The sequence below is a fragment of the Miniopterus schreibersii genome (genome assembly GCF_964146895.1).
Source record: "Miniopterus schreibersii genome assembly, chromosome: 4".
NCBI lineage: Eukaryota > Metazoa > Chordata > Mammalia > Chiroptera > Miniopteridae > Miniopterus > Miniopterus schreibersii.
In genome coordinates, this window is record NC_138105.1 from 23,527,444 (window position 1) to 23,597,950 (window position 70,507).

General features: G+C 48.5%; 2 protein-coding genes across 14 annotated transcripts in view; both read left to right on the forward strand.

Moving 5' to 3' along the window:
- Positions 1–27,192: 27,192 nt before the first annotated feature.
- On the forward strand, positions 27,193–57,088 carry VDAC1 (voltage dependent anion channel 1). 13 transcript variants are annotated; one of them, XM_081137104.1, is made up of 10 exons: positions 27,193–27,632; positions 28,913–29,015; positions 43,151–43,223; positions 43,755–43,804; positions 44,466–44,618; positions 44,710–44,762; positions 50,418–50,645; positions 53,454–53,604; positions 55,357–55,414; positions 56,150–57,088. In XM_081137104.1, exons 2-10 carry the CDS (start codon positions 28,998–29,000, stop codon positions 56,239–56,241), a joined length of 876 nt encoding a protein of 291 aa, XP_080993230.1. In that variant the 5' UTR covers positions 27,193–27,632; positions 28,913–28,997; the 3' UTR covers positions 56,242–57,088. The 13 variants fall into 13 exon arrangements, with proteins under 13 accessions (XP_080993230.1, XP_080993226.1, XP_080993232.1 ...); XM_081137100.1 differs by having other exon boundaries at positions 27,386–27,632; positions 28,913–29,010; XM_081137106.1 differs by lacking the exons at positions 27,193–27,632; positions 28,913–29,015 and adding an exon at positions 32,582–32,669.
- Positions 57,089–59,769: 2,681 nt separating this feature from the next.
- The window catches only part of LOC308556603 (keratinocyte-associated transmembrane protein 2), a 13,688-nt gene continuing 2,950 nt past the window's right edge, over positions 59,770–70,507 (forward strand). Inside the window, exons 1-2 of the mRNA XM_081136004.1 lie at positions 59,770–59,944; positions 69,461–69,990. Of these exons, the coding sequence (XP_080992130.1) occupies positions 59,806–59,944; positions 69,461–69,990 (669 nt within the window). The 5' untranslated portion in view covers positions 59,770–59,805. The remainder of the gene's footprint in view (positions 59,945–69,460; positions 69,991–70,507) is intronic.

The window sequence follows — 70,507 nt, forward strand, 5'->3', positions numbered from 1 at the left end:
AGAAGGAAGGGAGCCCTGGCCGGGTGGCTCAGCAGGTTGGAGCATTGTCCTGTGCACCAAAAGGTTGCAGGTTTGATTCCCGGTCAAGGGCACATGCCCGGGTTGCAGGCTCCATCCCTGGTTTGCACTCTCACATTGATGTTTCTCTTTCTCTCTCAAAATCAATAAACTATTCTTTAAAAAAAAAAAAAAGAATTGATAGGAAGAAACCATAAAGGAAATTATAAAATATTTGGAATGGAGGACATTGAAGCATCATATAAGAAAATTTGTGGGAATCAGAGCAATGGTTAGAGAGAAATTTATATATATAATGTATGTATATATACACATATGTGTATATTTTATATATATATAAAATATGCTTTTGTTGATTTTTTAGGGAGAGGAAGAGTGTGAAACATCAATGAGAGAGAAAAACACTGATTGACTGCCTCCTGCAGGCCCCTACTGAGGATCGAGCTGCAGCCTGGGCATGTGCCCCGGCCGGGAATGGAACCAGCGACCTCTCGGCACATGGGACGAGCCACACCTGCCAGGGTGAAATGTGTATCTTTTAAAAATACATTAGGGAAAGAAGAAAATCTACAAATTCATAAGCTGAATGCCCAACTCAAAAACCAAAAAACCAAAAAAATGAACAACCGAATAACCTGAAGAGAGTAGTGAAAAGGAAACAAGAATGGATGTGAACAGAAGAAAATACTAAGAAGCAAGAAGAGGTAAATCACAGCCAAAGTTAGTACTTTGAAAAGACCAAGAAAAAACCTCTGGCAAGATGGACCAACCAAAAAGAGAGAGAGAGAGAGAGGGAGGGAGAGGAAACAAATTAATTTATTCAATGAATTAATTTAAAAGGATTAAAAAGTAAAGTAATAAAAGATACTGTGGAAATTTTTAAAAATTATGAGTGAATACTACAAGCAGCTTCATGCATTGTAGTACATTTGAAATTTCAAAAGAAATGGATAACTTTCTAGAAACTTGTAAATGTATACAAATGTATAGAAAAGCAGAGAAGTTTTATATCTCTTGTATCAACTATCTATTGCTGAGTAACAAAATCACCTAAAACAGAGTGTCTTTTTTCTTAATATATTAAAAAAAAAAAAAATTGATTTCAGAGAGAGGAAGGGAGAGAGAGAGAAAGACAGAAACATCAATGATGAGAGAGTCATTGATCGGCTGCCTCCTGCACCCCCCCCCACTGGAGATGGAGCCCCCAACCCGGGCATGTGCCCTGACCGGCAATGGAACCGGGACCTCCTGGCTCACAGGTCGGTGCTCAATGACTGAGCCACGCCGGCTGGGCTAAAACATTGTGTCTTCAACGACAACCATTTTATTTGCTCCAGGTTGTGCTGCTCAGCAGGTTAGCAGGGCACTGTCATAAGAACAGGCCTTGTGTGGTCTCACCTGGGGTGACTCGGGCAGCGGCAGCCATCGGCAGCTCTACTGAGTCTGGATGGTCCAGGATGGCCTCCCTCAGGTGCCTGGCGGAGGATGCTCGCTGTCAGCTGAGTCACATGTCTCCATCAGGTTATTCCAGGCTTCTCATGTTAGCAGAAGCGAGCAGCAAAATGGGACAAGCCCCAGTGCACAAGTATTTGCAAGCTTCTGCTTGTGTCATGTTTTCCAATGTCTCATTGGCCGAACAATAACAAATCTTGGCCCAAGCAAGTCGCTGAATCAATGTGGGAGGGATTATACAGGGTAAGGGTACAGGGAGAGGCGTTCATGGGGGGCCCTGTTACTATAACAATCAACCAAAACTGTTAAGTAAATATGAAAATCAACCCTCCCTAAATATAATGTGGTATTCCACATTGGGTGCGGAAAAAGGACTTTGTGGAAAAATTGCTGAAATCCATATAAAGTCTGGTAATGTACCAATATTAGATTAGTTTCCTTCTTTCTTTCTTTCTTTCTTTCTTTCTTTCTTTCTTTCTTTCTTTCTTTCTTTCTTTCTTTCTTTCTTTCTTTCTGGTTCCTTTTTGTTTCAGATTGTCATTTTTTTTTAAATTTATTTTTACATTATTACAGTTGCAATCTTAGTTTTTTATTTTGAAAAATGTACCATGGTTATGTAACTCTTATATTAAGGAAAACTAGGTGAGAGGAATAGGGGAGCCCTCTTTATTCTTAATGAAATTTTATTTTATTATTATTTTAAAATATATATTTTTATTGATTTCAGAGAGAGGAAGGGAGAGGGAGAGAGAGAGATAGAAACATCAATGATGGGAGAGAATCATCAGTTGGCTGCCTCTTGCATGCTCCCTACTGAGGATCCAGCCTGCAACCCAGGCATGTGCCCTGACCAGGAATGGAACTGTGACCTCCTGGTTCATGGGTCAATGCTCAACCACTGAGCCAAACTGGCTGGGCAGGGGAACCCTCTTTGCTATCTTTGGAAAACTTTTCTGTAAATCAAAATTATTCCAAAATTAAAAGTATATATTTTAAAAAATCAACAACCCTCCAACATAATGAAAAACAACTGGCTTAGATAGTATTATAGTTGATTTCTGCCAAATTATTCAAGGAACAGATATCCTTCTTTTATTTAAACTTACAGAAAACTGAAAAAGAACGAATGTCTTCTAATTAACTTTATGAAGTTAATATAATCTTGTTATGCAAGCTGGTCAAGGACAATATGAGAAAAGAAAATTATAGACCAATCTCACTTATGAAGAGGCAAAAGTCCTAAATGAAAAATTTGCAAACTGAAAATAAATATTTATTATTGACCCGGCAGGAGTACAAGGACAGTGTAAAATTAGAACACTCAAAGTAATTTACCAAATTAACAGCAAAGAAGAAAACCCACGTAATCATTTCAATAGATGTAAACAGAAAAAGGTTTTGATAAAAATTTAACATCACTCTGTATAAAAGCTCTTGTCCAGCTCATAATGGAAGGAAACTTCCTGAACCAATAAAAAATGTGTCTATCAAACACCAGCAGCAAACAGCATCCTTGATGGTGAAATATGTGAGGCATTTTCTTTAAAATCAGACATGACAGAAGTCGACCTGCTCCTGGTGACACCGTCTAACATTGTACTACATGTTTTAGCTAGCAGAGTAAGGCAAGAAAAAGAACAAGAATAAAAATAGCAATGGAAGGAAAAAAATTGTAATTTGAGGTGTAGATGACATGATTGTCTCCATAAAAAATTCAAGGAAATCTACAGGTAAACTTTGAACTAAGAAGGGTTCAGTTAGATGGGGTGGGGTGGGGATGCAGGAGTGTCTGGCTTCCTTATTAAAGCACAAAAGAATCACCTAGTTTTCTGAAAACTCTGGAAGTCCTTGCTGCCTTGGCTAACCATGCTAAAATGGCTCCAGGATCTATAGATACTCAAAAGGCCTGACGTGTCAGCACCCATTAGTGGTGAGCTTTTCACACAGGCTGCTCCAGGCCCTGGGTGGGGAGACAACTTAGAGGGCAGGGGTGCGCCTCCCAGGCTTCGGCACCCACTGTACGCAGTAGGCGCCCTGGCATCGGGAGTGAGTGAGTGTCTAGAGGGCCGGAGCTGGCAGTTTTGGTCGGAAGATACAGGCTTTGAAACTCCGCTGGGCTCTGACGCCAGCCTGTTGCCGTTTGGTCTGGAGCCGGGGGAACCCTGGGTGGGAGCAGGTCCAGGCCTCCCTCTTGGGTCTGAAGTCCTGAAGCTGAGCCTTGGCTCTGCGGCCTGGGAGCCTCCACTGGCTGGCGGGGAGGGAAGCTGTAAGAGTGCCCAGGCTGCTGCTCCTGCTGCTCCTGCTGGCCTTTCTTCCCCCATCGCCCCAAGCCTAGAGCTCTGTGCCTCCCTGCCAGCATTGCCGCCTCACAGGCTGGCACAGCCTGCTGGACCGAAGGCCTGTAATTTGTGACTCATGGTCCCTCGCCAACCATGGGCAATGCTGAGTCACTTGGGCTTGCCCATTCTGCCGAGTGCCAGGGGCCCAGCCCCTCACAGGCACCGGGGCAGTGCTGAAGCCCACCTCCCACTGCTGGGCAGAGCTGGCCTCGGCTCCTGGAAAGGGCAGGGGTGAGCCCCAGGGCCCACCTGCTGGGGCCAGCTAGGGAGCGGCTTTTTGAGAGACCCTTAGAGCCCAAGCCAGTAGTGCTCAGGTCCCTTTGCACCTAGGACTCTGCTCCCCACCGGCCCTGAGTGGCACATACCTCACATAACCAAGGCTGGTGCCACGGGTGGCCTGCCCAAGGTCTCTCAGGAGGTCTTCAGAGTCAGGGCCCCAGGTCACCTAGGGACAGCCAGGCTGCCAACCTGGGCCCTCCAGACACTCACTCAGCCTCCTTTTATTATTTTCTTGCATATCAGGACAGAAGTGAAAACAGTGAGGAGCGCCTTTTAATTTTTTTCTGCTCATCAGATAGGCAAAAATTTGGAAGGACTAGTAATCAATCGCCAGCACTGAAGAGAGTGCGGGGAGCAGGCACGGTCCTATGAAACCGGCCGGAGCACGGGCCCAGCCTGACTCTGAATGTTAACAAATACTGATTTGTTAACATTTAAAAGACAGGTATACTTTTTATACTTTTGTTTGACCCTATAGTACATTTCTGAGAACATTTGATGTAGAAAAATGTACACAATGATACAAAAACATTTTGCAATTTCACTTATTTCTGTAAGTGTCTATAACAGAGAAAGTTATGCTCAAGAATGTTTACTGCAGCTTTGTCTGCAACTGGAGGAAAAACAGCAACAGCCTTCATGTCCAGCGGTAGGGCGACGATAAATAAACATGACTCTGCACATGAGTGCTCCCAGCTGTTCGGGAGAATGAGGTAAGTCTGTATGAGCTGGGTCTGCAGGAAAGGAGGTTCGTGATATATCGTAGAGTAAAAACGAGTCACAGGACCGTGTGTTTAATGTGATCCTGTTAAATAAGCAAAGCCGGTGTGTGTGTGTGTGTGTGTGTGTGTGTGTGTGTGTGTGTGTGTACACACATAGAAAAGGGTCTGGAAGGATGTTAGTGGGGATTTTCTCTGGGAGGGGTTGACAATTGAGATCATGGGAGACTTACTTTGTAATCTGTTTATTCCTATATTGTGTGATGCTCTTACAAGTGTGCAATTACTTTATTTTTATTTTTAAAAAATATGTCTTTATTGATTTCAGAGAGAGGAAGGGAGAGGGAGAGAGAGAAACATCAATGACGAGAGTCATCGATCGGCTGCCTCCTGCACGCCGCCTGTGGGGGATCGAGCCCGCAACCCGGGCGTGTGCCCTGACCGGGAATCAAACCTCAGTCTCCTGGATCATAGATTGATGCTCAACCGCTGAGCCATGCCGGCCGGGCAGTGTGCAATTACTTTAAATTAAAAAAATAAAAAAACAATTAAAAATAAAATAAGCCATTGTCCTTACCCATCATTAGGACCCCAATACATGCACGTGATATGGGAGAGTGGGCAAGATTTCTCCCACCTCCCCCAGGGCTGAAAACTTCCCAGGCCCATCTCCCCTCAGGTCAGATCTCCCAGCAGGAGCCACAGCTGGGTCTAACTCCCGTTCCTAAACAACTTCCCATGTCTACTCTCCTTTCCTCCCAGTGGCTTCCTTGGGGACCTCTCTGCCTCCCTTTGTGCTCCCAGAACCCCCGGCCTGTCTCCTCTGCGGCCTCTTCACACTGGGAACACCCCTCCCCCCTGCAGCTACACCTGCACCTTGGGCAGCACCAAGGCAGGATCCTGCCCCTCTTTGCTCTTCATTTATGTGCGCAGAGGGGCCACATTAAATGTTTGGCGAGTGATATGAGAGTGAGTAATATAGGAACCATCAGAGGGACCCTGAGTGGAAAGGGACCGCTGAGATCACCCGGCCCACTTTCCTACCCAACGCCCCATGCCCCCTGCTGGACGCCTGTAGAGATGGGCAGCCACTGCCACCTGAGGCGGCTCGGTCCCCTGCCTGAGGGGAGTAAGTGGCTTCTGTGGGTTAATCAGAGGAGGGGCAGTGGTGGAGGCATCTCCCGGGGCGATTTCAAGCCTGTGGCCAGTTCTCAGCGGGCAGCTTCGCAGCCGGACAGGGTGAAAATGGCATGGCTCCATGTCTCTGGCCAGGAGAGCCCTAACCTGCTGGGTATGGTGCCAGCCTGCGGGACCTCATCCAGTTTCAGCAGGTCAGCCCCACCCTAACCACCATGTTGGCAGAGTAAATTAAGCATTAAAAACAAACTAATTAGTACTTCAGGGTAGCTTCATTCAGAAAATTACCGCACCAGGGAGGAGGTGTCTCATTTAGGGCTGACTTAATTAAAAGACTCAGTAAATTCCTGTAACAGATGAAGACAGCACTTTCCAGAAACACCGTAAATGAAATGTTTTACTGTATATATCAAATGGTGATTAAATCTTTAATATCATAATTCCTTAAGAATGCCATTGTCAGTGACAAACAGCAACCCTTGCAACAAAGGACCTAATTGTTCCCTCCTCCTGGCTCCGTAGCCCACAGGAAGTCATAACTTCTCTGTTGTACTTTGTTTTTAATGCCTATGAGTAACGCCAGCTCTGGGAGGAATCCGCAGTAAAGACAGAGAATGGGGAGAAGCCCTGTTTCTGACTAGCTACTTGTGGTTTAGAGAGATACCCATCTTTCCCAAGTGAGGGGGCAGCCTTTTTGGTTGATTATCTGCCACAGTGGGTGGGCTGTGGCCTGGGGTAGAAACAGAGACGCCGAGTGACTTGCCCAAATTGCCCAGCCAAGTGGAGGTTGGAGAGAAGGCCCCGCCATACAATGTGGGTTGGCCTGGCCGCTGCTCCTGCCCTGAGAATGCGGCCTGAGGCAGGCCGGATGGAGTGCCTACAACCTGTTCTGTGTCTCTACAACCTCCACGCCCGCCCTGCCAGGCTTCCTCCTGGCCCAGCTCCCTGGGACTGACTCCACGATGCAGGCCACCCTGAGCACTTCTTCCTACAGGATGGGCGCCAGGCCTTCTCCCTGGAGCACATGGCTCATGGGAGGAACCTAGAGAATGGTGGCTGGATGGGCAATGGGTCCATTGATCCACAGGAAATTGATAAAATGCAGAATCTCTCAGGCTTGGGGTGGGGTTATTGAAGGGGCTTGTGTCTAGAGTAAGGGCTTTCTTAAAAATAATTGAAAATTTTTTTTTGCTGACTTGCTGGGTGGCTGGGCAAGTGGCATGCTCATTCCATGTTTAGTCCCCTCACCTACAGAAGACGTGGGCATGTTATGAGGGCCTGGGTTTGGAGTCAGAGCGATCTGAGTTCGAATTCTGCTTGGTTATGTATTGTGGGATTTGGGGCCTCTGTTTCTTAACCTTGTAGAGTGTGGAGAGCAACCTCCTTGGGGCTTAGAGGTCAGAGTTAAATGAGTCAGCAAGGAAGCAGTGAGCACAGGAACGGCACACGGCTGTGCTCAATAAACCGATCAGTGGTGATTGTTAATGTGATTTCAGCTGGGTTTACAGGAAAGGGAAAGAGAGGCGGAACGGAGGGTGTCATATCTAAGTGGCAAGCAAGGGAGACCGGCTGACTTACTCAACAAGCTCTTACAAATCACTAAGCCCAAGCCCTGGCCGGGTAGCTCAGTTAGTTAGGGCGTCGTCCCGATACCCCAAGGTTGTGGGTTCGATCCCCGGTCAGGGCACATACAAGAAGCAACCAACGAGCCCATAAATAAGGGGACAATAAATTGATGTTGTTCAAATCAATAAAAAACCAAAACAAAGGTAAGCAAGCCCACGAAAAGGAGCTGGGTGAACAAGACAAAGCAAGGGTCTCTGATCCTGAACTAAAATGCAAGTTACTCTGAAGCAGTATTTCTGTTGGAAGAGGGTTGGTTGTTCTGGCTGCCCTAACCTGCGGACGCTGAGCCCATGGTGGGTGCTCCACACATGTGAGTAGAGTAGGGGCCTTCTTGGCCCTGTAAGAGCTGCTTCTATATTCTCAGACTGTGTATCAGAACTGGATGGGACCATCAGAATTGGCTAGCCAACCCCTGATCGTATAGATGGGGAAACTGAGGCCAGGGAGGGTAATTTGGGTTGGCAGAGTTGGAAGCAGGGCCTGCCCCCTGGCTCCTGGTCCAGCTCCTTCACTATTCGACAGTTCAGGCAGCTACTGGCCTGCCGGGCGCCTTGGAGAAAACTGGAAGGGACTCCATCCTCTTAGCTGGAGGGCCAGGCTGGATGTTAGCCTCCCTGGCTTCCTTGACCACATGCCCTGTGCAGGGCACAGTCCACACACTGTATGGGGCATGCATGCCGCGCAGCCAACTCTTGCTGCAGCCAGCATCACACGCGCCTTTAAGAACCAGCCAGAGGCCTCTTCAACCAGAGACCTTCCCTGATCGGCCAGATGCCCTGGTAGCTGTTTGGCTGGAGAGTGGGTAGGCCTTTATCCACTGGGGTCATGGCCCCCATCCCTACCCTGACTCTACCACCCACCTGCCCAAAGCCAAGTCGCCAAAAACCAATATGCTTGGCAACACCCTCACTCCCAATTTGATATGCTCCTAATATTCCATTGAAAGGATTTTGGCATCCTTTGAGTCTTTGAAGGAGTTTCTTAAGTCATCAGGACAGTTCTGTCTTAACTCCAAGTCAACCAGTGCATTTTAGAAGCTTCCAGGACTAAATGGAAGGACGTGAGAAAGTCATTCATGAGTAGAAGGGTCAGTCATTGCCCTGTAATTAGGAAAACACCAGCCTCCTACTTCACACTCTCATTTCACATTCTCTTTCATCTCCCCACCCCCCAGGAGAGAGGGAGGGGACGTTTCTGGGGGGCTTGGAAGTGTAAATGGGGGCCTCTCTTCAGCGTACCCTTTGGGGTATGCCCTGAAGAACCAAAGGGTTGAATAATTTAAAAGCAAACTGTACAACCACTGGAAAGTAGAATCATTAACCTCACTGGGAAAGGAAGGTGTTTCAAAGCTGGAAACAGTGGACACCATTATGAAAGAGAAGGTGGTGGGTGTAACACATCTAAATTTCCATATGTAAAACACAGCATCATTGAATGAAAACATTCTGCAAAAACTTTAGAAACGCTTGCACCATTTGGACCAGTAGTTCAATTTCAGGGGAGTTTTTGCTGATGAATAGCCCTTGAACGTGGAATTAGGTTATGCATAAAGTTGTTTTTGCGGAATTATTTATGACAGTGGGGAAACCCCCCCAGAAAATAACCTAAATTTGTAGTGATTGAAAAATGGCGAAGTCCATTTAAAAGAATATTATGAAGTCATTTAAATGCTGTTTCTAAAAATGTTCACTGAGAAGCAGTGATGTATAGCATTAGCAATACAGGCTTGCGGTCAGCCAGACCTGGGCTGGACACCCAGCGCCACCTGTATGACCTTGGGACTTGCTCTCTCTCTCAACCTTCATTTTTACATCTGTAAAATGGATAATAACATTACTTGCCTCATAGGGTTATGGTATCACATGAGATAATACATATAAAGCACTCAGCACAAATCCCTCCATTGTCATGTACATATTCTGATTATTACTTTTGTATACCATAGAAAAATTATCTACGCCCATTCATTCATTAATACTGAAGTATTTATTGAAGTCCTATTTGTGCCCAGTACCAGACAGTAAATAAGTTAATGCTCTAGGAGTAAATAAGTTAATGTTCAATGAAGAAGCAGAAGGTATGTGTGCAGCCTGAGCACAGATGGGTTAAAAATAAAAAGTCCTAAAAATAAATTAAAAAATAAATAATAAAACTAAAAGGCTGCTGGGGATAAAAAAAGACTAGAAGGAAATAGTCCAAGATGCTAGCTGTGACTGTCTTTGGGTAGATAGCGAGGCCATTGGGTGGTCTGTCCTTATGCCCCAATTTTCTGTAATGAGTCTGAACTTCTTTTATGAGTAGTAGTGAAGTTTCTATATATTTGTAAAGTCAGAGAAAAATGATGGTGCCTGTTGGTCAGCCTTTTATGATCCCGTATCATGCTGTGATGTGATGCTGTGAAAAGCAGGGCACTGCGGTCAAGTGTGGCCCTGAGAAGCCCCTGCACGGGTTCCCTTTCCCTCCAAGCCAGCCTCACCGCCACAGGGGGCAACACTGGCCAGGCGCTGATTTCCTCTCGTGTACCCACATTGCACAAAAGGTTCAGGGAATCAAACAGAAAACGGGAAGGTGAAAAAGGGAAGGCCCTCAGGGTTGCAGCTGATGGCTGGGTCTGCAGCACCGTGAGCAGCGAAATCCTTCTCGGCCACAGGACAGCGGGGAGGCAGCCTCCGTGGAGGCCCGCGGCCCTGCAGCCTCTGCTGGGCCTCAGTTTCCTCCTGTGGGGAATGAACCGAGACCCTGGGACCTGGAGATGGACGAGACAGCATCTTTTCTCTCCTACAGGAGGGGTCCTCGGGGGCTGGCTCATGCCTATCCCAACCTCCTGTTTGGAGAGGTTTTGGGAGTACCGCTCCCACCCCCCCCAAGCTGTGGGGACACTTACTGAACCTCTGTTGCTTCTCTGTGGGCATCCCACCCCCAGGCGCCCCACGGACCCCCTGCCTATGTGTCCGAAGTGACACAACACTCAGCCCTTTATTAACCAGGCTTCTCCCCTGCACCAGCAGGTGGCTTTTCAGGCAAAAAGCATCCCTTTATTCCCCTTCTAGGACCCACTTAGGCATCAAAGGCTCCATTCCCTGGGGAGTTTCCAGGAAAGCAGCTGGGGGGGGCGGCGGGAGGTCTCCAAGGGTCAGGGGCACACTCTCTGTTACCAGCCTTGCCGGGTCCATGTGTTCAGCCCTTCCTGCTCCAGGCCCTCACTTCCCTCATTTCTAAATGAGCGGGGGGTGCCGGGGGTGCTGAGATCCTGGCCACAGCTCTAACTGTGCAGCCACAGCGCAGGTTCTTTTCAACCTCACATCAGGCACGAGGTGGCCCCTCGTCCTCACTCCCACTTCACAGAGGAGAAGACCGAGGCCCGTGGACATTAGGTCCTATGCCAAGGAGGTCGTAGCTGGGGTAAAAAGCAAACCAGGGGCTACTGACCACACAATGCAGCCTATTTTAGGGGACCAGCTTAAGTTTGGGGGAGGCCTCCTTTCCTCTATCCCGAGGCGTTGCCCAAAGGGACCCAGGACTGGGGGGTCTGAAGGCTGAGTCCTGGCCTTCACTCAACCCCTTTGCACCTTGGGTTGGTCCTCCCATTTCTGGGTGTGTGAGGCAGAATATTGTCCCCCACCTTCCTCAAATGTCTTCACCCTGCTCCGCAGAACCTGCGAGCATGTTCCCTACATGGCCAGAGACTCCACAGGAGTGGTTAGCTCAGGATCTGGAGGTGGGGCGCGTTTCCTGGCTCATCCAGGTGGGGCCGAAGGCATCGCAGGGACCTTTCAAGGGGGAGGCAGGAGTGAGAAGAGCTGTGACAGCGGGTGCAGAGGTGTGGGGGAGAGTCGAAGAAACTACACTGCAGATGTCGAAGAGAGAGATGAGGTCATGAGCCAAGGAATGCCAGAAGCGTCTAGAAGCTGGAAAAGACAGGCAATGATTCCTCCTTAAGCCTCCAGCAGGAATGCAGCCCTGCTGACACCTCTCTTCAGGACTTCTGACCTCCTGGACGGCAAGGTAAGAAATTTGTGTTGTTTTGCCACTAAGCTTGTGGTAATTTGTTACAGCAGCAACAGGAAACGGATATACTGGGCTTCAGTTGTCCCCTCTGTAAACAAGTGGGCAGCTGGCCAGTGGCCCTGCACGCTGAGCTTTCTCACAGGGGTTGCAGGTCTAGGCCGGCAGGGCCTGGGGTTGCTTTGACTGTTTTGCGGACCTTCTTTGGGAATCTTGATTCCTGACTGTTCTTCTGCCTCCATGGAAGGGGCTGTAGCTTTGTCTCCTGTGGCCCTGGGGGGTTTAGCCTGAGATGAGGCTGGGGGAAAAGAGTGCAGCTTTGCAGGGTGGGCCTTGTTGGGAGTTGCTGGACCCCTGTGCTGGGCCTTGTCTTGGGACCAACCCCCTAAAAGGCCACAGCTGCCACTGACTGCCAGGCAGAATTACAGCCTCTGCCCAGGCCTCCCTTCCCCAGAATGGCCAGGACTGAGGATGCCTCGCTGCGATGGGCTCCATGCGGGCTCTGAACTCCGCGCGGCCCGATCCTCTTCCGTGTTCCCAGCACTCAAGGAATCTGTGTTGAATGAATGAGTGATTCAATGACACACACAGACACACAGCCGAGCACATCACACAGTCATTTCTGTACCTAGGCCCATACCTGGGTAGGCACCTGCATGCAAGTGCACACACACAAACACACACACACAGGCATGGCACACAGGCACGCAGAGCTGTGCACATGCACGTGCTGCTGAGCCCCTCCTCTGGAGGGAGAGGACACTTCTGTCCCATCAAGAGAGCTGAGATGCCAGCTAGGTAGCGGGTCTGGGAGGATTTTGTGAGTCCATGGGCAGCAGGGGCTTCCCTGTGGGGCCCCGGCTGAGGAGGACCCAGCAGGAAGGATGGGGCAGATCTCCCGCTGATAGGAGGTGGCGGCCAGGTGCTGGCTGCCGTTGGTGGGCATGCACACCTGCGTGTGCCAGGAGACAGCACAGATGTCTGAGTCTGCCCCCTGCGAGGGGAAATGAGCCTCTGACGTTTGGCCCCGAATCACAACCCACCTTGGATCTTGGGGGAGGCCCAACTTTAGGGCAGTTATCCTGGAAACAAGCTAAAAATGCTGCTGGTAAAACGACAGGGGTGGGCTGCAGGGTACTGAGCAAGGTTTGAGGTCAGCCTGCCACTCACCAGCTGTGTGACCTTGGGCTGGTACATCAGTGTTGGCTGCACCTCTGAAATGGGCCAGTGAAGGCAAAACGCGCAGGGCCGGAGGGAGGACTGGATGAGAGAAGGCGAGTGGAGTGCTCAGCTCATCGCCACAATAAAGAAACAAAAAGTGGTAGCTTAAGGAACTGGAAGCACTCAGTCCAAAGTCTGCTCAGCCCACCCTAGGCCAGAACAACCAGGGGGAGGTGGGGAGTCCTCTCTAGCCACCTCCCAGCTGGCAGTTGCACAGTCTAGAAGCCTCTTCTGTGCTCCCAGCAGGCGCAGGGACTCTCCTGGAGCAGCTGGTGGTGGGCTGATTCCCAGGCGCAGTGCGGCCCCCTGCGGACCTCGCTGTGGGGACTTGAGCGAATTGCTTCGCCTGTCTGAGCCCAGCTGCCTCGTGTCCTCCAGCCTGGGGGGCTGCGAAGCTCCAATGAGGCTGCATCTAACACTGAGAAGTGAGGAATCCTCACCTCGCTGGCAGCATCTCTGGCCACCCCTGGACGTTCGATATTGGGGCTACCATGCTGCAGGCCAGCTGACTCACCATGCACCCTTGACTGAGTCTCTGACCACCGTTCCCCTGCCATCCCTCAAGTCTGGCTCCTAGGTGGTCACGGAGGCTGTTGACCGGGTCCAACAGCACCATCTGGGCCTCTGTGGTTGGCCTTCAGACGCTCCCACTCCCTATTCAAACTCAGGAAAAGCACATTCCCTGGGTGTTGAGATGGGAACCTCCAGATGCCTGGAGCATCCTAGTTTCTGCCCTACTACGTGCTCCTTCCAGGAGGTGGAGGCCTGGGGGGGCCCGGTTTCATCAGGAAGCATAAGTCCAACAGGCAGGTGAGACAGAGCCTGGGCAACCCCCATTATAGCAGCCAGTGCTAAGTGGCTCCCCATTTGTCCCACATGCTGGCCAGGAGCTCCCAGGGGGCAGGACCCAGGTGTGTTTCACTTTGTCCTGGGCACCCAGCTGGAGCCTAGGGGCTAAAGGGACGCTGAGACAGAGGGTAGGTAGGGAGCCTGCGGTCCAGTCACTGGGCTTGGTTTTCATTGCTGTGACCCATCTCCCCAGCCCATGCTGAGGGAGAAGGGCTTTGCCAAGTCCACGCTGCCCAGGGTGAGTGTGGGATGCCCAGGGCCCGAGCCCACTGCAGGGCTGCCTGATCCCAGGCCACCAGCACCGGGTCAGTGGGCGGCCTGTTTCCGAGCGCACCACACCCTCCCTTGACTCATTCTGAGACAGCATTGCCACGAGGGTTTCTGGCCTCTGAATTCACCTTTGGTTTGGTTTCTGCTCGGGCCGCTCAGAGCAGTTTTGTTTTTAAGTGCAAACCCACAGAGCTGCTTTCCCCTTTCTCTGATCCCCCAAAACAAACAAAGGATGTTGGTCTGCTTTTTGGTTTGTTTTGAAGCTGAGAGGAAAGTGAGGGAAACAGGTCACCTCAGAAGCTTCGAGGGTGGCCAGGCTTGTCAGGGAGTGTGAGGGTGCCTGGGGAGGGATGGGTGGTGGCCAGGGTGGCGCCTCACTCCCTTGGAGGACAGGCCACCAGCCCACCCTGGGTGGGCCCTGTTCCCAGGGCGTTCACTCATCATCAACGGGGATGCTTGGAGCTGGGGACTCCTCATGGGGCCCGAAAAAGGCCCTGCATAGAAGGAAGGAGGCCTGGGTCAGAGGCAGGGCTCTGAGGCCCCTTGCTGTGTGGCATCAGGCAAGGCCTACCCCTCTCTGAGCTTCAGTTTCCTCCCTGGTAAAAGGAGGCATTGGCTCTGTTCCACCCTGTCTCTGCCTCTCTGCTGGCAGTGAGTTGAGGAGGCGCCACCAAATTCAGTGCCACTCACGGGACTGACCTCCAGGGCCCACCTTGAGTTCCAGATCCATTGGAAGAGCACTTTACATCTTGCTGGGGCTTCAGCCAGCAGGCCTGTTCTCCCCAAGTCCCAGCTTCCCTCCTCCATCTTCCCTCTGGTCAGGTAGAGGCCCCCATAGTGCCTGGGGTCCATGATCCATGGCTGTGGCCCCTCTGGGCTTGTGACCCTTCCCATAGGGTATGCATGTACCTGAAGCAGAAAAGATTAACTCAAGGAGTTTTCAGCCCACAGGCAGAGAGGTCTCTTTTCTGACACTTTCCCAGGAAAGAAGTCACCTGAGCAAGGTGAGCTCCGTTGTACCCAGAGCCTGCAGGTGACCAGCGATGTTTAGGAGGAGGCCCTGGGCCAGTCCTTGAACCACCAAGGGAAGGGGCTGGCAGGCAGTGGTATGACCGGTAACTGGATCCTAAAAATTTTAACTTTCTTTATTCAAGTCCATATGTTTTGACAGTTCTTAATTATTTGTATTTTTAATTTTTCTAGTGAAAGCTGTAGACTGTCTCCTTGGGGGAAAGAACGCACATGCAGAATTTTGCACCAGATTAAAGGGATCCATGGCCCTTCGCGTTAAACTACTGGGAAGTCAAGGTAATTCAGGGGAGATGACTTCCTAGGGGATCCCTCCTTCTCTTTGGGGAGTAGGCACTGTTGGGTAACTGGGTATTTCTTCCAAGGGCATTTTGGGGAAATGTGGAACCAGTTGCTTCTTTTAAGGTGTGAATGCTGGCTGCTTAGAGGTCTGTCTCTTGGTTGCCAAAAGGAGAGCTAACTTTCTCGTGGATCCAGGGAACTGAGGCTCCCCACCCCTGGGCCCCGGGAAGAGCCTCTTTTGGTGTTCCTGGAGCTCCTGCCCCTGAGGGGGTGTGCTGGCACCCCTTTTTGTTTTCTCAGTTGTCCAGATCATAGGTGCATGGGAATTTGTGCTGTGTGAGTTGTAGGGGTGGGGAGGAGGCTGGGCACTGCTGCTGGGACTCCCTGTAGCCTACTGAGGCCCACGGAGGCTCCAGCCAGGAGCCTGGAAATCTGGGGGAAACGTCTCTGGTCAGACATCCCACACTCTCAGGGTGAGCAAAACTCCTAGCGGCCAGAGGCTGGTGACAGCTTCCCAATTCCGAGTACTCTGCCTCCTCGGGGAGACTCAGACCGATTTGGGGATCTGGGGGCCAGCCCGTGGCGCTTCTTTGGTCAGGTTCTGGCGCCCCCGGGTGGCTAACTCTCTAATAGCAACCGGGTCTCCATCTGGCAGCAGAGGGTTCTCAGCTCCGGCTGCACCCGGCAGCATCATTAGAGGAGCTTTACAAAATACTGATGTCTGGGGGGTCATCTCCGACCAAGTAAATCACCCTCTCTGGCAGAGAGGGGCAGTATCAATGTTTTTAGAGCTCTCTCGGTGATACCAGCGTGAAACTAGGGCTGTGAATCACTGCAGCACCAATAAGCTGGTTCCCTGGTCCTTTGCCAAGCAGCAAGGAAGGGTAGATGGGGTGGAGGGGAGATATTCCAGGTGCTTTCTGAAGAACATGCTTCACTTCCCTTGTGTGGACCTGCTCCAGCGCTCTGAAAACTCATGCAGATCAACGAGTCATGACCATGACAATGGGGAGTGTTATAAATAAAAAACTGTGCCTGTGATTGGGCCTTTTATTAGTGTCTGTGGACGTTCATTGGGTTCTACAGTTTTTTATGGGCATTTGCTGATTTTGTGTCTTGTCTCGGTGATAATATTCAGAAGTGAACATAGAAGCCCCCTTGCATTACCTGGAGGGCTGTTAACTGACTCTCTCTCCCAGGGTTTTTTGCAGCTAGCTTTGCAACTATTGATGCCAAGCAGAACAACTTTAATTGTTATGGGCTAATTAGCAAAGGGTGAAAGGGCTTAATTGGTGAGGGATGTGTTTGAGCTAGGCAAAAGCTCAGAGAACATTCCAGAACATTTTACAAATGAAGGTTTTATAGCAGTTTGAATTAAGAAAGGGCTTGGGAGAACTGAGTCATCTTCTTCTCATGTTTGCAAAACAACACTGTAGTTATTTTGAACTCATAGCATCTGCCCCCATGCAGTCCCACACATATTCACATTGTGAGTGATATTTGGTGAGGAGGAGGGGAAGGAGGGGCCATTGGACAAGAAATAAAGTCTCCATTCCTGACCATGGCAGGCAAAACCCTGTAGTGTCCGCTCCTGCCTTCCTGCCAACCTCCTCTCTCACCACTCCATCCTCACTGGGTTTATTCCAGCCACACTCAGCTTTTTGCTGCTTCTCAAACATGTCAAGCTTGTTCCCACCTCAGGGCCTTTGCACTTGCTGTTAGCTCTGCTTGGACCACTCTTCCCCCAGATATTTACATGGTTTGCTCTCTGAGTTCTTTCAGACCTCAGCTGTAATGTCAGAGAGGCTTTTCCTGACCAACCTGACAAAATTATCGGGCCCTTGCCTAATTCTTTTCCTTCTTTTGTATCCTCTGTTGCACTTTTCACTATTTGAAATGTATCAGTCAGTGTTTATTGTTAGTGAACCCCACCCATTGTAACTCCTTGAAGGTAGAGGCCATATCTAGCATTGACTACAGTGCCCTCATCCTCTGGCACAGCCCCTGGCACATAGATGTGACTTAATAAATACTATTAAAAACACACGACTCTTTCATTTTGAAATAATTTTAATTGCAAAAAATATTACCAAGAGTTCAGATATACTTTTACTCTGCTTACTCTAATGTCAATATCATTTATAACCACAGCACAATAATTCAAAAAGGAATTAACATTGATACAATTCAAGTAGCTAATCTACAGACCTTCACAGAATTTCAGTGGACCCATTAAAGGTCCTTTTTTCTGGTTGAAGTTCCAGTCTAGGGATTCTATCCTTTGCATTTAGTTGTCACGTCTCTTTAGTTTCTTCCGATCTGGGACAGTTCCCCAGTCCTTCATGACCTTGACACTTCAGGAGAGTATTGGCCAGTTATTTTGCGAATGTGCCCCACTTTGTGTTTCTTTGACGTTTTTCATGATTAGGCCGAGGTTATGCATTTGGGTGGGAACACCACAGAAGTGACGCTATGCTCTTCTCAGAGCAGATCAGGAGGCACACGTGTCTGTAAGTCTCATTACAGGGGATGTTAACTTTGATCACTTGGTTAAGGTGCTGCCTGCCAGGTTTCTCTACTGTAGAGCTACATTGTTTTTTCTCTTTGTAATTAAAAAAAAAAAAAATCTTGAGAGGAAATACATTGGAACCATGCAGATATTCTGTTTCTCGTCATATTTTGGCTCACTGATGTTAGCATCCCTTGATGATTCTTGCCCCACAATGATTCCTGTGGTGTTTGGCAAATGGTGCTTTTTCTATTTCTACATTTACTCACTGAAATCCTAACGTAAGGAAGAGTTCTCCCTTCTTCCTCATTGATTTATTTAATTGATTATTGATATCAGTATGGATTCACGGACGTCGTGTTTTATTCTGAGTTATAATCTATTAATATCATGATTTATTTTATTGCTCAAGTTGTCCCATGTTTGGCGACTGAGAGCTCCTTCAGGTTGTCTCCTATGGACCCCTATCTTCCTACCCACCCCCCAGATAATATGTCATTTCTGGAACCAGGCTCATCTTGTGCTTTCCCTGCCTCAGCTCCGGGGCCAGCCAGTTCTCCAGGGAACGCTGGCTCCTCCCGTTGGAGCCGGGCGCTGAGAAACCAAGAAATGGGTATTGGGCGGGCTCCTCGTTGCAGCAGCATCGCTGCTTCGGTGCCCTCTAGTGGACGCAGCTTGAAAACACATGCAGAGATACACGCAGGGCCATCCCTTTCCTCCCTGCTCTTCAAAAAATCATGAATTTATACTGATACCTCTGGCCCCAATTCAATACCACAGTGTTTATTTTAACCTTCCCTTCTCCTTACCTGTAACTCCTTTCTTCAAAAGTGAGGAGCCTGGCCCTCATTATCCACAGATATTTACTTATTTGTTCAATTCCAATATATACATTGTATTATTTCTCAAGGTTACTGCAATACATTACCACAAGCTTTAGGTGGCTTAAAACAATGGAATTTTATTTTTTCAAAGTTCTGGAGATCAGCAGTTCAAAATGAAGGTGTCCGCAGGGCTGGCTCCTTCCTGAGGCTCTGGGGGAAAATCCGTTTCACGCCTCTCTCCTGGCTTCTGGTGGCTGCCGCTGACCCTTGGTGTCCCTCAGCTTGGACCTGCATACCTCCAGGCATTGCCTCTTCTTCCCGGTGTGTCTCTGGGCGTCAACTCTCTCCTTTCTCTTACAAGGACGCCAGTCATTGGATTTAGGGCCCATTCTCATCCCAAGACCTTTAACTTAATTACACCCACAAAGACTCTATTTCCAAATAATGTCACATTCGTAAGTATTGGGGGTTAGGACTTGGATGTATGTTTTTGGGGGACACTATTCAATCCATTGCACACATAAAGTAGTTTTCAAATTGCTAACCCATTCTCTTCTGAAGATCACATTTACTCACTAAAATATATGTGTATAGGGGGTGTTTTTTTGTGTGTGTCTTTAGTCTTACCAGGTATATCAAAATAATTTCCAAAGTCACTTGGATTAGCTCTTTTCTCCCACAGCTCTTTGGTGTGACTGGCTCTGTTATTTATGTTTAATAGTTAGATTTACTTGTTACTATTTTTATTCCTTTTAGGGCTCCCTCACATCCTGGTTGATTTTAATTAAATTTTTAAAATATGTAAAATATTAACATGGTGTTAAGCCTCGGAACTAGTCAGATACATTCGGAGGAGTGGCACCCCCATTATTACTCCTACCTAAGCCCTCCCCTTTTCTTACCACCCTGTTCCCAACCTGCCCTTTAGGTAACCCAGATCATCAATTAATAGTTCCTCCTTTCTTAAATTCTTTTTGCACAATGAGCAGATACAGGTGTACTTTCTTTAAAATTTAATTTATGATTTGTTTTGAGAGAGAGAGGAAAGGGGAGAGAGATTTGTTGTTCCCGGCACCGTTGACTCCTGCATGTGCCCGGACCAGGGACTGAACCTGAAACCTTGGCGCACTGGCCCGACGCCCAGCCCACTGAGCTCCCCAGCCAGGGCCCATGTATATTTTCTGAAATCCCCTTCTTTTTTTACATGAAAAGTAGATACAGTGGTGCCTCGGTTTTCGAACGTCTCCGTGGAGGAACATTTCAGTTTACGAAACGCCGTAAACCCAGAAGGAAACGCTTCGGTTTTCGAACCCGCCTCGGAAGTCGAACCTGCCACGTGGCTCCCGCTGAGGGCAGGACCCTGAGGCCCAGCTGGCGGCTGTCGATCCCTTGGTTTCTGAACGTTTCAGAACCCGAATGGTCTCCGGAACGGGTCACAGTCGGAAACCGAGGCACCACTGTATTCTTTCGCATTTTTCTTTTTCGCTTAATATCTCCTGGGAACCAACCTGTATCAGTTTCCTCGTTTTCATCTGCAGCTGCTGCTGCTTGGTCATGCGGTCTTGCCGCAGGCCGTTCAAGGCCTCTCTTGTACGTGGACGTTCAGGTGCTTTCCAGGGTTTTGCGATGACCAACGGTTCTGCAGTGAGTAACTTTGTGTGCCTGTGTTTGGTGCTCTTGGAGGTATATCCTCAGAGTAAATTCCTGGAAGTGGGGTGCTGGGCCAAAAGGTAAGCGCAGGTGCAGTTTTGTCAGGTGATATATTAACTGACCGGTGCTGCGGTAACAAATGCCCGCAAATCGAGTGGCTTAACACTGTACGAGTTTATTGCCTTATGGTTCTGGAGGCCGGAAGACTGGAAGGGTTTCACTGGGCCCGAACCAAGGTCTTGCCAGGGCTGTGCTCCCCCCGGGGCTCCAGGACAGGTTCGGTTTCCTTGCCTTTTCCGGGGCCTGGAGCGACATTCTTTGGCTCATGGCCTCTTCCTTCATGTTCAAAGCCAGCAATGTGGCATCTTCCTTCTCTTGTCACCTCTCCTCCTGCAGAGAATCACCCTCTGTCTCCCTCTTTATCCATCTGTCCGGATAATCCAGGGTGATCTCTTCCATCTCAAGGTCCTTAATTTAATCGCATCTGTGAAGTCCCCTTTGCCACGTGAGGTCACATTCATAGGCTCCAGGGATTAGAACCTGGACATCTTGTGGGAGGTGCCTTGTTTAGACACCCTAGGCAATACACGCTTTTAAAAATGAAATATATTTAATCCCTCTAAGGTTTGTTCTGTCTTTATTTTCCCAGCTGTAGGAGGCAGGGATACAACCCAGAGGCCTTCAAGATTCCTCACTGTGTCAAATCCTGTGCCTGGTTGTCCTCAGTTCTCTCTCCATCAGCTGGAATGGTCAGCACGTGGCTGCTTCTAACGCTGACTCGACCCCCACACAAGGTGGTCACCCGGGGCTGCCTTGGGGCGAAGTGTGAGGTCCTGGGAGCCTGCCTTGTGGGCTGCAAGTGATGGCAATGGGAGGGGTGGCTGGAGCTCTATTCCTGTGGGGTCCCTTGGGCTCCCTGGGAAAGAGGATTTTTTCCAGCAAATCTGGGTGTAACTCATGGTTCTAGCGCAGTGGCGAGCTGGGGGAAAGCCGCTTGTCCGAGCTTTCTTACTGCTAGAGTTCTCAACCAGGCCCGTGTGAGGCGGTGAGTTCCCTGCCGCAAGCAGCTCTGAGCAGATGCTGGGGACCAGAATGCACTGCAGGGGGACCCGCGCATTGTTGAGGGCCTGGCTGTCCAACGCGGTGCGGACTGGCCACGTGGCCTATTTGGTGCTTTGTGCTTCTTTCATATTTTGAAAACCTTTTTTTTAAAATGATGATAGATTTACTGGAAATTGCAAAAATAGTAGAGCTTTCACGGACCCTTCGCCCGGTTTCCCCCAACGATGACCTTTGACGTGACTGGGGGCGGAGGTCGGCGCGATGGGCGCTCGGTGCTACGCCGTCCCCTTGCCTGTGTCGACCTGTGTCACCGCCACCACAAGCCAGACACGGAGCTGTCCCACCACCACCACACCTCTCACCTGCTACCCTTTTAGTGTCCCGCACGCCACTCTCCCCCCGCTATCCCTAACCTTAGAAACCACTAATCTCTTCTCCATCCCCATCATTTTGTCACTTTGAGACTGTTACATAGATGGAATCGTACGTGTGCGCTGTTTCAACCTGAAGTTTCACTCATTGAGTCAAATAAAATAAATTCAGCTCCTCCGTAAGACCGGCCACCTTTCCAGGGCTCCGTAGCCACACTTGGCCGGTGACTGTGATATCGGGAGGCCCGGGCACACGACCGCCCCCTTGTTGCAGAAAGTTTGACGGGAAAGGGCTGCTTTGGGGAATGGGTCAGATCCGTGGCTCACGAGGGCTGATTCGTAGACCAGCCACCCGGGGGTGCGATGAAATACAGGGCCCTGAGTGTATTATCTATCGCTGATTATTAAGTTATTCCCAAGTGTGGTGGCTTAAAACAATCAATCTTTCTCCTCTCACATACTTCCTGTAGGTCAGGAGTTCAAGTGTGACTCAGCTAGCCCTGGCCGGGTGGCTCAGTTGGTTATAGCGTCATCCTGGTACGCCAAGGTTGGGGGTTTGATCCCTAGTCAGGGCACACACAGGAAGCAACCAATGAGTGCATACATAAGTGGAACAACAGGTCGATGTCTCCCCCCCCAACCATCCTCTCGCTCTATAATTAATTTAAAAAAAAGAATGACTCAGCTGTGTTATTAAGGCTCAGCTCCTCTTGTGAGTTTGCAGTAAAGTGTCGCTCAGGGCTGTGGTCATCTGAAGGCTTGGCCGGTGCTGGAGGACTGGCTCGCCAGTGGCTCATTTACACGCTGGAAGGTTGGCGCAGCCTGTGGGGGTGACCGCTCGTCCCCATTTGCCTGGGTGCAGGAGGTTTCCTGGAATGTGGGGTTTCCACTGTGGAAACTGGGACTGGCCTGGACGAAAGGAGCAGTTGTTGGCAGGAGGACTTGGTTCCTCCCAAGATGGGCCTCTTCCAGGCCTGCTGGAGTGCCTTGTGACGGCACCTGGCTTCTCCCTGACGCGTGACCCGAGAGAGCAGGGCCTGCCTGGGAAGTCACGCGGCATCACGTCTGCTGCATGCTTTCAATAAAAGCAGGCCGCTGAATCCTCTGGTCCACAGCCAAAGAGAGGGGAATTGGGGTCCACCTTTTGAAGGGAGGATTGGGAGAGAATGATTGGGCATATTTTAAACCCTCTACACTTGCCTACACCTGAAATCCTGATTGAGCCCCAGAATCCGTACTTCATGTAGGCTCCCTGAGGACCACTGATGTGCAGTGAGGTTTGCCCACCACCGGGTTGCCTGGCCTCAGAGTCCCTCCCCACCGTGAGATGCTGGTCATCCCACCTACTTCAGTAGATACTCCCAGAAGGGAAGAGGGCAGGGCAACTCCAGGCCAGAGAAACTGGTGAGCGGGGCGTGGCTCCTGGAGCTCTGTCAGATTACAGGGATGTCCCCCCTCATGTAGAAATGAACAACAATTGGGGAACCGTTTAGGGAATCCTCACCACACCGAAACATGGAACAGTGTTACAAATGATCATCACCGAACAACACAGCAACACGGGAGAAAAACTTACAATTTAATACATATACTCGAGGGATGGTTAAAATGCTGGGGCAATACAGTGACAAGCTCTGGGGAGGAATTTGTTATACAAAAAAACAAAAACCAAAACAGAGTTGCAATTATGGTAGGTGGGTGGGGAGAGGACCGCGAGTAGTTTAAAGACATGCATATTAGTGTTGTTATATTGCCTTTTCAATAAAAGAGGGTCATTCTTTCTTCAGCTCATCTGTTACTTCTTAGCTCATCTGTTACTTCTTCAGAGGGTTTCCCAACCTTCTTTTTAAAAAAAATACATTTTTATTGATTTTAGACAGAGAGGAAGGGAGAGAGAGATAGAAACATCGATGAAAGAGAAACATCAGTTGGCTGCCTCCTGCACACTCCCTATTGGGGATCAAGCCCATAACCCCGGGCATGTGCCCTGACCAGGAATTGAACCGGTGGCCTCTTGGTGCGTGGGTCTACGTTCAACCACGGAGCCACACAAGCTAGGTTTCCCAACCTTCTCGGTTAAAGTTGGTCCCTTCTGTATTATTTGGGATTATAGCGCCTGGTTTGTCCATACATAGTATTTGTCACATTTATGGATATGTTGTCTCTCACTGTAGCCTGTGAGCTCCATGAAGAAAGGTAGGGACTGTGTCTGCATTTGTCCCGCATGGTCTCTCCAGGGCTAGCACAGTGCCTTGGGCATGCCTGCTGCTCAGGAACAGTTAATTGAGGCATGAATGAGGTGAGGTCTGAGGGGAGGAGGAGGGACCTGCTGCAGGTGAAGGAGACAGTGGGAGGCCCTCATGACTAGTGGTGGGGGTTGGGAGGGGAGGTCAGGGATCAGCCTAGTCCAGGGGCCCCTGCCCTGGGGAGGTCTAAGACTTCACAGGCCAGCAGCTCTTGAGGATCTGATTAAATCAGTGTTTCTCAGCCTCAGCACTGTAGATCTTTTGGGCGAGGTAATTCGCTGTTGTGGGGCCTTCCCGTGTAGGATGTTTAGCAGCATCCCTGGCCTCTCTCCAGTGTTTGCTAGAAGCATATCCTTTCTCTGCTGTGACAAAAACATCTCCAGATGTTGCCAAATGCCCTGTGGGTGTTGGCCTTAGAGCTGGGTTAGAATACTAGCCCAGCACCTTGGTGGGCCTGAAGCCTTTGCATGAACAGGAGCTGGGATGTAAATGATGGAGACTAAGGCCTGACTCACACTCGAGAATTTATTATTCGGAGCCCCTGGGTGACAGGCACGGCGTGCTGCCGTCTATTGGTGACAGGCGGGAGGGCACCCATGGCCCCGCCAGCCCAGGACCACAGTGAAGCAACTTGCTTGGCTGGTGGGTTGCAGTTGGGCTGACGGCAAGGGCCTCCCCTAAAGACTGGGCCAGGGGAGTCCCAAATGGGGCCAGCCAGGGTGAGCAGCAACCAGCAGAGTTAGCGGGGATGGGACATTTTCCTATCATTTTGGTCAAATGTTTAATGATGTACTGGTTAAAAAAAATCAGGCCAGCTTCATTTACCTCCCTCTTCCCTTTTCCTACAGATGCCATGATCCCTCTTCTTCAGACGCCCTCTGATCTCGGGCTTGGCCGTCAAGGGTTGGTGTCAGAACGGGGACCCCGTGAGGTGGAGAGATGCCCAGGTTCTGGCTCCTCAACCACTCCCCTTGGCCAGACTGGCGGTGGTTCCAGAAGCAACCCCCTCCCCCAAGCTAGGCCAAACCCAAATGTTTTTTATTGATTTTAGAGAGAGAGGAAGGGAGAGGAAGAGAGAGAGTCATTGATGGGCTGCCTCCTGCACGCCCCCTACTGGGGATCGAGCCTGCAACCTGGCAGGCGCCCTGACCAGGAATGGAAACAGGGACCTCTTGGTTCATGGGTGGATGCTCAACCGCTGAGCAACACTGGCCCAGTTCACCATCTTTCTTGACATGTTTCCCTTCCCAGTGCTCCCAGCTCAGCAGGGACAGCACTAGCCCCTAGTTACGCAGCCAGAAACATTACCCATCCCTGAGTCCTGCAGGCCGTACTTCCTCCCTCAATCTGCTTCACCCACTCTCCCCACCTTTCTGCTGCTCTCACCGTGGTCTGAGCCACCCTCCTCCAAGCCTGGGCGGTTCTCCTGTTTTATGCGGTGTCACCGGGGCTCACACTTGTGGCTGCATTTAGCTGGGAGCTGGGCCATGGCTGGAATGTTCTAGATGGCTACACTCATCTATCCAGTACCCCGGCTGGCTGGGGGTAGGGGTGAGGATGGGGAGGCAGTCTGGCCTCTAAGGTCTGGGCCCAGAACTGGCACAGCGTCCTTTCCACCACGTTCTGTGGGTCAGAGCAAACCCCAGGCCAGCCCAGTTCTAACGCAAGATGAGGTAGACTCCACCTCCTCAGCCAAGGACACTTTTTCTATTGCTTTTCAGAAAGAGTGGAAGGGAGAAAGAGAGAAACACTGATGTGAGAGAGACGCATCCATTGGCTGCCTCCCGCGTGGCCTGATCGGGACAAGCCTGCAACCGGGGTATGTGCCCGTGACTGGAATCGAACCTGGGACCCTTCAGTCTGCGGGCTGACGCTCTAACTACTGAGCCAAACCAGCCAGGGCTAAGACTCCACCTCTTGATGAGACGAGCGCTTGGGAGGAACTGGCCACCACCTTTGACGACAACCCACCCTGCCCACCTCCGCGGGTCAGGCTCTCCATTAAATAGCCCTCGCTTCATTCGTGTCATTTCTTTCTGCTCAAAGTCACCTCCTTGGAGAGGCCTTCCCTGACTGTCCTGAGGGGACACCCCCCTCCCACTTCTCTCCACCTCCACCCGCCTTCCTTTTCTACAGGACACTCACCAGCACTTCACATCGTGGTCCACGCTTGTTTGTTAACTGTCGGTCTTGCCCACAGGACAAGAGGGAAGGGACTGCGTCTGCCTGGCTCGCTGCCGAGTCCCCAGCCCCTAGGAGAGCGCCCGGCTCCCGGCAGGAGGTCAACACACATTTGTTGAATGAGTGAATGCTTCTATGAAACGCTTTTTCATGACACTTACCAAAGTTCATCATTACATGTTTATTTGTGCGATGATCGGAAGAAAGTCTACCTGCTCCACGAGGGAAGGAGCAGGGTGTGTCCCCGCCTGCCGTGGTATTTAGCCCCACTTCTCAGCGCAGTGTCCCGACAACAGCGGCCTGCGCTGAGCGGTGGTTTAATGAGTGAACTCCGACTAGAGGGACAGGTGGACGGCACAAATGGAAGCGTCTTCCTCTAGAGTCGTTCCTCGTTACAGCACACAGCTGCTGGGCCCTAGAGAAGAGGGGTGTAAATGAAAATGTCCTGAATTGATTTTCTTTGTAATCCCCACCCCCGCCCCGGGGAGCTGGTGTTCAGAGCAGCCACACCCTGAGTTTCCTTCTGTGAGGTTGAGGTCACAGCATTTTTCGGAGCCTGCCGCTTGTGAATAATGCGGGTGATGGCCCCACCCCAGAAATCTTAATGGGGAACCTCGGATGGCAAGACCCTGCCACCCCGCACGCCCCGCAGGCCTGCGGGTGGTGCTGGTGTGCACCGCATTTCGAGAAGGGTCCTCTAAGCTTGGACTTTCTTGGGCTGGTTTTCCTTTAGACCACCTTGTGTCTCTTAAGATCTTTTGGGAAGCCTGATGTTCAGGGTCGTGGAGAGGTCGAATGGTCCGAGCCCCTGTGGCTGGGCAGGATCGCCCTTGAGACCCAGGCTGGGAGAAGCAAAACTGGGTTCTCTCCTTCTCCAGGTTTACCGCGTGTGGAACTGGGAGGTTTGCATTTGGGGCTTAGGCAGAGAAGAGGTGGGGTCCCCGGTATGGGGGAGCCTTTAGCCCAGTTAAGGGGAAGCCAGCATTTCCCCAGGGGCGAGGAGGAGCTGGGTGGGGGGGAGGGATAAAGGGCCTAATCTTCTTACATAAGAGTCATGGAAGAACTTGTTTTGTAATCCCAGGGCAACAGGGCTGCTAAGTTTAGATTTTAACCTGAAACTTCTGGACTTCGAGAGGCATCTGAGGCTGCTGCGGCCTTGGGCTCTGCTGACACTGGCAGGAAGGGCTGTCTGTGGCTCCACAGTCTCCACCTGGGCAGCCGGAGACGGAGGCCTTAGAGGAAGGAGGGGCCAAGCAAGCGTTAGGAGAGCTGTGTCATTTCCAGAGAAAACCCCGCCCGTCTGCTCTTCCTCCCCCAGTCTCTCCTCCATCAAAGATCAGAGAAGGTCATGGGGCAAAGGGCATGAGAGGCTGGGGTGGGGACCACGGCAGGGACCCCTGGGCTCAGCAGGCAGCTCGGCGGCTGATTTGATGTCGGTCTACCTGTCACTGCTCGCATCGGAAAGAAAGCCCTTCCTGCTGGCGGCCGGGACAGTGGAGGAGGCACTGGTGGTGGGGCCAGTGAGCAAGCAACTGCTCCAGGCTCCTGCAAGGGCCTTCGGGGGTAAGATCTAGTAGGCAGTGTGGTCTCGGCCAGGGCAGGTGCCTAGTCTGACAGCGACCTCGGTCAGCCAGAAGTCAGGAGAAGACAGTCTTCCTCCTATGAGTCTGTGTGTGTGTGTGTGGCTTCGGGGCAGTGCAACATGACAGGGCGTGCGGGCCCAACTGCTGACCTTAATTTGATAATTCACGGACAGGACTCGCAAACTAACCCACTGAGGGCCGATGTACTCAGCTATGGTTTATCACAGGGAAAGAGAACAGACTAAAATCGGCCGAGAGAGGAGATGACGGGGCAGAGGACAGGAGGGTTCCAAGCCCAGAGCTCCCAGCCGTGCCCCCCAGTCGCGTCCCAGTGTGAACTTGGCAGTGATTCCTGACAGCACACCCGGAACATCGGCAGCCAGGGACGTTCCCCGGAGCCCTGCCGTCCAGAGACTTGCTGGGCTCTGTAGTCACCTTTCCACGTAACTGACATCAGCGGCCTCCAGTCCCTCGGGAGGTCCGGCGGTTACTGTATGACTCAAAACCCCCACCCTAAATCACACCGTCAGTGTATCCAGTACCGGCAGTCCCCGCCCGAAATCGTACTGTTAGTTTACCCTGCGTGGCCAGCCCTCACCCTGAGGAGAGACGCTCCTATCTGACATGACTTTGCAAGGGCTTAGAGATTATGTTCCAGAAGCCAAGGGTAAAGGCCAGACCTCATCTGGGTGCGGTTAGTTTTTTTACTGCACAGGCAGATTAAACAGCCCCAGCCCACACGGAGGCCGTGCTCCCCGCATGCACAGGCCAGGAAAGACCGTGCGGGGACCTGACCAGGAAGAGGGCCCCCACCAGGAACCGGACCCTGATCTCAGGCATCCAGCCTCCGGGACTGTGAGACATAGACGTCTGTGGTTTCATCCCCGCCGTCTGTGGTGTTCTGCTATAGCAGCCTGAGCTCAGACCCCATTCCAACAAATCACTGACAGTATTGCCTTTCAGAGGTATCAGTTTCCTGTTGCTGTTATAACAAACTATCACAGACGTAGGGGTTTAAGACAAATTTATTATTTCACTGTTCTGGAGGTCAGAAATCCAACCAAAGTCAGTCTCACTGGGCTCAAGTAAGGTGTTAGCAGGGCTGGTTCCTTCTAGAGATTCTGAGGGGAGAACACTTTTCCGGCTTCCAGAGGCTGCCTGTGTTGCGTGGCCCATGGCCTCTTCATCTTCAAAGCCAGCAGGGTAGCTTCCTCCACCCTCTCTCTCTCTCTTCCCTCTGACTCTGTCTTTCTCTTTTAGAGACCCTTGCAATTGCTTCGGGCCCACCTGGACAATCCGGCATAATCTCTCCATCTCAAGATCCTTAACAGCCACACCTGTTACGATGCTTTTGCCATGTAAGGTAACATACTTACGGGTTTGGGGGATTAGGTCGTAGACGTCTATGAGAGGTCATTGTTCTGTCCACCCTAGTTTGTTTCTCTAGGTATAAATCTTCTGGAAGCAGTAATACTATTTATGATGGCCCTCAACTCGCATTGTAGCAGAAATATTTCCCCACAGGAGGTCTTTCCTCAAGGCTATGAACCCACAGAGGGAACATGCTTCAGTTTGCTCAAGCAGGAAGCCAGGCTGCACCCCCCTCTGGCTGCTGCGCCTCTTCCTGAGCCTAGCGTTCCCCATACTTGGGATCACTGCCTTAGCTTAGGTTCCCAGGGACAGGTCAAACAAATTGCCTAACTGCTTTGCAGGATTGGGTAGTTTACATGTCTCCTGATCAACCTCATTTGGTTTTCTTAAATTTTTTTAAAAAATGCTCTCTTTTATAGTAAAGATATACTATCCTTATTAAAGACTATTTGGGACATATAGAAAGAGACAAAGGAAAAAAAAATCACTTATGGTCCCATAAATTGAAACACAACTTTCACCAATACTTTTTCACGAATGCATTTCTTCCCAATGTTTCTACCTGTGTGTATGTATATATAATTTTTAAAGCCACGGATGTGATGTTGGACATTCACGGAACTATTTTAGATCTAAGACACCTCATATTTTGGGGTATGCAGGAGAAACTTCTTTTTCAGCTTCTCCTGTTGTCCCAACTGATTACTGGTCTCCATGCCACTCAGGATCCGGAGGCCTGGCCAGGTGCTTCCCTGGATGGTGACAGTCAGGGCACAGTGTGGAAAGTCCGGCCTGAGGTTCTTGACCACACATTCTCAATCCTGGCTCCTCCTACCTAGACTCTAGCTTAGGAAATGGTTAGAGAGGTTAGGTTTTATGACAATTCAGCTCTATACTCCAATTCATTGATGCTGGTTACAAGCAGAATATTTTTATCTTTAAAAACTGATTGATATAAATTACATCTTCCATTTCTACTTTCATAGACCTTATCTTCAACTTCTGGTTACTTGGCAAAGACAATGCTAATAAATCACGTTGACCCGGGCTGGCGTGGCTCAGCGGTTGAGCATCGACCTAGGGTCCAGGAGATCTCAGTTCAATTCCCGGTCAGGGCACATGCCGGGGTTGCGGGCTCAATCCCCAGTTGGGGAGCGTGCAGGAGGCAGCCAATCAATGACTCATTATTGATGTTTCTATCTCTCCCTCTCCCTTCCTTTCTCTGAAATCAATAAAAAATATATTAAAAAAAAAAAAAAAGAAGTCACCCTGAGCCCTGGCCAGGTAGCTCAGCTGGTTAGAATGTCGTCCTAATATGCCAAGGTTGCGGGTTCGATCCCTGATCAGGGCATATACAAAAATCAACCAATGAATGCATACATAAGTGGAACAATAAATCGATGTTTCTCTTTCTCTCTCTCTCTCCCCCACTTCCACTCTCTCAAGTTAATAAAAAAATTTAAAAAGAAAAAAATCATGTTGAGGTACATCTGGTCTTGAAAAGTATGGAAAGTGTTTCAACTTAGGCTCTTAGAAAGGTGACCGGCTGCTTTCCATCTAGATATCTATCGTAGAAGCCCCATGGCTGTAAGTCAGACATAAGAAAGGACTTCCCTAAAATGAAACACTCTTACACTGCTTGGCCATCCCAGAATTAAAAGACAAATCCCATCTTCCCCGGATGTTTTATATTGTCTTGCTTGAAGGGAGAGCAGAACTGAGTTAGGACCTGGAAGAAAACCTAATCCAGTCTGGACTATGTGAAAAGGAAACTCTTCAGCTCGGACAGCTGGAAAGCACAGAGGGTGGCCTGCGGCATGACTAGATTTAGACGATGTCCCAGGAACCTGGTAGAGTCAGCTCCAACAAAGTTTGTGGACTGAGAAGGTCATTCCCTCAAAGAAAAACGGTTAGACCTGACCTGGGTTTCTTAATTCACATTACACGAGAGGCCCTGGCTGGTGTGGCTCAGTTGGTTAAGCATGGTCCTGTGCACGGAAAGGTTGCAGGTTGGATTCCTAGTCAGGGCACACGCCCAGGCTGAGGGTTCAACCCCTGGTCAGGGTGCTTTTGGGAGGCAACACATAAATGTTTCTCTCTCACATCCATGTATCTCTCTCTCTGCCCCTTTCCTCTCTCTCTCTCTTAAAAAGTCAATTAAAAAAAGTGTTAAAAAACTTTACGAGAGGACCTGATCGGAGGTCTCAGTTCAGGTGCCAACCCCCAGCCCAACCAGCTGTGGCAGAGGGAGTGGAGGTGGGGCTGGGGTGGGGTGGGTAAGCCTGGTATGGCTGTTGCCTCAGCTCAGCTCCTCTTTCAGGGTTGCTGGGGGGAGGTCAACACTAGGGCGTGAGGGCTTCCACGTCCCAGTTGGTTTCTTCACCATTTTCTGAGTGCTTACTTGCTATGTGACCCATTTTAAACTCACAACCCTCTGAAGTTGAAGCTGAGGCCTGTTGCCCAGGGTCACACAGCCACTAAGTGACTCAAAGGGTGCTCAGGTGATTAATCTGGAAGGAGCACCTAGGGGAATCTCAGAAGGGACTAGAGGAGGGTGGGCAGGGGGAACTATCCCCACATTGGGGGTCCTGAAAGGGGGGTTGGCAGGGAGGTGCTGGAGGGGAGGGAGCACCTTGAACATTTGGTTCAAGCGCCACACACACCTGGGCTTCACTGACCCAGGGCATGGCATCTTCTAGCTCCAGCGAGGTTTCTAGAGCTCCATGGTCCGTCAGAGCCACCTGGGCCTGCCCTGCCTCCTCGAGGTCCTGGTCCTCCCAAACTCGTGGGTGACTCAGTAGTTTCCCTGCCCCATCCTCTCCAGGAGTGGGCCTTTGTGTGCCCAGTGGGGATGGCCAGGTTGGGAAGCCCAGAGTCCCCAGTCAGCCACGGAGCAGCTCATGGGCCTGAGGAGAGCTCTGGCCTCCCTCCTCCACTCTTCAGGATTGGGGGGGGGCTCTTCCTCACATTTTCAATCAGACCTGAGCCCTCTACAGGGCCTAGGGCACCCTGTCTGCAAACCCCTCGCCCATAAGCTCCCTTCTTCCTCAACACCCTGTCCTCTCCTGGAACACCAGTTGCCACTTTCCCATTTAAGCTGCCGCCTCTTTCCAGCAGCCCGCCCTGATCGCCTCTTCGCAGGCCCCAGTTGCCCAGTCCTTCCATTTGTGCCACAGCTGGTTGTGAGCTCCCGTCCTGTTTCTGTTTCTGTGGCCCTCTACCAGGCCCTAGACGCCCCAGGCCTTGGAAAACGCAGGCTGAAGGCGAAGGATATGCAGAGTCTTTATCCAGGCACGAAGTCATCACTTCTTGAAGTTGGCTTGGAAAAGTCAGCCTGGGGTGGGCCTGGCGCGGGATGCCCTCGATGCGATCATCACCTGCTTAGGCCAGCGGGTGACTCCATGTTCTTTAGCGGAGCTCCGCGGGGAGTCAGGGCCGGGGTCCCCGAGGGCCCCCCCCGCCCCCGCACGCGGGAGGGAACCTGTGGTTCCTGGGCGCGCCGTGAGACCCTTTAGACAACCTTGCAAAACACAATTTTTTCACTTTTCAATTGCTCCGAAAATGGCTGCTAGCAGCTTCGCTACCGGGGAAAGCTGCTGAAGCGGAGCGTGCGGCCGGAGGAAGGGTCGGCGACGCCGGATACATGGTAAGAGCGCAGGAGCAACAGGCGTGGCCGCTACTTTGTATCCGCGCCGCCTGGGAGCCCGATTCAGTGCCCCGCTCGGGCTTTGCCGGGGTCGGGGTCACCGCATGCACCCGGCTAGGCCCCCGCGGCCCAGCGCCGCATCAGCTGCGGGGGGGGGAGGGGCTGTGCCAGTCGCGAGGCCGAGCAGGAGCCCCGGGACCCCGTGGCCTGCATCAGCGCGGGGCATCCCCGGGCCGCCGCTCAGCAACCCGAACACTTCCCGCCTCCGATGCTTCAGCCCCAGGGGATTTCCAGCAGAGGCTGCCCGGCTCCCGCGCCCCGCGCGCGCCCGTGTCACAGCGCACGCACATCCGTGCGCTTACCCGCCCCGCCGCCCCGTGTCCGGGCGCACGCACACCCCGCGCGCTTATCACCCCGCCACCCCGCGTCCCGGCGCACGCACACCCCGTGCGCTCACCAGCCCCGCCACCCCGTGGCCGGGCGCACGCAGCGCGGCTGGGGAGCGGAACCGGGACCCGGACCCGGGCCTGGGCGGTGTCCGGGGCGGGCCCCGGGGCGGAGCTCGCTGGGCCGGGCGCGCAGGGTCGGGGCGGGTCCGCGCCGCCGCCGTCGGCGCCGCCCCGCCCTCGGCCCCGCCACTCGCCTGGTTCCTCGCGCCGCGGCCCCGCCGTGCCCGCCGCTGAGCCCTGCGCCGCCGCCGCTGAGGTAGGCGCCGCGGAGAGCGGCCGGAGCTCTGCCTGCGTCCCGGGCCGGGCGCCGGGCCCCGGGGGAGCTGAGGGGAGGAGACGGGGAAGCGCGGGCGAGGGCGAGGGCCAGGGAGGGAGCGGGGCGGCCCCGCGGGCCTGCGGGGTGAGCGGCGGGCGCGCGGAGCAGGCCGCGGGGCGGGTGGCGGACGGGCCCGGGTGGGAGAGCGGGAGGCCGGACGTCGGCGGCGCCTGGGCCGGGCCCGAGCCCGCGGGGACGCGCCGGCGGAGGCGCACGGGCCCCGCGTGGAGGCCCAGCCGGCTGCAGGTCTAGGTGACCTTCTCCGCCGGCGCCCTCTGGCCCTCGATCCAGCCGGCGCGGGCCAGGCTGGCACCCGCCCGCCACCCACGCGCGCCGGGCCGAGCCCTCGGGCCGGCGCGGGCCACTTTGTCGCTGGGGGGTGAGCTCCTGGGACCACCGTGGCCCCGGCGCCCCGGCCCCTCGCGCTCTGTCCCGCCCGTGCCCGGGGGAGCGGGCACCTTGCGCTGTCGGCGCGTGCCAGCGCCATCGGGCGGAGCGGGAGGCTGAGCCGACTTAGGCCACAGGGGCCGCGCCAGGGCCGGTCCTGGGGTAGGACCTGGGGCCCGGGCAGGAGGTGAGGCCTGGAAAAGGGAGGCCCCGCGGAGTGATGTGGCCCCTCTGTCCTCAGGAACGATTCCTGTTTCTGTCCCTCATTCATTAACCAAATGTGGCGGTGCTTTTACGAAACTGGTTCAGAGCCCTTTGCATGCGAGGCCCGCGCCCTGGTGACTTGTCCAAGGTCACACAGCCGGGAGGACACCACGACTCAGTTTTTCCATACGTGGAGTGGGGGTAATTGCACCTCTTCTTCCTTGGCTTTTTTGGGAAGAATAAAATGAATTGATGAACGTGAAATCTTCAGAACAGTGCCTGGCAAGGAGAGGGCCTCGTCAGAAGCCATGACACTTAGCCTGGAGGCTTTTTTTGGGAGGTTCTGGCCCATCCCTAGTAGGTGGTTTGCTCCACGTGGTGCTCTGGACAGGGTTCAATAAACATCGTGCCAGTTGCCCTGGCTGGTGTGGCTCAGTCGGTTGAGCGTTGCCCAGTGCACCCAGTGGTTGCCCTCCCCCTGGTTGGATTCCTGGTCAGGGCACATACCCAGGTTGTGGGTTCGATCCAGCTCAGGGTGTGTGCCAGAGGCAACCCATTGATGTTTCTCTCTCACATCTATGTTTCTCTCTCTTTCCCTTTCTCTCAAAAAAAAAAAAAATAAAAAAAATTAAACATTAAAACAACAATAGCAACAAAAAAATGTAGTCCCTGTTATAGTAAATGTTAGGTATTATTAAGCATTTGTGTGCCAGGTATTGAGTAATTTTCAGGATATCCAGGAAAAATCCTTTTAAGTTTATAGACAGACAGGGTCAGGCTGGAGCAGGAAGTTGAATGTGGGTGCTAAGACCTGGACTAAGCCTAGGCCTGTTCCATCTGAGGCCCTCATCCCCTTGACCAATTCTCTCCAGAGGAGATAGGGAAATGGGTTCCTTTGCCTAATGTGCTGTTGGCAAGGCCAGGGCAGACTGCCCAGGCCTGTCTTATTTCTCTCTACCCCAGCTCTGGACTGAGTTCCTACACCGGCAGGCTTAAACCCTCTGCAGCTTTGTTTTCAGTGCTTGGGGTGGTGCCACCTGGCACACAGTAGGCACTTGAGAAGGGTCTGTGGGATAAATACAGTTGCTTTTTATCTGTGAGTTGACTTACCCTCATTGACAGGATAGTTCCAGAACATGGCTTATAGTAGGTGCTCATTAAGTATTTGTGGAATTGTTGAATGGGCATTTTTAGTGGCTGCAGGTCCAGGCCATAGTCCATGGATCCTAGATATCCTTTTTGAGGGACACACACAGCTCACTTACTTCCAGAAAATAGCCTTGTGGAGCAGAGAATCCCACAAACAGTATTTAAAGAGCTGCAACAGTGTGTACAGCCCTAGAGCAGTGAGAAGCAAAACTGTTCCTTATTTGAAGTAATTGCTCTGAACATGTTATCTTCATTCTGTGACTTCCCAAGTCCTGTAGAAAACTTGTTGAACTGGTGTTTCTGGGCTTTCAGGGGAGGGTGACATGGGTGCATGGGAATTCTCCTAAAGGCCTTGGGCCTGGTACCTCTTCCCTCTCTGAGTACTTCTGCTGGAGTTGACCTGAATAAAGAGCTTGACCCTGGGGAAGGGGGTGCTGCTTTCAGTTGATTACTGTACTTAGTTTTATTTCTGCTATTCCATAGGCACAAACATAGGGGCTCAGGAGTTGCTGGTGGGCCTCTCTGGTCCTGCTGAACACTAGGCAGATGTGGATAGTGCCCTCCAAGTTGGTGGTAATGGGCTACCTTCACCCCCAACTTTACCGGTAAAATGCTCCTGAGGCACTGACATCCACTTTGCCCTTGATGGCATTTCTCAGGATGTGACATCTTTGGTGGTAGTGACAGAGAGGCATGCAGGTGGCTGAGAGCCAGCCAAGCCTGAAGGCAGACCCTCAGCGCTCAGAGGGTCTGTGGCCTTGGGCTCCCCCTGGACTGCTCTGGTAGCCACCGAAGAAAGGTGAGCAATGGGCTCCTCAGCTGGGCCTGAGAACAATGCTCCATTTCCCTGCTTGCTCTCGGGGCTGAGGGTGAATGGGCATCTAGGCCCTTTAACCAGAGCTGTGCTGGCATTCCAGAGAGCAGATTGAGAGAGCAGATTGACACAGCTCCGACATGAGTCACAGGGTCTCATGTGCAGGTCAGGTCACTTTTCCTGTTTCTTAGTTTCTCCTCTGTAAAAGTGTGATCTTCATCATCAGCGTCATTGTTTATTGAGGGCCTGCTCAGCAGTGCTCTGAGGGCTTGTGTGACTTTGAATCCACCATCTTACAAACCTTAGGGGAGAGAGATTATTGTTTTCATTTCACAGGCCAGGAGGCTTGAGCACAGAGAAGTGAGGTAAGCATCCGAGGTCACACAGCTCAGCAGCAGTGGAGCTGGGATTCAGAGCCCCTCTGACTCCAGTGCTAGTGCTCTCACGCCCCAGTTGTCATTCCAGGGACCATTGGGAGGAGCTAATACATGTGAATGCCTTTTGAAAAGTAGAATTAATTTGCTATTCAGGGAGGAAGTTATTCTTTTACACTGATCAGAGTGGGCGTGCCCATAGCTGCGTGTAGGCTAGCTGTCAGAGCACAGCCGTCGGTGGAGTCACCCTTAGTTGTTGCAAGGTCAGTGGTACTGGGTGTCTATCAGAAGGGTCGGTTTTCCTGGGATGAGGTGGGAGGCATTTTTCCAGGACCTGGCTGGGCAGTATTCAGCTAAACAATACCTCATTATGGTCGGGGAGGACTCTGGACCCTGTGGTTCAGGGTGACCTTTTGGCATCCTGCACAGCAGCCCTAATTATAATAAGAAATATATAAAATAAAATACCTGTGTTTGTTGTATGCCTCAGGTACCACCCACTGTGCTAACTGCTTTATATTAATCTAATTTAGTCCCCACAGTGATGCTGAGTGGGGTACTCTTTCCCCATATTAGAGCTGAAGAAAAATTGAGGTGCAGGTCTAGGTGACCTTCTCTGGCAGTGCCCTCTGGCCCTCGATCCAGCCAGTGTGGGTGGGACAGGGAGGTGCCGCTAGGTTGGGACTTGCCTGTGGTCACATCTGGAGAGTGGTAGATTGCGATTGGAACTCAGGGCTGCTTGACTCCGGAGCCCACCTGCCCAAGCATTGTTGATTTTAATCCTGGTGAGTCAAGCCAGGTGTGAGGCTCCAGGGAACCTGAGGTGCCTGAGATCAGGCCGGAGCCCTGGGTGCACCTGGGACCCAGACCCTGGCATGCTGCCTGCCAGCCCAGGCCTTGTCTTGATGGGTGGGTGGGCAGGCTGCCCCCTAGTCGGCTACATTTTCTTGAGGCTTGTGGAAGGCTGTGCTGGTGGTGGCCCAGCTCCCAGTGTGTTTTAAAATAGAAGCAACAGCTTTGCTTCCCTGCCTGAGACTGATGTGGAAGGGGGAGGGGAAGACAGCTGCACCGAGAACACAGACCTGCTCCCAGGCAGTGTGGGGTGGAGTATGTGGGGAGGCTCCCGAGGGTGTTGACCCCACAGATTGGCTTTCAGAGCTGGGCTAGCCTCCTGCTGGGGAAGTTGCTTTTCCTGGTCTCCAGAATTAGGGGGAGGCACTGATCCCTAGTTGGTCTGATGTTCCTCCTATAGGCTGGTGCAGTTCTGCCCTGACAAACCACCCGGAATAACAGTGTTAGAGAAACAGCAGAGCCAAAGGCTTTCCTACAGTTCTCCCTTCCCAAGGGGAGTTTAGGATGGTGATGGTGATGGCGATGATTGCCTTGTTGGTCCAGGTCCTTGCAGGAATCAGATACGCATACAGGGTGTAAAAAAACAAAAACAAAAAAACCCCATAACTATGGGATCCTTTGAGAAGGTGTGGGTAGAAGGTGGGGGCACCAGACAAAGGGTGTGGCCCCAGGGGTCCTTTGGAACTAGGAGGGGCCTCTGGGCAGGAGCTGTGAGCTTGGGTGGAGGAAAGTAGTCACTGCCTACCCCGGGTCCAGCAGGGAGGGAGCCTGGGGCTGATGAGTGCCCTCACCTCACTCCCATATTTTGCTGATGCCTCCTGTTGGCCAAACCCCACCATAGCCCATTGATAACAGTTCGTAATGACCAGGTGTGGGGGCACAGAGCAGGGTGAGGAGGAAAGTGGATCGGGAGGGGCAAGCAAAGACCATCCACAATAGAGGATTGTGGTTACTGCTACTGTTTACTGAGTGCTCACTGTGTGCTGGACCCTCCTGCGTGCTCTACCTATTAACTCAGTCCTTGTAGCGACCCCGTAGAAAGGTACTATCGTTAGCCCCAATTTATAGATGAGCAAAACGAGACCCTGAGAATGTAAGTTATAAGTGGCTTGTCCGGCGTGACACAGCTGGGAAAGGCCGGCACTGGGTAGAACCCCTGGAGGCTCCTACCCCTTCCAGGAGTCACTGTGTCCCGCTGCCCAGGTACCCTGATGGGCTGGGAAATGCTGTGGCAGGGTGGCTCCTGGTGTTTAGTCCTAGCCCTGGGAGACCCTTGCTCTTGAAGACATTGTCTTTCAACCCCATTGGGTGTTACCTGCGTTCAGAAGCCTTCTGACTGAGCTTTGGGGACCATGGCTGCCCTGCTCCCTGGGCCACCCGTGGCAGTGGCTGTTGGCTCTTTGAGGGCACCAAGGCCCTGCTGCCTGGGTCTTCCCGAGGGCCCTCTGCAGAGAAAAGAGGATACTCCAAGTGGGGTGCTCAGCGCAGGGAGTGAGCCCAGTTTTCTCAGTGGCACCTGCAGGCTGCCCTGCCTGCTTGTTGGGCCTCGAAAGGCTGAGAGGGCGGGAAGGAGGCTCTCGGACAAGTGCCTCAGGCGATTCCCGGGCACACTCACGTCAGGTCAGGGTGGCCAAAGCCACAGGTGGTCACCTGGGAGTGGAACGTGCCCCGTACTGGCCTTGCCTGTTGACCCTGCCATCTCATTGTGGCTTGAATCTGTCCTTGCATCCGGTGTCGACACCTTTCAGGTCGCTTTTCCTCCTGGCAAAGGCAGCATGGCTCAATTTCAGACACATTGGTTGGATTTTTAAATTTTCTGCCCTTCATTTGAAAAAAATCAACATATACAAACAACTACTGAAATAGAATAAAAAGTGAAAATCCCATTTTAACTCCATCCTGCCTTAAACCCTCTTTCCGTTCCGGAAGCAGCTCTGAGGCAGCCACCTTTGCAGATCGGCTCGGACCCGTCCGCGGGGCCTTCCCACTCACTCACAAGTGCATAAAGATGTGTATGTGGAAAGGTTTTCCTCCAATTCCATGGAACTGCAAGCGACGTGCTTTTTTCATTAACTATAGCGTAGGTAGCTTTCTGCGCCACCACATACAAATTCACCTCATTCATTTGGCAGGTATCTTAATTTTTATTAATTCATTTGCCTGTTGATGGACGTCTAGGTTGCTTCTGGGTTGTGTTACAAATAACACTGCAGCGAGCGTTCTTGTGTACCCATCTTTGGTTGCCTTGGGGACTATGGTGGGTGAGTCCCTAGCAAGAGAATTGCCCCTAGGGTTAATACATTGCCTCCATTAAGGGGCACTGCCAGCAGTCGGCTCCAGAAGGGCTGTCCTGTCCCTAGTACCCCCACTTGGCATGAATGGGACTGACCATTTCCCACACCAATAGTTGATATTTCACTTACATTTTTGCTAATCTGTTGGTTGAGGGACCTTCGCAAACACAGGTGTTTCCATCACTCTCAAGTGGCTCCCCCAGGCCCTTAGAATAAAGTCCATGCTTGGTTCTGCGGTCCGAGTGGCGGTGCCCACTTCTGCAGGCACTTGGTCTCCTTAGTTCAGCTCTCCTCAGGCCAAGGTGGGGGCCGGGGTGCCCCTCGTGGTCTCCCCATCCCCTATCCAGGTGGCGCTGCAGTGGGAGCTCCTGCTTCCTGGGTACATGGCCATCTACTTGTCGGATACTTAGTTTCTGTTTTTTTTCCTACTAAAAAAACACTTGGGTGCTCATGTGCGTTTAATCATTAAACAGACATTTACAATAAATACCTACTGTGTGCCGGGCCTTGGCAACTTTGTACACATAGCTTTTTCCATGTTTTGGATACATTTATGCACGACAGGCTCTAGGATGCTTTGAGTTCAAGGGTGTGATTTTGGGGTAGCTGTGCATTTGTGGGGGCACTAGGGGGCTGGGAGCAGAGCAGCTGTCACTGCCATGCAGCTGCCAAGTCAGGGAGGGTGTCCCCCCGGGATGGAGGTTATGTAAGTGTTGTGCAGACCATGCTGGGTGATATACTATCTCTGCCCTCTGAGCTTCCAGTATGGGCTGGATTTTCATTCCTGAGCTGGAGTGGATCTTGCATAATTGTTCAAGGTCAGCCAGGGAATGGTTGGGTAGGTAGGCTGGCAGGCAGTGGAGGGGAACCAGGGACTCCTGTCTCCTGGCATGATTTATTGGTCCTTCTCAAAGTCATCAGTGCCTGCAGCCAGGTCTGCTCAGCTGGCCCTGCCCATCCCTCACTTCCCACGTATCCTTGGGAACTGTGCTCCTAAGGTTGTGCCTTGAAGCCATCACCCCGGCACAGACCTGGGTCCGGCCGTCCCCAGACAGCCTTCTGATTTCCATCTGTCCAAGGCTGCCTGCTTTGCCCAGGTTGAGTCCCTGCTTCAGGCTCAGCCTCTGGAGGCCGGGCTTCTGAAGACACGTGGTGGATGCTGCGGGGGACGGATGGTAAGCTGATTGGGGCGGAGGGAGGGCCCAGGGCCAGGGTTCAGCCTCCTGGCAGGCAGGGAATCAGATCAGAAAGCAGAGGGTTGAACTCTCTTTCCCTCCAGCACTCGCCTGAAAGACACGGATGGAATCATTATTTCTACAATAAAATTTGGTTTTGAAGCAGGTGCTGAGGACTGTGTAAAACGGGCATTTTTCTGGCTGGTGTTTGCAGTTGTGAAAAAGCTGAGCTTCTCTGAGAGGCAGAGCGGCCTCAGGCCTTCCCGTAGATGAATGCGGCAGGAGATGGGGTGGGGAGAGAGGAAGACTGCACAAAGGGGCGGGAAGCTACACAGGGCAGTGGGGGGCCAGGGCCTTCGTGAAGGGGAGTCATCCTCCTGCCACCTTGGTGGGTGTTACCTGGTCCAGGAGTGGGTTTGGTGCTGAGCTGGAGCCACGAGGAGAGCCTGGCCTTATCCGAGCCCCCCTTCTGCTATCCAACTCCCTTGTCCTTAGAGGGTGATCTCCTTAGTGGCCCTGTCCTTAGGTGATGTTTGCTGTGCTTGGAGTGTTTTTTTGACAGGTGGCTTTGCCTGTTCTGTTCGGGGGATTAGTGATGCGAGGGCATTTGGGGAACATGAAATGATGAGTGTTTTGCCATTTCCTGGGGGGGACGGACCTGTCCCGATGCGAAAGCCGCTGTGTCTGGTGAGGCTGGTCCTGGAGCCAGGGGAGGGTGCTTGGGAAGGCCCTGGCCTGCGGGGTGCAGGGAGGTCTTAGCTGACCCAGAGATAATGCCGCTGGACTTCTCTCCCCCTCCCCCGGGGCTGAGTTTGGGGCCCAGCTGGGGAGGAGCGATGCTCTGTCTGCTGAAACCTGTTAGTGCTGCTGAGGGTGGAGAGGGCTCTGGGAGGCTTGCTGAGATGTGCCCAGGGTGGCTTCATTGCTTCTGGGAGGGGCCATGCTGAGGCCTATGCCTTAGCCTGGGGGTACTTTGGAGGACCTGGGGGCTGGTTTCCTGGTCTGCCCCTGGGATCTTCCCCCGTGTTCTTTGTGCCCTGACCCTAATGCGGACTGAGCTGCCCATGGTCCTGGAGCGGTCATGTGTAAGAAAGGACAGCAACAAAAATAGGATAGTGTAAACAGCTCGCTGCTGCTCCCTGCTGTGACGCAAAAGTGGGTTGGGACGGAATTAGCAAAACCTCTGAAAGGAGTAAAATAGGACCCAGACCACAATTTTATAATGTAAAATTGTGGAAGTTTCTAGTTGTTTCTTTTACAAAGTGCTCATTGGTTTTGTGAGCTCCCCGCAATGTCTTTGAAGTTCGCTTTCGCCAGGAATGGGACTATGACCGTGATATTGTCCCCCCCCCAGATCCCTTGGGCCACTTCTCAGTGGGATCCCCCTTACCAGGAACATGCCACTTAGGCGTTAATTTGCGCGTATGTGACTGAGATGTGTATGCAGTCAGTGTGGTAATTTAGGTATGCTGTATTTTACAAGTTAATGGAACCAGCCTCTGGTTAATTGAATTCCTGGCTAAAGACTGGAGATGGAGACGATGCAGAAGATGATGCTGGCTGTCTTTAGGCTTTTAATTCTGTGTCCATGTGTCCAAGCAGAGCCTCCTAGGGACGCAGCGTGGTTTTCGAGGCAAGGACTGTTTGAGTTACTTGCCTTCCTTGGGTACCGAGGTGCTTAATAAATGCTTGTCGACTGACTTAGTGACATGCAACAATCCCAAGTAGCGCCTTGATAGTTGGTTTTAAAAAAATGAAGTCACACTGGAGCTCAATAAATGTTTGTTTGAATTAAAATATTTGGGGGAGATGTGCTTGCATTGCCTTTCGTGTGAAGAGCTGCCTGATCAGTTGGGTTTACTCTGTTCCCTGTGAGGAGTGTGATGCTCTCAAAGTGGGTTCCCCTAAAATGCAAAAGTTTTGTGAACAGTTGGGTCCATTCTGGCACACGCTAGGTGCACCGTAAATATGTGTTGGAATTAATGAAAGCAGACCCATATGGAAAATAGGTTGTCATGGGAAGCTCTGATTTCTATTCCATGCATTCATTGCCCTAGCAGTCGAAATTTTGTAAGACGATACCTTGTGTTGGCAAGAGTCCTGCAGCTCAGTAAAGTAGCTGGCTCATGGGAATGTGTCTTTGACAATTAATTCATTCAGCAAATACTTACTGACTCCTGCTATATGCTGGGCCCGTGCTCGGTCCTGGGCTGCCAAGGAGAGGAGATCTAAACTCAGGCTGACCTGCTGTCAACAAAAACTTACTGGGTGTCTCAAGCTCTGGCCACAGAAAGCAGCACAAGACAGCAAGGGCTTCTCTGCCCACACCTGAGAGGACAGGGTACCTTGAGTTCGGTGCTGATGCTTTTTACTTGTTGTTAATTATACCTAATAATTTTTTTTATTGATGGAAAACTAATTTCTATAATTAGCAGTGTATTTATTCCAATGGTTCTTTTTATTGCAGCAGAAGATGGCCGTGCCTCCCACGTATATTGATCTTGGCAAACCCGCCAGGGACGTCTTCACCAAGGGCTACGGTGAGTGTTGCGTGGCGTGGCCTTGCAGCCCACAGGCTGGATTGGCATGCCTGGGGTTTTGCCCATCCACAGGTTGAGAGACCTGAGTCAGTCAGCTCTCGGAACTTGCACATCAGGGAAAAGAAGATAAGCGTTCTGCGGCTTGGAAAGCAGTTTTATCCATGCACCCAGCAGGGGCGGGTTGATGAGATGCCGCAGAGAAGTGGCCGTGCGGTCGTCCCCCCAGCTGTGGAGAGCTCCACGGAGGCTGCCACGTGGAGCGCGAGTCATAAATGTGGCCCATCCTTAGGCACGTGCCAGGCTGTCGGGCGCTTGTTTCTCAGTCCCTGCTGGCAGCGCAGGTGGGGGCCGGGTGTGTGCCTGTTCTGTCTGCCCCCGCGCCCGGGCAGTGGAGCTCTGCTCACAGGCCGGCGGCAGCCCAGACGGGTCCGCTCTGCACTCGGGCCATTTTGAAATAGCGTAAGGGAGACAGAAGTGCTACTCTCCCGTTACTTAGCTGACCTAGTAACAGTTACCGTCTTCTTTCTTTAGGGTTTGGCTTAATAAAACTTGATTTGAAAACAAAATCTGAGAATGGACTGGTAAGTTTTCTGACCCTCGTGGAGCATTGGCATTTATCGTAGATCGACGAATGACTGCCGTGTCCTGGGTGGCAGGGCCAAAGGAAGGGACCGTTTCGTTTGCGGCAGTTTGTAGCAGTTGCATTTATTGCATCCTCTGTGGGACGGGTGGCCCAGGGGAACCACCCTCACAGGTCCTCCGTTCAACAGCTGTTAATACTCATAGGTATACGGGGGCAGGTGTCAGTTTTATTTGCCCTTGTGTTTCTTATTTCAGAATCGATCTGTAGTCAGTGCCACGTAATTATTTTTTAAAAAAAAGCCTTCGTCGTGTGTTTTAGGTGGTGCATGTGGTGGTTGGGAGGAAGACGTTTTGGGGTTCAGTTACTGCAGCGTCAGCTTTAGCTCAGTGCTGCTTCTCTGCCCCGGGCTGGAGGCCGGATGGAGGGAGCGGTGCCTCCCTGTGCACGCTCCGGAGTTACAGGGGAGGCAGGACGCTATCTGCTCATAAAGAATTCCCCGTGCAGATTCCTTTAGCCCCCTGCTCTTGAAATATCTAAATGAGTGATAGAATTAGCTCTTGCCCCACACATTCGGGGAAAAGGGAAGTACGGCCTGTTTAGGGTGGAAGGGTGCAGAGTTAGGTGCCGGCATGCAGGCTGTGACCCCCCCCCCCTTAAAGGAATTTACAAGCTCGGGCTCAGCCAACACTGAGACCACCAAAGTGACGGGCAGCCTGGAAACCAAGTACCGGTGGACTGAGTATGGCCTGACGTTTACGGAGAAGTGGAACACCGACAACACGCTGGGCACGGAGATCACCGTGGAAGATCAGGTAATGGTCCCCGCGGAGAGGCCGTTGCGTTGATTCACATCCGCCGGCCGGCCTCGTACTAAACCTGCCGGCAAATGTCTTTTCTGTCCAGCTTGCACGTGGACTGAAGCTGACCTTTGACTCGTCCTTCTCGCCGAACACCGGGTAAGGATCCCGCCCGTTTTCTCTGCGGGGACGGCAGGCAGTGTTTTGTAGTGAGATTCTGCGCCGCGCGTCTCTGGCCCGGTCACGCTCCGGTGCGTGCGAGTGCGGCTGCCGGTGGGGAAGTGGCCGAGGCTGTGGGGCAGCCGGTGACGTTTGCAAGCAGGGACTAGCTGGTCTCTGGTGCCAGCCCCATTTTTCAGGCTCGGAGGGCCCTTTCCCCGGCTTCCTAGGGTCACAGGGTGTGTGGCCTTAACTGTAAGGTGGCTCCTGAGGTTACACTCTTTTTGCCCCAGGCTTTCCAGCCACAACAAACAAATGAGGCTTGATGTGTCCTGGGTGCATCGGGAGGCAGGATGCTGTGCTGGTCTGCCTCGCCTGCCGGGAGCTTTTCCCAGTGGCTCCAAGGAAGTGTTCTCTTCTAGATCACAGTCTTGTTTTCTTCTGCTCAGAGCAGCGGCTCTCCCAAACCTGGGACCCTTCAGTCCGCAGGCCTACACTCTAACCAATGAGCCAAACCGGCTAGCGTGCCATCTTTATTTATTTATTTTTTTAATATACATTTTAATTTATTATTTTTTGAAAAATATATTTTTATTGATTTTTTTTGAGAGAGAGGAAGGGAGAGGGAGAGCTAGAGAGAAACACTGATGTGAGAGTAAAACATCGATTGGCTGCTTCCTGCACACCCCCCTCCTGGAGATGGAGCCTGCAACCCGGGCATGTGCCCTGACTGGGAAATGAACTGGCAGCCTTTTGGTGCACGGGAAGATGCCCAGCCAATGAGCCACACAGGCCAGGGCTTTCCATTTCATTTTATTTCTCCCTTCTTCCTTTTTCCCCTCTGATAAGTGTTTTTTTTTTTTTTTTAATATTAAGTTTATTGGGGTGACATTAGTTAGTAAGATTATTTAGGTTTCAAGGGTACATTGCTGGGATACGTGACCTATATATTGCATTGTGTGTCCACCTCTCAAAGTCAAATCATCTTCTGTCACCATATATTTGTCTCCCTTTACCCTTTACTACCCCATAACCCCCGGACAAGTGATTATTAGAGAGAGGATCTCCTGAGTTCAGACCCTGTACTGGCCCTGGCTGGTGTGGCTCACTGGCTAGAGCGTCGGGACGCACACTGAAGGGTCGCAGGTTCGATTCCCGGTCAAGGGCATGTTCCTGGGTTGCATGTTCTATCCCTGGCCAGGTTGGGGCATGTGTGGGAGGCAACCAATTGATGTACCTCTCTTATATCAATGTCCCTCCCTCCCTCCCTCCCTCCCTCCCTCCCTCCCTCCCTCCCTCCCTCCCTCCCTCCCTCCCTCCCTCCCTCCCTTCCTCTTCCTTCCTCCCTCTGTCTCTCCCTCCCTTCCATTCTCTCTAAAAATCAACAGAAAAAATATCCTTGGGTGAGGGTTAACCAAAAAACCCCCCAAAACCCAAAAACAGACCCTGTACTGGGTGCAGGGTGGACAGGGGTCCTGCCTCTGGAGGTTACAGTCTTTTTATCACTTGGTTATGGATGACCTAAAGACCACTGGCCAGGAGCTGAATTGACTCTTGCCCTCATCTTTGCTGGAGTTTTCCTGCTGGAGTATTGCCTCCCTGCTTGTCCGCTTCCTGCCCAGGCACCCTGCCGTGATGGGAGCCTCTGCTGGGACAAGGGGCTGCTGGATGCGCCCACATGCTTGGCGTTGCTGCTTCGGACTTTGCCCGCCGCCCTGGGTGGCACACTAAGGAATTTATAAGGGATTTCCCACTACCTTTCGGAGGTTTGCAGAGAAGTGTTTGGGTCCTGCAGTAATACACACAGAAGGAAAGGTTTTTTTTATTTAACCTTTTATTTGGAAATATTTTGTATTTAACATATACAAAAGTGTGGCACAAATGGGGCCTAGAGTTTTCTTATATCCTTCCCCCAGCTTCTCCTAATATTAACGTCTTACACAGCTACAGTGATCAGAACCAGGAAGTTATGTCGCTGTCAGACTGCTAACTGATCTCTTGTCCTACCTGGTGTCTTATTTGTAGTCCGTGATCCACTTTAGGGAACTGCATTGCATTTAGTTGTCAAGTCTCCCTTGTCTCCTCTAATCTGGAACAGTCTTTCTTTGTTTTTCGTGACCTTGACACTTTTAAAGAGGACTGGCCTGTTATTTTGTTGAATTCTCCAACTTGGATTTGTCTGATGCTTCCTCATGGTTAAGCTGAGGTTTTGCAGTTTTGACAACCTTTGAAGCGCTGTTGTGTTGTGTCCGTTGTGGTGCACGATACCAGGAGGTATATGTCCGTCAATATGCCTCACTACCGGTGACAATGACTTTCATCACTTGGTTAAAATGGTGTTTGCCAGGTTTCTCTATAAAGCTACTGTTTTTCTCTTTGTAAATAATAAGTATCTTGTGGGGAGATACTTTGAGACTATGCAAATATTCTGTTTCTTATACTTTGACTCACAAACATTAGTATCCATTGGTGATGCTTGCCTGCAACAGTTACGATTGGCCAAAGGTGATTTCCTGTTCCCATCGTTCCTTCTGCATTTATTAATGGGGATTCTGCTGTGAGGAAGAGCTTTTCTTTTCCATTTATTTATTTTACCAATTGTTTATTTGTATCAATATGGCTTCATGGATATTTATTCTATGAGTTATAATCCATTACAATAATTCGTTTTCTTGCTCATATTGCCCCCAGATCTGGCCATGGGGAGCACCTTCAGGTTGGCATCCTGTGTGTTTTTGACAAGACTGTCATTTTTTCGAGCACTTCTTCAGAAGATGTTCAGTCTTAGCTTCTCCTTGCTCTTCCCTACTCCTGCTATCGGCCATTTCTCCAAAAAGCCTTGGTTTCTTGTCTTGAAGAAGGGTGTTTTAAAACCACGATTGGGTGCAAGGCGTACATATTCTACTGGGCATTTGAGGAAAGTTTGGATGACTTGATGGAGATTGGAAATGAAAGCTGGCCTTCCAAAGCCACTGAGGGGGATAGTCTGGGAAAATATCCTGCTTCCATAAGGAGCTGAGTAGAGACCGTGTCTGGATGAGGCTGCAGACTTCATCGAGGGACCAGCACCCACACTGAGTGCCTAACACAGATAAAGCCAGCTTGTTAACCACAAATCAGAGTCATGACTCTCTCAGGTGCTTGTCAAATTAGCACCATTGTTAAAATAGCTAGCAGTGGAATGCTACATTAGATCAGAAACCTGGAGAGAAACCTGAGTCACTGCCCCAGCACTGCCATTCTCTGGGGACCTTGTGTCCTTGGCCAGAACCCAGTGAGACACTGTGGAGGTGCCGGGTACACTGTCCGGGGCAGCTGGTGCGCGCCAGTGGTCAGAGGCCCTGCCACAGGTGTTGCACTTTGTGGTCAACAACAGCTTTTCACCTCGTTGCTACAAGATGCCCACTTTTTACATTTATTGGGCTCCCTCTCTTAATAAACGTCAGCCTCTGAGCAGCTGTCTTCCCATCAGTCATCCTACCCCGCCTGGTGCCAATTAGATGCTTGGCCAAAACCCAGGCTTCTTCCTGCAAAGAGCAGGCAGGCCAAAATTGGCTTGAGTTTTCTTACTGAGAGATAATTGGTCTTCCTTCAAAGCTTGTGAAAATGTGCAGAAGCAACTTGAACAAAAGTCACAGGTTTCGGTGTCACTTGGGAAGGGTGCTGGCTTTATTTTCAACTGTGACCTCTGGAATTCTTGTCTCACTAAGGACTTGGGATGGTTGACCTTCACATTTTTTATTATGAAAAATTTCAAAGATACAATAGAATGCAGAAAAGTATATTAAACTCTCATCATGTTCCTATCATCCAGCTTTAATAATTATCAACCCATGGCCAATCATGTTTTATTTATACATCCATAACTAATCCCTCCCACCTGCAGATTATTTTGAAGTAAATAACATATCATGTAATTTCATTTGTAAATATAAGATTCCTTTTTACAAAAGCATAACCATAATATTACATTGTAAAAAAAAAAAATCACAATTCCTTAATACTGGCAAATCTCTGTTTAAATTGCATGATTTCATGGAAAATTTTTTTATAGAATAAAAAATTGTCCATGCAAAATTGCAAAAATTGGTTGATATGGCTTAAATCTCTTAATTGGTTCTCTAGCCTCTAAAGCTGACTAATGTGTGTGGTTTTTTTGTTATGAATTCACGGCTTTAAATATATTTGATATGTATCAATCCATTGCTGATATTATTTTTAATGATGCTCCCATTGCCCCATGTTTGAAGCCCTTGGGAGGCCCTTCAGGTTAGCTGTCAAGTTCTTTTGCCCCAGTCCCAGTACATAGTCTTTGAAACTTTGATAGATGCCTCAAGCTCACCGTGCACATTTCCTGCCCTGACCTATAATCAACTATTTCTTGGAGGAGCACTGGTTCCTTTGAGGAGGGAATGATAGGACCCACAGGCTGGGTGCTGGGGAAGCGTCAATCTCAGTGTGAATGCAGCTGGGTGGACAGGGCTGTGCAGCCCGTGGGCCTCTGAACAGATCTGGTTTCTCCTCTGGTCTCTGCTGAGAATGCAGCTTGCTGTCCTTGGGAGATGCCCATTTTGTAGCTCAGTGACAGAAAGGATCAGGTGTAAATAGTCTAAATATTATTTGATAGATGTGATCATGTCTCCAATGTTGACTTTTGGTAAAAGGCATGGTGATAATATATTTGCAGGTGACACAACTCACCTACCCTTCCTGAGGAATGCTGGGTCTGAATCAAAAGCAAGGGAGGCCCTGATCGGGTCATACAAGTCTGGGACCAGCAGCTTAGACCTGGGCTCTTCCTGGCCCCTGTGACGGCAGGGCCCTAGGTTCCGTATCCGTACCAGGTTCTCGTAAATACCTACTCATCGGGATCTCGTGACTGCTGATTGAAGGCTGTCTAACTGTTGTATTTACTTGGACAAGATCTAGTGTTTGTTACTTTTTCACAAAGTAGGAAGGTGACCATCTCCTTACGAGCTGCTGTTTAGATGGTGCTTTCATGACCAATATATCTTTACCACAGTCTTGGAAACCAGCAGAATGCATCTGTTTCCTAATTACATGGTGGCGCCCTACCTAGTAAATGCCTGTGTAGCGTAGGCCACTACACGAAACGCAGGGAAAGTGGACAGTGAAAGAAAATGACTTCGTGCTGTTCTCAAGCTTGAGCGCTCACTTCGTTATTGTCCATTGCTGCAGCCCGGATTTGGTGGAGGGGAGGCTGTGTTCTGCCTCTTGTGGCAGCAGCTGCTTATGCTTAAGGGAGATTTGGGACCCTGACTGTGCCCACCCTGCTCCCTATTTATTTATTTGTTATTTTTCACCCGAGGATATTTTTTCCATTGCTTTTCAGAGAGAGTGGGGGGGGGGAGAGAGAGGGATGTCGATGTGAGAGAGATACTTTGATTGGTTGCCTCCCATACGCGCCCTGGCTGGGGCTGGGGATCAGGTCTGCAACCGAGGTACATGCCCTAGGCCGGAATCGAACCCGGACCCTTCGGTCTGTGGGCCAACACTCTAAGCACTGAGCCAAATCAGCTAGGGCCCACCTCCCTATTTAAACTGGGATTCTTTTTTTAAATTTTGCATTTTTTGGCATGGTTGTCTCCCGGTGAGTTAGCTTCTGACTTTTAATAACAATTTCTTTTCCTTCAGGAAGAAAAATGCTAAAATCAAGACAGGGTACAAGCGGGAGCACATCAACCTGGGCTGCGACGTGGATTTTGACATCGCCGGGCCTTCGATCCGGGGCGCTCTGGTGCTGGGTTATGAGGGCTGGCTGGCTGGCTACCAGATGAATTTTGAGACTGCGAAGTCTCGAGTGACCCAGAGCAACTTTGCGGTTGGCTACAAGACGGATGAATTTCAGCTTCACACTAATGTGTAAGTGTATGTGAGTGTGGGTGTGCGAGTGTGTGCAGCAGGCGGATTGTTCTTCATGGTTGCTTCTATGCTCAGTTTTTTTATTTTATTTTTATATATCTTTATTGATTTCAGAGAGAGGAAAGGAGAGGGAGAGAGAGAGATAGAAACGCCAATGATGAGAGAGTCATTGGAGATCGAGCCCTCAACCTGGGCATGTGCCCTGACCAGGAATCGAACCTCGATCTCCTGGATCCTAGGTCGACGCTCAACTGCTGAGCCACGCCCGGCTGGGCGAAGCTCAGTTTTTAATCGCTGTAAAGTGAGTTTGTTGGAATCAGATAAGCCAAATGGACTGCTGTTGTTTTCCTGCTTCCCACCTACCCATTTCCCGAAGTGACTTCGGTTCTTTGTGTTCTATGAATAGTAAATGCTGTCCCTGGTACACACAGAATGACTGACCAATGACAGGAAGGGCGTGATGTCAGTCCAGAGTAGTGTCCCTTCCCTGCAGCTTTATGGACATTGGAGGTCCTTTCCACTTTAGTTAACAAAATGGGGGGAAAGGTGCAGCTCTCTTTCTCTGTATGTTGCCTGTGAGGATCAGCTTGCTGTGCTTAATGGAACCTAGACACGGGAGACAAGATAGGAGATGATTTTCTCAGTTAAATACAGAGTGTCCTCTCTGTATGGCGGAGCACCGAAAAGTTTATTAACTCCTGCACAGTATAGAGAAGGGTTAGGTTAGAGAGAGCCCCTTGTCATCAAACTTGAGAGTTGGAGTGCCGATTTACGTTAAGGGAAACAAAAATTTCATCCATAAAATCCCGGTGGACATGAGGAGCTAACCTGTGGCACAAGTGGGTGCAACTTTACCAAATTTCTTTCTTTCCACTAGAGGTCACTAAAGAAGAGACTTCTGAAACTTAAAGACAAGTAAATGGTATTAGTGTCTAAATGAATCACATTTCCATTAAATGTGATTCATTTTTTGAGGAAATTTCTATAAGTAACAGAATATAATAAAGGAATATAATTAACAAATTTTGAGTCTTTTAAAACTAAAAAGTCACAGGAAAACTATAGAGATGGACAGTCTAGTGGTTTGGGCCATAGGTAAGGTTGTGATACAAAGGGGTGGCACAAGGGAGTTTGGGTGGCGGAACTGTTCTGTATCCTGATTATGGCGGTGGTCACATGAGTCTGTACATGGGATAAAACTCATAGAAATGTACACCAGTGAAGAGGTAAAAAGGTTATAGAAATTCAAAAAAGATAGCACATAAAAAGTCATAGGAAAATACCACAAGCATAGAAGTGTTTTTTAATTTAGAGTTTTGGCTGGAATGGAAAGTGCTCCTTGGTTTGGGATTGGGAATTGGTACCAGTTTAGGAAGGACAATGGTTGTTTGCTGTTTTCCCCATATACCTGAGCTTCAAGATTTTAAGAAGTGCACATGGTTTATTTTGGGACTTGGCATGGAATCAGCTGACACAACTAATTTGGGTTGCCCTGTGCTTGCAGAGGGCCAGATGTGTAACAGATGCTCTTTGTGTTTCTTAGAGATGAATTTGAATGAGTTCCCTTTCTTTATGGTTTTGAGAGCTCAGTAAGGGAAGGCTGTGTTTTAGCATATATAGAAAAATCTGACTCTTTTAAAAAAACACATTTCAGCCCAAGAAAATATCCCCATTTGAGTTATACCAAACCCTCTCAAATCTGTTTCTTTTGATGAGCTGGTGTTTTGTAGCATGCTCGGACTTCCTGAAGTTGGGATTCCCCGCGAGTCAGGCGGTGCTTGTAGTTTCTGGAAGTACTATGTCTATCTGGCGGAATTTCAGGGGAAAACATACGAATTTAAAATATATTTAATGAGCACCTACTTTAGGGAGAGTGTATTGGTGAGAAGCAGAGTTTGCAGTGAAAGATCAACAATTTGTTCTTGGGTCAATGGGTTCTGAGCTCTGGATTCAAAGCACATGGGTCCTGCTTTAACTGTTTCCAATGCCATTTCCACTGAAAACACCCAAATGATGAAGCAGAACTTTGACAATGTTTATGTTGAAAATGTCAGGGAGGGGAAGGGCCTATTCCCAGAGGCTGGAGTCAATAGGGTGTGCTTAGAAGAGAGGGAGGAGTCTGGTCAGCTGGTTTTGTTCCATTTTGAAAGACCAGAAACATTTTGTAAGTAGCAAGTAGCTCTTTTTCAAGTCCCACCAGGATTGTAGATGTTGCCCCATGGACCAACAGTATGCACAGGCGGACCAGTCTGAATCATAGGTTAAGCTCTTTTGTAATCGCTTCTCCTCCAAGAGGCTGGCTCAGTTCAGGCTGTGTCCCCCAGCCGTGGCTCTAGCTGGTGGTGCTAAAGGCTGTAACCTGACTTCTGAGGAACACTGGCCATTACTGGCTGTGTTCTTGTCTCATTTGCTTCCCCTCCCTGACCATTTTTATGATAGAAGCATTTATAAAAGTAATCACATTAGCAGCAGAAGAAAGAAATCACTCAGAATCCCGATGCCCTAGTTGCTGCATCTATTTTTAAAGACCATTTTGGAAGCAAACTTCAAGTTCAGTGCGGCCTGAGTAGTTGACTAAGCTGCCTTTGGGTGTCCCTAGTGATGGTTGAAATAGCCGTACCTTCCTCTGAACCTCCCGACTCTGGTGTCTCTTCCATTCCGATCAGGCTTCCTGTAATTTGGTACCTGTTTTGTGATGGCGCGAGTCCTTTGACAACATCCCCTGCCCTCTGTTTGACTGGGGCAGCTCCGCCCCACTCCAGCCGGTCTTCCCCGACAGCTTGGCATCTGTGATGTGCTTATTTGCAGAAACGACGGGACAGAGTTTGGTGGCTCCATTTATCAGAAGGTCAATAAGAAGTTGGAGACCGCCGTTAACCTCGCCTGGACAGCAGGAAACAGTAACACTCGCTTTGGAATAGCAGCCAAGTATCAGATCGACCCTGACGCTTGCTTCTCGGTGGGTGCCTTTGGAGTCATGCATCGCCCCGGCCCTGCCTCACCCTTAGGTTGGAGCCGTTCCCAGCTGCTGGAGCTCCATGCTTTGACTAGAGGTTTTCTCACTGTGAAAGAGTTTGAAATAAGGAAACCACTAATAGTGATAGTACCTATTATGGATGCCAGGTGCTGTGTGGAGCCCCTGGATATGTGGATTATTGTATTTAATTCTTATACAACCCATTTGAAGTAGGTGCCTTTAAAAAAAAAATCATCCTGTCTTGGTTATCACAAATGAGGAACTGGAAGCTTAGAGAAGTTGAGTAAGTAATCCTTCTCGGCCTTTTGGCTAAGATCAAGTGAGAAGTTGAGTAACTTGCCCAAGGGCAGACATTGGGTAAGTGTTGGGGCCTGGATTTGACCCAGGCTGGCTCACTAAGGTGTCTCCTTCTCTAACCAGTTCCTGTTCCATGTTGCAGACTGTAAAGGGGGTTCCCTCGAACGCTAAGGTTTTAAGTGTTTATTTCCCCCCTCATTTGCCCTTCACTTGTCCAGCTCCTGTATTGCACATTAGTAAGACAGGCCCTGGTTGGGCAGTTGGCATCTTACCTTGCATACGCTGTAGCATTGCTCGTGGGCTCTTAGGTTGCTGCAGAGTTTTCACATTAAGTCCTGTTGAGCTCAGTCTCTGTTGTCATAGGGCACTGCCAGCTGCACCCCTCTTGGGCTGCAGTGAGGAAATCACAAGTTGCAGGATGGTTTCTGGGCTGCTGTGTGTAATTTATGGACAGCCCATTTTTTAAGTCTCCTGAAAGAGGAACTGAATTTGGCTCCCTTTGTGTTAGGCATGTAAAAATAAAGGAAAAGGGACCTTGTTCTTTGGATGATATGAGCAAAAAGGAGCAGCTAGACGGGGCACTGACTGCCAGGGGGCCTTCCTTTCCCCTGCTCTGCTCTTTCTGATGGGAGATGTCAGGTCTGAAAATAGCATTCGAGCAGGAAAACATGCACCGTGGCAGCCCAGCTTTTCTCAGGACTCGGTGTTCTCGAGGCTTGAGCTTGCTTTGCTCCTGACCCCTTCTCATTTCACAGAAAGGGGTCAGGGAGAGGCCTGGATTTCCCTACAACTCATGCAGAAGAATGAAGGCAAAATTATTATGGACTCAACTGCTTTACTGAACTTAATTATTAATCAACATTCACTGAGTGCTGAAATTTAGGTGATTGGCTAAGTCCTTCTCTTGTTCCAGTATCCATTTTAAACTCAGGCTTGTCAGTGCTGAACTTTCTTCATGTCATTATGATTTTTGCTTCTCTTTTTCATGAAGAGAAATTTTTTTTTTTTTTTTTAAGAAAAATTCTAATAGTATCCAAAAAGTAAAAAGTCTCAAGACCCCGTCTCACATTTGCTGTTTTCCCTTACCCCAACAAATAAATCTTGAAGAAATCTTCCATAGAAGAGAGGCTTTTATCTCTCTGCCCATAAATGAAAGTGTCCTCACCTGTTATAACTTGAATACAGACCAATTCAGTATAAATGAAATTGGGCATTTGTACCATCAGGAGTCAAATGTAAATAATAACTTCCTTTTAATTGAAAATCGTGTTGACTCTTTGAGTTTCCCTTCTGAGACCAATCTCCCAAATTTGATATATTTCATCGTGAATTTAATGAGTCCCATAAACAGAGTAGTCATGACAAAAGAGAAGTTGATTCTGAAGTTCAAAGTTGGCTGATTAAAAAGTTCTTATTTATTCTGTTTTCCTTTACTAGGCTAAAGTGAACAACTCCAGCCTGATAGGGTTAGGATACACTCAGACACTAAAGCCAGGTATGTGTTGCTTATATGTGAAATTAGTTCTTTGTCTTAAAAAACATCATGGTTCTTGTTTGCTGCTTTATGTTAATGCTTATAAAGTGCCTGTACAGTACATTGTAAATGAGTGTCTGTAAAATTTTATAATGAAATGTTTATCAGGGTGTGCAGTGATTATGAAACATCTGGAGAATAGTAGTAGTAGTCAGTAGGAGAGAGGAAGAGCAAAGCTCACGTTACATTTTTGGTTATTTTCTTTCATTCCCCCCCCCCCCCCCCCCCCCCAGTGTACATAGTGCTTGATACTAATTTCCAGCAAGTTCTTAAAACTAGCCCATAAGTCATCCCCATGGTAAAACTGGTTTGCAGGTTCCCTCTGCAGTTGGCTAGGCCAGTCCCTGGAGCTAATACCACCTTGGGGTTATTTGGATAAGTTGGGCCCTTGAACCCTGGAAATCTAAGATTATGTGATGTCAGAATCAAGCCATTGTAGGGAAAATCTCAGCGGTGGGCGCACATGTTGTGAATGTGAGTGTAAGATCTCGGTGGTGATTCGTGGTTGGGGCTACCTATTAATTAGTCACATGGCATTACTAAGTAACAGGGCTTGCAGGGCCATGTGGTTTTGCCCCTGATCACACAGCCAGAACAGGGTTTGACTTTGGTGTGGTTTTGTCAGGATGCTCCAGCGTTCCTCCGTGTTTTCACTTCTCTTTTCTTCATCCCTCCCCGTGATTTCTCTGCCTGCAGGTATCAAACTGACACTGTCAGCTCTGCTGGATGGCAAGAACGTCAATGCTGGTGGCCACAAGCTTGGTCTAGGACTGGAATTTCAAGCATAAACGAAGACTGTACAGTCGTTTAATTTTAAACTGTTTTGCAGCATAGCTACCTTCAGAATATAGTGTACCTTTTAATGTTGTATGTCTGGGATGCAAGTATTGCTAAATACCATGTTAGACCTCCAGGTTAAAGATGATTCAGCTTTAAGGTGTTACCCTTTCAGAGGTACAGAAGAAACCCAATTCCCAAACAGGTCCTTTCAGCTGTTGACATGGGGCAACGTGGCAGCCCTTAGAGATGTCAGGTTTCTTTTTTATCTAGAAATGGCTGCAAGTGGAAGCTGATGACTTGTAAGCACTTTGTAAATTTGTATTGCTTAAATGTATGAAATTATGACTTCATGAGTATTGAATCTTGATTTCCTACCCTAACTGAGAGAGGCTCACTGTTTGATGGTGTGTTCAAACTCATCTGACAGGACTTTTTTAGACAGATCTTCATGACCTGGTTCCACCCCGGTCCATCACCTCTTCTGCATCAAAAGTAGTCTGCAGGGTGTGGTAGTTTCTTTTGTGCCATTTTGGGGTGGAGAAGGTGGATGTGATGAAGCCAATAATTCAGGACTTAATTCCCTCTCATGTTGTGGTTTTTTGCCCTTGCACCAGAGTATGAAATAGCTTCTAAGAGCTCCAGCTGCAAGCTGGGAAGAGTCTGTGACTGTAATCACATGGTGACAACACTCAGAACCTAAATTCGACTTCTGTTGTATTCTCGCCACTCGGTTTATTTTTTAGCAGTTTAATGGGTACATTTTAGAGTCTTCCATTGTGTGGAATTAGATCATCCCTTTCAAATGCTGTAATTAACATCACTTAAAATAAAACTTGAATAAAATATTGAAACCTTGTCCTTCTTCTGTTGTCTTTATTAATAAAAAGTGTAAATAAACAGGGCATTTGGTATTATTCTTTGGCCCCTTGGTTGGTGTGTGTGTGTGTGTGTGTGTGTGTGAGAGAGAGAGAGAGAGAGAGAGAGAGAGAGAGAGAGATTTTTAGTTTTCCATTGCCGCATAACAAATTACCACAAATTTAGTGGCTAAAACAACATTTATTTATTTCACAGATCTACAGGTCAGAAATCCAAGCATGGTGTGGCCAGGTTCTTTGTGAAGATTCTCACAATGCTGAAGTTAGGATGTCAGCCAGGCTGTGTTCTTACCTGGAGCTTAGGGTCCTCTTCCAGGCTCACATGATTGTGGCAGAATTCAGTTCCTTTTGGTTGTAGGATAGTGGTTCCTATTTCCTTGCTGGCCATCAGCAAGGGGCCTTTCTCAGTGAATGGAGGCCACCTGCATGCCTTGCCATGTGGTCCCTTCCATCTTCAAAGCTGGAACAGAAACTGTCAAATCCCTCTCACACTTCAGATCTCCAGGAATAGCCCCACCCCCCTTTAAAAATAATTTTTATTTTTATTGAGATGTAATTAACATAACATTAGTTGCAGGTGTACTACATAATATTCAATATTTGTATATATTGCAAAATCATCTCCACAATAAGTCTCGTTAACATCTGTTACCTCACAGTTATAATTTTTTCTTCTGATAAGAACTTAAGATCTCTTAGCAACTTTCAAATGTACAACACAGTATCATTAATTATGGTTTCCATGTTGTATATTACATCCCCATAATTTATAACTGCACTAACCCTTTCAAGGGCTCACCTGATTAGATCATGGAACAGCCTAACCACAGGAGTGATATATTCACAGATCCCTCCCACATTCAAGGTCAGGGGGTTATGAAAAGGCATGGGTCATTGGGGGCTGTTTTAGAATTTTGCCGTAAGTTTATAATTTTAAAAATAACATGGTGGAAGTTTCAAACATTCACAAAATAGGATAGTAACACCCTACATATACATCTAATTTCAACAAATATGAACTTTTTTTTCTGTCCAATGATACATTTTTCAGGCAAAGTTCCTTTTTACGGATATCTGGAAGTAATTGCAAACAAGTTTCAGGTTTGTTTCCAGCATTTTGTGTAACCACACCAAACCTCCTGGCCTCAGTATTTGTCACATTCTTCATCAGGTTCATAATGACGTGCAGCTATTTCAAAGTGAACTTTGTTGAATTTGTCCATAGATTATGGCACATAATGAATACTGGGCACATCTCGTCAGATGCCAGGTACGGTATTGGTATTTTGAAATGTACAAAGGGCCCTCTGAGTATGAGAGACTACTTTCCTCCCATTCTCAATGAAATATCTGCCTGTTGTATGCAGCATGACAACATCATATAAAATGCTTTGAGTTGATGACAGCTCACCAGTGAGAGGACTGAAACAATCTGGGGACAAAGGGACAAAGTGGACAAAGGAGAGGATTGAGGTGTGTTTGTTATAGAAAAGGGCCTGTTTAAATCTGAGTCTCCCAACAAACAGACGCTAGAATTGAGATCCTTATTCATTAAATTTGAATGGTGGTTTCTGTGCTCGCAGAAGGGAGGGCTCCAGGGGAATTTGGGAAGACTTGTACCCTGAAAGCTTTGCAGCAAGGGCACCATTCAGTCTATGTGGGCTTGTGGTGGGCTTAGGGAAACGAACAGATGAATGGCTTCTCAGTTTTCTTAACCATGTAGTGGTTAAGGGCTGTCACCAGGGCCAGATAAATGTTACGGGAAACCAGATTCAGGAGAACACAGGCCCTTGTCTCTTCAGGGGCCGCTCAGCTGGGCCTGGGGGATAGCTGCAGTCTTCTGGGGGAATCACCGGCCCAGGGCGGCGAAGCTGTGGGCACAACAAATGTCTCACTTCATGCAGATTGATCTAATGGAACTTATATTATTTGAAGCCTATAGATGTTTATGAAGGAAACAGTCACAGAGCAGACAGACCAAAGCACCGTGCCCTGCAGGGCCTTAAGGCAACTCCCTGGAAGGTTCTCAATCTGCATTTTCACATCCTGGGAATTTTCTTTTAAGCGACAACATTTAAAAAATAGAAACATTGCAGGAAACGTGGAAGCTTTCTGCACCTCCATTTCCTAGGCCGCTTCCCTGCTTTCCCCCCAGAATCCTTTTCCCACCGTATACAGTGTCTATTTTACACTACAGTCTCCCTCACAAGAAAACAAACTCCGCAGAAGCAGGGATTTGTTTTGTTTACTGCTGTATACTGAAATAAGAGATACAGGATTGTGGGTAAAGATAAAAGAAAGAAAACATTTACCTATAATCCCACCCTCCGGCCGCGGCCACTGTTAACGCGCTCCCTTCGCCACTGTCCTGTCCCCTAGGGACCGGTCTGGTCCACAGTTACTCTTCCTTCACAAACGTTTATTCGCTGCACGCTATCCCGTGAAGCGGGGGGCAGGGACAGGCTCGCGCCTGACCCCTCCACCCCCCCATCACCCCCTTACCCCGCCGCCGAGGGGGCGCTTCCCTTCGGCCCAGCTCCCGCCGCCCTTCCTCTCACTTCCCTTCCCAGGGCCCCGCGCCACGCTGCAACGTCATCACGCTGGGACGTAGGGGCCTGGGGCGGGGATGCCTTACGCAATGCCTGACGTCATGACGCAGAGCCTAGCTACGGCGCAGGTTCCGGGCTTGAGTCCGTTATGGCCGCTGTCTCCCTGAGGAGAATGAGCGGAGCCGCGCAAGCGAAGCTGCCGCCCCGGCCGGGCATCCAGGTCCCCGGGGGTTTGGAGCGGCCGCTGGTCCTGACGCTCCTGCTCGCGTCCGCCACCCTGTCCAGTGGTAAAGCGGGCGCGGCGGCAGGGCGGTCGGGGGCGACCCGCGGAGCCAGGGAGAGGGCGCTTCCGAGTGTCCGGAGCAGAAGGCGAGGTCTAGGTGGCGCAGGGGCTCTGCCGGCCCGAGGAGGGAGAGTAGGCTGTCTGAAGGGGTCTAAGGACGTGGGGTCTGTGCGAGGCCTGAGAAGTGGGGATGAGAGCAGCAGGGACCCGGGGCGCAGGGAGCGGAGTGTGCAGATGGGCGTGGAGGGAGGAGTGGTGGCTCGGTCTAGGCTTGAAGAACGGGGGGAATGGCCGTGGTGGGGGGCGTCTCCAGAGTTCCTTGGAGGGGGTAGGTAGGTAGGAGGGTATCGAAGAGGAGGCGGCCGAGGAGATGGCCGAGGTTAGGAGGTGTGGTGTCTATACAGGGTCTCAGGGTGGGGCGGGGGGCACCCAGGGGTCATCCAGGACCAAGGTGGGCAGGAGCAGGGACCAGACTGAGCTGATGGAGTGGCTCGGAGAGCAAAAGTGAAGGGGACAGAGCTCTCTTCGGGCACTGGCATCTGTGAGGTCTGCTTCTGGAGTTTGGTACAAAAACCAGAATACAGGGCCTTGGGAGGAGGAGAGGAGCGCCCGGAGAAGGGGGATTCTTTTCAACACGGCCCCCTTCCCCGAGTCCTGGGCTGACAGGACAAGCCTGCTTTATTGTAATGGATCCACAGGATTTAAGCACTTCATTAAAAATTTTTTTTATTACTTTTACTGAGGTGTAATTGACATATAACATTATATTAGTTTCAGGTGTACAACATAATGATTCTATGTTTGCATGCACTTCAAACTAATCACTACAGTCAGTCTAGTTACCATATGTTCTCATACATAGTTACAATATTTTTTTCTTGTATTGAGAACTTTTAAGATTTACTCACATAACAAGTTGCAAATATGCAATACAGTATTACTAACTATAGTTACCATGCTGTACAGTACCTCCCCGTGACTTATTTTATAACTGGAAGTTTGTACCTTTTGACTCTCTTTACCAACCTCCCGTCCCCCCCCAACCATCAGTCTGTTCTTTGTATCTGAGCTTGGCCTTTTTTCTTTGTCTTGTCTTGTTTTGATTTATTTTGTTTTTTCAGATTCCACATATAAGTGAAATCATATGTTATTTGTCTTTGTCTGCATAGTGCCCTCAAGTTCCATACATGTCCCAAATGGCAAGATTCCTATTTTTTTTTTTTTTATGGCTGAGTAATATTCCATGTTTATATATCTAACATCCTTATTCATTCATCCATTGATGGGCGCTTACGTTGTTTCTCTATCTTGACTATTATAAATAATGCTGCATGATTAAGTATTTATTTTCTTAGAAATGTTACATTGTGAATCAAGATATTGAAGGTTTCACTGAGAAATGAGGAAACACGTAAACCAGGGCCTGAAGCTTAGGGGGAACAAGTCCACTAGTAAGAACTTATAATGATTAAACAGTATTTTTTGTAGTAGTTCCTTTTTTCTTTCAGGTTAAGACACAATCCTGCTTTTCTCCCTAAGTTTTCAGATGGAAAACTGAAAGGGATAGTGTTCTTCTGTTTGCCAACGAGGCTGTCTAGCCATTCATTCTCCTACTGAAGTGCTGTGGTTACTAGGGTTCCCAGCAGCACTGAGTGTAGGGCGACTGGACACCCCCGCCCCCAGGAGTGTTTGTAAGTGTGTGGAGAAGGACTGTGGTCCATTTTCCCAAGGCCCTTTCATCATTAGTAAAATACAATGAGGATTTCCCTGGCTGATGTAGATAGTTAACTGTGTTCCTAAAGCACTTAAGTAGCATGATTGTTTTGGTCGTTTAGTCATCTAAGAAAAACTGACATGTTACTTACATTTCTTGTTAAAATGCTTAAGATGCCTGGTTTGGGGGATATATGGCTAGTAGCTGTAGTTTCAGAAACAACTTTTCCCCCTAAGAGACAGTTGAAAATCTTGTGAGGGGAAGCTTAGAGAATTACTAGGTGTCCTTTGCGTAGGTTTTTATTTATTAGAGTTCCAGAAATATTGTTCCAACTATAGTGGGACATCTCAGGGATTTTCTTTCTTTTTAAAATTAAATATATATACTTTAAATTCAGATTTTTCCCCACTGAAAATAACTTAAATGAAAACTACAATATATGCTTTTAATAGGGAAGCAGCTTGATTGCGGTATAATGTAGCATTTATAAAGCTTTGGCTAAATATTACTGTTTTTATAAGCATGCCTTATGGTAGAGTTGATTTCAAAGTATTACTCTTGTAATAAGAAAATTAAAGTCTAGATAGAATGTACTGAATTCAAGTAAGCATAGGAAGTTAGAAAGTTACCACATCAGGTTTATTTAAACTTATTCCATATTAGGTTTCTTAAGATTTCAGTGGTTGGGTATATTCTTGGCAATCTGTAAGAATTTTTAAGTTTTATGTTTTTGTTTTGATAAGGCGTAAAATATTAATATAAACATTATTTTGGATCACTGGATGATCACCTTATGACCAAGTCTTGCCATGCCATTTCAAAAGTGTCTGTTTTTTCATTTGCCCTTGTGTTGCTCCCAAATGATCACCTAACTTTAATGTGTAATGTATTTAATTTTTTAAGGTAAAATGTGTGAATGGATTCTCAGGGTTCTGTGCATTCTTGTTTGAGAAATATATAGTTTGTTTTAAAAAAATTATTTTTAGCAGATTTATTATTTATTTATTTATTTATTTATTTACTTATTTATTTATTTTAATAGAGAGGAAGCAGGGGAAAGAGAGAGAAACATTGATTTGTTATTCTACTTATTTATTCATTCATTGGTCGCTTCTTGCATGTGCCCTGACTGGGGATTGGACCCACAACCTTGGAGTATCGGGACAATGCTCTAACCAACTGAATTACCAGCCAGGACGATATCGTTTATTTTAAGGCAGTTTTGAAAAGAGACTAGTAGGAGAGAATTAAATTTAGGAAGTTTTATTTTTAAAATGTTAAATTTTAACTAGAGAGGTAATATCAAATAGGAAAGGGTAGAAATGGAACATTTAGAAGTCTAAAAGAATATGCATATGTTTGTAGAAGCTCAACAATTAAATCCATAAAGCCAGAATTATCCCTTTGTTTTGAATACTCTTATCTGACTGGATCGACTTCTCTGTTTTGAAGGAGTAGAGGTCCAAGAGGTTGATCTAATTTGCATCAGGTGTTTTAGGTGAATTCTTAGTTTGTCTTCTTGTGTATTACTTCCAAGTTTTTAGTCCTTGAATAATACAGATTAATTATCCTCCTACTTGGTGCTGGGTATTGGAGTTACAACAACAAATGGGGTTACAGTGGAGATATCCTTAGAAGAATGAGTGAGATTTTGCCTGGCCGAGAACTCTGGGAAAGGCTTTTCAGAGGTTACAGTCGATAAAAGATGCGACTTGGGAAGTGATGTGATGAGAGTTGGGTCAAGAACATGGTCGCTAAATACAGTGGTACCTCGGCTTTCGAATGCAATCGGTTCCCGAAGACCGTTCAAGTTCTGGAACGTTCGAAAACCAAGGGATCGACAGCCGACAGCTAGGCCTCAGGATCTTACCCTCAGCAGAAGTCGTGTGGCATGTCCGACTTCCCAGGTGTGTTCGAAAACCGAAGCATTTCCTCCGGGTTTACAGTGTTCGTAAACCGAAATGTTCGTTAACCGAAATGTTCGTCAATGGAGACGTTGGAAAACTGAGGCACCACTGTACTGAATGCCTGCTTTCCGTCAAGTAGGTCTTGGGGACAGAGTAGTTAGGGAGATTAGTAAGAGATAATGAGATTGAAGTAGTGGGGGTCAGATCATGTAGGATCTTGTGGGCTGTTGTAAAGACTTGTAATTTCATTTTTGAGAGAAATGGAGAGCTCCCAGAGGTTAAAAAAAATTTTTTTTCAAATACAGTTTACATTCAGTATTGTTTTGTATTAGTTACAGGTATACAGCATAGTAGTTAGACAATCATATACTTTACAGAGTGATTCCCCCTGGTATTTCCAGTACCCAGCTAGTACTGTGCATTGTTATTACAGTATTATTCACTGTGCTTGATGCTGTACTGGGAGAGCTCCCAGAGGTCTTTAAGCAGAGGAGTAACATCTTCCTACTTAACATCAGCCACAATAACTCTGGCTGTTGTGAAGAGTGGACAGTAGTGGTTAGGATAGAAGCAGGCTGATCATTTAGAAGGCCGCTGTAGAAATCCAGGTGAGATGATGGTGACTTGGACTAGATGTTAGTAGTGGAGGAGTGAAAAGACTTCAAATTCTGCATATATTTTGAAGGCAGGGTAACAGATTGGATGTGGGTATTAAGAAAATGATGAGTCCAAGGTTTTTGGCTTGAGTAACTAGAAAAATGGAGTTTCCATTAAGCAAGAAGGAGAGTATAGGTAGAACAAGTTTTTGTTTTTGTTTTTTCTTTTTGGAGTGGGAAGTAAAAGTGCATTTTTAAGTTAAACTTTTTTTTTTTTTTAAATAACTGTAGATTCACTTGCAGTTGCAAGAAATAATACAGAGATCCTGTATACTGTTTACCTGGTTTTCACCATTGGTAACATCTTGCAAAACTGTAGTATAATATCACAGTCAGCACACTGACATTGATATAGTCAAGATACAAAGCATTTCATTCACCATAAGGACCTCTTGTGTTGCCCTTTATAGTCCCCCCACTTCCCTTCTATCCACACTCACTCCTGAAATCCTGGCAACCACTAATCTGTTTTTTGGTTTTATAATTTTGTCATTTTGAGAATGATTTTTTTGTGATTGGCTTTTTTACCTAGCGTAATTCTCTGGACTCTCATCCAAGTTGTTTCACATGACAGTAGTTGTTCCTTTTTATTGCTGAATAATATTCTGTGGCATGGATGTGTACTACATTTATTTAAACGTTCATCTGTGGGGGGACATCTGTGTTGTTTCCAGTTTTTGGCTATTATGAATAAAGCTGCTATAAACATTCAGATTTTTGTGTGAACATAGGTTTTGATTTCCCTGGGATAAATGCCCAGGAGTGCAATTGCTGGGTTATATGGTAGTTGCACATTTAGTTTTTTAAGAAATTACCAAACTGTTATCTGGCATAGCTGTCCTATTTTACATTACCACTTGCAATATATGAGTGATTTAGTTTCTTTGCATCCTTGCCAGCATTTGCTATTGTCACTTTTTTTCTTTAAAGGGCTCACAGTTTTGTTTTTTAAAAATGTTTTTATTGATTTTAAAGAGAGAAGAAGGAAAAGGGGGGAGAGAGAGAAACATGGAAATGTTGATGTGAGAGAGAAACATCAATCGGTTGCCTCCTGTACGCACCCCAATCGAACCTCTAACCTGCGCAAGTGCCCTGACTGGGAATTGAACTGGCAACCTTTTGGTGCATAGGATGACACTCAGCCAACTGAGCCACACTGCCCAGGGCATATATTGCTGATTTCTGTTTGTTAATATTTTGTTAATGATTTTTACATCCATGTTCATGAAAGATATCAGTCTTTAGTTTTCTTTTTCTGTAGTATCAGGATAATATTAGCTTCATAAAATGCATTGAGAAATGTTCCCTCCTTTTCTATTCTATGGAAGAGATTGTGTAGAACTGGTGTTAATTCTTCTTTAAACATTTGGTAGAATTCTCTAGCGGACCATCTGGGCCAAGGTATTTATTTTTGGGGAGTTTTAAAATTAAGAATTTAATTTCCGTAATAGTTATAGGGCTATTCAAATAATGTGTTTCATATTGGGTGAGCTGTGGTAGTTTGTGTTTTTAAGACTCTGGTCTTACTTAAACTTTCTCTTTTTATGACATTGTTCTGGCAGGGGAGGGAGGGTTGCTTCATATTACTGCCAGATAGAGGTAGAAATCTTCATTTGTTACTTTTGGGCAAGGGTGGGAGTTCTGGCTCCCCTCATGGTCTCCACCGACATAATGGTGGGGTGGCCTTGTTACTGCTGGGAAATGGTTAAAGTCTTGACTGGTCACTAGGCCGCCTCTGACACTGTCCCATTGTGAAGCGGCAGGTGCACCTCATTACAGGCCGGGGAGGGTGGACATTTAAGTTCCCTCCATGACCTTTGCTGGTGTGAATGTGAGTGGTGTTTACCTGGAGTAGAGTGGTTATTGTCTAAAAGTCTTCTTTCTTGCTAGGCTGCCTCTCTTCTGATCTGGCTAGAGAGAGTAGGCTTTTTGTGGGCCCCTTTTTGTCTCTACCTCTTGGTGTTTCCAGGTTGCTGCTGCCTTCTTCAGCGCCAAGTCTGCAATACCTGAAATAAAAAGAAAATCCAGGGAAGTCACCACTGGGTCATTCTGAGGCCCTAAGGTCTCTAACACTTTGCCTATTCTCTTCACCTTTCAGAGTCTTCTTATGTTATGTATGTTGTGCAGGATTTTAGCTGTATTTAGCGGGAGGAATAGGGAAGAGTATGTTTACTCCATCTTCCTGGAGGCCAGAATCAGAATTCATTTTGGACATGTTAATTTGAAGGTCAGACATGTAAGAGGAGATTTCAAGTAGGCAGTTGGATTTATGAGTCTTGAGTCTGGTAGTTCATGGAAGTTCTCTTCTGATCATTTCATTTTTCTCAGAGAAATTAGGAAGTGATGTCATCAGTTGAAAGTGAAGACAACAGAGAAGGTGTTGGAAGTTTGAGGACAGAGGAAAATGCAAATGGTCTCCTAAGGGAGCAGTAGGGTGGGTGGACTAGGAAAATATGGTGTAATTGTCAACAGCATTACATGTACACTTGAATTTTTGGCATTGAATTTAAGTGAAATAATAACAATGGTATGGTTGTATATTTATTTTCAGCCATGCTCAGCTGCTTGGTGCAGATGGGAACTAGTCAGAGAATTTGATTTAACTTGGGATGTAACCTCACCAGATAAGTGGGACAAAGTGAGCAAGCAAGGGGGAAGGGAATTGAAGGTGTATGTGAGAGGGATAGTGGCTGGCCACAGAATTGAATCTGGGTAAAGAGCGACAAGAATGTATTGGGCAAGGGACTAAAAAGGTGGTAGGGTCAGAGAATTGTGGTCCTGATGGATTCAGAATACCAGGGATGAATTCGAAGGATAGGAGGTCATGTCAGTGAGTGGGATGCATGAAATTGAGATTCTGGAAGAGTTGTGATGATAGATAATGACATTGACAGTGAGAAGTTAGGGTAAGGGGCAGGGATGGCCCATAAGAAGAGAGGAGGTCAAAGATTTTGAAATCAAGACCAGGAGTATTTCGGCCCAGCCGTCATGGCTCAGCAGTTGAGCATCGACCTATGATCCAGGAGATTGCAGTTCGGTTCCCGGTCAGGGCACATGCCCAGGTTTCCGGCTCGATCCCCAGTCAGGGGCATGCAGGAGACAGCCGATCAGTGACTCTCTCATCATTGATGTTTCTATCTCTCTCTCCCCTCTTCCTCTCTCTAAAATCAATAAAGATATATTTAAAAAAAAGAAAAAAATACAGAAGTATTTGGGTAGAGTGAACTCAAGCCAGAAGCTAAAATCATTGAGAATAAGGGATCCTAATGGGGAATTTTTGGACAGTGGTTAGTGGGTGATAGCTGATGACAGGAGAATGAAGGCTGGGGGTGTTTAGGGAGGGAAGTGGGAGAATGGTCTGGAAGGGGCTCCACCCATTCTCCCGTAGAATAGTTCTCCCTCCTCTATACTCAGTGTACAAGGATGTGGGAGAAAAAAGAACTATTAATTAATAGGGCTGCAGGGAAAGTATGTCCTTAAGGGAGATTCAGGTTTCAGTTATTAAAAAAGTGAAAGGTGAAAGAAGGGATTTGCTGGTGAGTGACTGAATTCTAGAGCGCAAGGTGGAGGGGTTTGTGGACGCGGAGGGGGTGGGAGATGGGGACAAGTTATAATCATTCCCACCCCTTTCAGCTGTGTCCTTTCAATGTGCATGACTGTTCCAAAGGTCAAGCATAGAAAAAGAATTGTTTTGAAAATCAAGTCTAGTTTGTTGGCTCCCAGTTTTAAAATTTTATTTTAAAACATGTTTTCCCACACTTTGTCAGGAAAATTAAATGTATCAGAGCAACAACAATTTGTAAATGCCTGAATCATAACTAAGTTGAGGTGATAAATGTCAAAATCTTTTAAGAAATTTCCTGTTAATAGTTTTCTGAATAATGCACTCAGTTGTAGTCCCTGTTTGTTTCTTCTAGTGAAAAATTTGAAGGAACCAACTGTTGCAACTGTTTTAGGAGAGTTTTACTAATCACTCAGTTTTTTACTAATTTATTAAATTTTCTGAGATTCTAGTCAGTCCAGTTTTTTCTATATGAAATGGATGATACACAAACCAGAATGTATTCACATAGACAAAGAGTTTTCTGTTAGGTTGTTCATTTGTGTGCATGCACACCTGGTTTTGAAAGCCCAGGAACGATTTGGTTTAATCTTAGTCCTATAAACTATTTTCCTTTACTTTGATAGACTTAAAAATATTATGTGAGTATTTTTAGATCTCATGTGACATTTTTAAAAAAGTATAATGGATATTCTTGAAGTTGTTCAACAGATACTACATTAGATTGTAAATTAGAAACACTGTTAAGTTTCAGCAGGCATGCCTCTGAACTTTTGGTATATAGAGTTACTTCTGTAAATAATTTAACTTTTACTTTAGTAAATCATGCTGAGTGGGTAGGGGCATAGGGAAATAAGAGCTTGTATGTATTTGGTGTCATTCCCATGCCCAGATTGCCTTCCTTAATCTTTAAAATAGTCTAGTTCACACTTTGTTTTAAGCTCCGGTTTCCAATATTTTTCCTTTAGGAGTTTTCCCTTTCTTCTTCCTAAGAATACTTAAAAAAAAAAAAAAAAATTGGGGAGTTGGGGATCTTCCAGTTCTAGTAGCACTTAGAAATGCTGTCTACATTAGCTTCTCTTGAATTTGTTGTATTGTGTTGAAAGTACTTAAGTTCAGATTTCTTTTTATTATATTTATTGGGGTGACATTGGTTAATAGGATCATATAGGTTTCTTTCACAAGAGCTGTATATTGTACTGTGTGCCCAGCACCCAAATTTCATATCTAGTTTGTGATCTACTTGAGCTAGGATCAGCCACTGCTTTTCTGTTCTGGGCATGGGGTGGAGTCTGGCTGGGCAAAGATTACTGAAGTCCAGTCCCTTCGTGAAATGAAAACAGAGGGGTTGGGTGAGAGCTGTGCTTGGACTTTGCCAGTGTGACCTAAAGTCAAAGTCCCCTTTATTCTTTGTTTTTTTCTTTTGTTGGCTGGGTAGGTCTTCCTTGCTGCTTAAGTTGTTACTGTCTGGCAAGGCAGTTGTTATCTGATGAATAATTGACTGACTGAAGAAAACTAACTGATTGCTGCCTATTGAGGCTTATTAACTGAATCTCAAGAGCAAGATATAGGAATTTAGCAAAGAGAAATGCTTAGTAAAAAATTTAAGTTAAAATGCTTCTAGCTTAATGGATATAAAGCCAGAGATTTCCATTTAATGCTTTTTATTCACTTATTTTAGCTCTATTACCAGCTAACCCAGTGAGCGAGACTGTACCCGAGGAAGATGTTTCTACTCCAAATGTGAGTGCTGTTTTAACAGATGAAAAACAAACCAAACCTCCTATTTCCCAAACCAGCACTACTCTCCTTCCCACAACTAGTACAGAGAAAAGCGGAAGGGCATCGGTCTCCCCTCATCCCTCACCTACTGCTTCTCCGTCCCAAGCGGAAGCTGATAACAATGAAGATCCTAGCATAGAAGAGGAGGATCTTCTCACCCTGAATAGTTCTCCTTCCACTGCCAAAGATACTCTGGACAATGGTGATTACGGAGAACCAGACTATGACTGGACCACCAACCCCAGGGAGGATGAGTCCAGTGAGACGTTGGAAGAAAACAGGGGCTACATGGAAATTGAACAGTCAGTGAGATCATTTAAGACCCCATCCTCAAATATAGAAGAGGAAGATAGCCATTTCTTTTTTCATCTTATTATTTTTGCTTTTTGCATTGCTGTTATTTACATTACATATCACAACAAAAGAAAGGTAAGTTTGAGTTTTTCAGCCTCTTTAGTTGCCTTTTAATATCTGAGTTGTACTTCTTATTAATGCTTCTGATGATTCAGGGTTTTTTCTTTAGTCAAGTTTAAAATGGTAAAATATTGAGATGCCTAATCAGTTTATAAATCTGTGGTATATTTTAACAAATTATAGTCAGAATTCTTTACTACATGTGTTTCTAAGAAAGGAAATAAAATTATTTTTTAATGAGCAAAAGCCAAAAACCCTGTGATTAAAAAAATTTTTCTTTAAAAAATTTACTGATTTTAGAGAGAGAGAGAGGAAGGGAGAGTGGGTGTGAGAGAGATTTGTTGTTCTATTTATTGATGCACTCATTGGTTGCTTCTTGTATGTGTCCTGACTGGAGATCAAACCCACAACCTTGGTGTATCAGGATGATGCTCTAACCAACTGAGCTACCCCGCCAGGGCAAAATGCCGCGATTAAAAAAAGTAAAAGGTTTTATATCTTAATTTAACATTGCTATTTCAGTGGGAATACT

What these genes read in the sequence shown, in the direction of transcription:
- VDAC1 (XM_081137099.1), top strand. Translation starts at nt 41,305, where the DNA reads ATGATGAGTGTTTTGCCATTTCCTGGGGGGGACGGACCTGTCCCGATG. An exon ending in ACCCTGACGCTTGCTTCTCG is followed by an intron (nt 53,605 to 55,356) that starts GTGGGTGCCTTT and finishes TTCCTTTACTAG; the next exon opens with GCTAAAGTGAACAACTCCAG. An exon ending in CACTCAGACACTAAAGCCAG is followed by an intron (nt 55,415 to 56,149) that starts GTATGTGTTGCT and finishes CTCTGCCTGCAG; the next exon opens with GTATCAAACTGACACTGTCA.